At 40.3% G+C, this 59,568-nt stretch overlaps 2 protein-coding genes across 3 annotated transcripts in view; one reads left to right on the plus strand and one right to left on the minus strand.

The window, feature by feature from the left end:
• The window catches only part of mtbp (MDM2 binding protein), a 40,503-nt gene extending 30,504 nt beyond the window's left edge, over nucleotides 1-9,999 (plus strand). Inside the window, exons 15-24 of one of the 2 annotated variants that reach the window (XM_026184845.1) lie at nucleotides 1,899-1,992; nucleotides 2,086-2,244; nucleotides 2,731-2,826; nucleotides 2,929-3,192; nucleotides 3,305-3,462; nucleotides 4,694-4,806; nucleotides 7,053-7,166; nucleotides 9,269-9,334; nucleotides 9,412-9,467; nucleotides 9,653-9,999. In XM_026184845.1, the coding sequence (XP_026040630.1) occupies nucleotides 1,899-1,992; nucleotides 2,086-2,244; nucleotides 2,731-2,826; nucleotides 2,929-3,192; nucleotides 3,305-3,462; nucleotides 4,694-4,806; nucleotides 7,053-7,166; nucleotides 9,269-9,334; nucleotides 9,412-9,450 (1,103 nt within the window). In that variant the 3' untranslated portion in view covers nucleotides 9,451-9,467; nucleotides 9,653-9,999. The remainder of the gene's footprint in view (nucleotides 1-1,898; nucleotides 1,993-2,085; nucleotides 2,245-2,730; nucleotides 2,827-2,928; nucleotides 3,193-3,304; nucleotides 3,463-4,693; nucleotides 4,807-7,052; nucleotides 7,167-9,268; nucleotides 9,335-9,411; nucleotides 9,468-9,652) is intronic. The other variant, XM_026184846.1, reaches the window with a different exon arrangement.
• Nucleotides 10,000-21,993: 11,994 nt separating this feature from the next.
• sntb1 (syntrophin, basic 1) lies at nucleotides 21,994-59,038 on the minus strand. The gene is made up of 8 exons (XM_026184097.1): nucleotides 58,355-59,038; nucleotides 43,352-43,589; nucleotides 36,954-37,071; nucleotides 36,720-36,809; nucleotides 35,094-35,230; nucleotides 34,691-34,887; nucleotides 26,987-27,216; nucleotides 21,994-24,805 (listed from the first exon to the last, which is right to left on the minus strand). Exons 1-8 carry the CDS (start codon nucleotides 58,896-58,898, stop codon nucleotides 24,713-24,715), a joined length of 1,647 nt encoding a protein of 548 aa, XP_026039882.1. The 5' UTR covers nucleotides 58,899-59,038; the 3' UTR covers nucleotides 21,994-24,712.
• Between the last annotated feature and the right edge of the window lie 530 nt (nucleotides 59,039-59,568).

Here is a 59,568-nt window from a genome sequence, read left to right on the forward strand (position 1 = left end):
ACGCGCGCACAGCGCTGGTTTTAAATATATAGCTGTGGGGCTAATAGAGCCACATGTGAAGCAGTTTTTAGGTCATAAATGTGGCAATATTATTTTGGAATTATGTTTACTGTCTCTGCACAGCATCTTTTTATTATTAGATTTTATATTTATCCATAATTGTATATTAACTCATTAGGCTAAACATCAATAGAAGACCATCTTTGCAGCAGAACTGCCACTACTTCATTAAAACAGCATGACCTTCATATTAAAGTGTATTTTCTGAATTTGATATTTTACCATATATTTCACTTTAGTGCGGGTTGGGGAACTCAAGGCCTCAAGGACTGTGTCCTGCAGGTTTTAGATATCACCTGGCTCAACACACCTGAATCAAATGATTAGCTCATTACCAGGCCTCTGGAGAACTTCAAGACACGCTAACGATGTAATTTAGCCATTTAAATCAGCTGTGTTGGATCAAGGACACATTTAAAACCTGGACACCGGCCCTTGAGGAGTTCCCCCACCCCTGCTTTAGTGGTCCTGGGCATTGCACAGACATAATCTTGAATTTTGTTAAGTGGAACCAGGAAGGTTCAGAATCACAAGAGATGATATGGTGGTGGTGTAGACAGTCTTAAGTGCAATTCACTCTGTTTTGCTTGTGATCCTTATTTTTTGGGGATAGGAATGTCCTTTCCTTCAATCCATTAGATACGTCTGCTCTGTTTGTGTGTCTACATCGCCTAAAGGAGTGAATGACTTTGTGTGGGTTGTCAAAGTGCTACCAGAAGGCTTAGGTTTATACATACAACACACTTAGGCTATCACTTTGCATGAAACACCCGTATCTCGTCAGAGAACCTGCTGTATCCACATGTATCACATTTCTGTCCGTTTTGATATAACATGCAGTCCTGTCCGCACAGAAAAAAGCTGAGCTGCTTTTATTATTTTATCCTCAGAACTGATCTGTTCCGAGACCCGACTGCCAAGAGTTTAGTGTGTTAACTAGCATCAAATGAAAGTTTACTTATCATATCCAGTCCATTGTGTATTTAGTGACAAAGGGCACTGTAGGTTTAATTATTAATGTTGTAAAAGCTGATGATTTTGGAGAACGCTTATGTTATGTAGTTAGTTCATCTAATATACCCTTTATTAGGTTAATGCAAACATCTAATCAGTGGCAGCAATTCACTGCAGTCATGCACTAAGCAAAACATACAGGTCAAGATAAACTGATGACGTTTAAACTGAGCATCAGAATGAGGGGGAAAGGTGATTTAAGTGACTTTGAAAGCGGTATTAGTTGGTGTCCGATAGGCTGGTCTGAGTATTTCTGAATCGCTGACATGCTCGGATTTTCCAACACAAACATTTGCATCATGTATGTGTAGCTGATAAACTTGCAGTAACTGTCTGGTCTGTGAGGAATGTTTCCAGCACCTTGTTGAATCTATGCCAGGAAGAATTAAAGCATTTCTGAAAGCAAAAGGGAGTCCAACCCCATTCTAGCATCCTAATACCTGATAAAGTGGCTGGTGAGTGTATAAACGCCTGTGTAATGTTACTGATTTGTTTTTTCCTGCAACGCCAACTTTATTCTCTATTAAGAGCAGTGAATGCTCATTCATCAACATTTGAAAGTGATGGATAATGCCTGCTTCTTACTACTGTGTGCTCTCACTTCTGGGTTGAGCAGAGACAAACACTTCTATAGCATCTGATTCCAAGTCTAGCAGCTGACCTCTATTCAAATCTTGCTGGTAAAGTAGGAGAAGCGTGTACCTTTGTGTCCATTATTGTGTGCCATAAAACCACTCTTAAAAATAATCTTAAAACGCCTCCCTAATGATGGATGTTTTCAATTGAATTGATGTAAACAGGATGGCTTGTTGTGTTCGTTTTAGGTTTTCAGATCATTTCTCAGCTGCCGTCTGACTGGCCTGAGAGAAGTGTCCTGCACAATGTGGAAAACTTGCAGAAGAGACGCCAGAAGAGAAGGTATAAGGGATGGGATCTCCGTATATGGCTCACTCTGAACTGTTAAAATGTCTGATCTTCTCATTTTATTATGTTCTGTTGACTGTGCCTTAGATTTGGTCTGTTAGGTCCAGGCTCTAGTGACAGTCTGCTGGGTCCTAAAGATGGCCAGAGAGGCTCTTCTACTTTACTTGATGCCAAAGAACTTCTGAAACACTTCACGTCTGATGGTCTGCCTGCGGGGGAGCTACAGCCGCTGGCCATTAACAGAGGGTGGGATCATTTTTCAGATTTCAAATAGCACCTCACCAGTTTCACTGCACTAAGCTGTTAAATTCATAAATATGAACACACTATAGTTTTTGTTTCTTTGGCAGATTTTCAGATTTACAGCTGAAACACATACACGCACTGTAGCCTGGCATCTGCTCCAGTTATATGTATTTATTCCTGGGATGGATCTACATGACACACACTAAACGAAGCCATAATTAGGATTTGATTATAATCATTAACCTTCTACAGTGAGCTTACAACCCTTGGAGGAAGATTATTGAGCTGAGTTAAAAAATACTGGAGCAGTAAGGAGTTAGTGTTAATAAAGGCTGTCAGACCAAACTCTGTGTGTAGAGAGGCAGACTTGTTCATGTGGTTTAATGAAGACGATATTAAATTGAGAAGCAAGACAAATAACAGTTTATCTCTCTTTTTGTCTTTCTGACTATGACTCGCATTCATGCTCTTTGCTTTTTTTTCCAGTAACAATGCCTTCCAGTTGTCACAAGACCTTTCTCCCAGGAGAGTCAGCAAACTGCCTTTCAGCAAAGCCTCGGCCTCCCATTATCACGGCATAGAGTAAGTTTCTCTAAAGTATATTGACTGTTCAGCTATTTTAAAACTGTGAACGCTTCTTTTTATGAGATTTACTTTTTATAAATAATTTTTTTCTTCGTGTAGGTTCTGTCTGGATAACCAGCGGTCTTTAGATCGAGACCAGGCCTTTGTACGGCTCCAATCTCGTCTGATTCGGTATGAGACCCAAACCACCTGCTCCAAGGAACCGTGCGCCCTCCCCTTTGCCCTCAGCCCCGCTCCCTCACCAGCTGTGATGTCAGAACCAGGAAGCGTGCCTGATGGCGAGACTCTGCAGAACAATGATGTAGCACGACTCAAGCGCAGGTCCTGGGAAGCAGACATTGTTGGAGGCTATCCTCACAAGAGGTATGATGATATATGTCCCTCCTGGTTTGCAGCTACGTGGTGATATTATAAAATTAAGGATGGATGGCGAGGAGCTTTAAAGAGTTTTTATCCATCTGTCTGATTGATCCAGGCTGGCAAAGTCCGAGAGCAGTGACTCCCTCTGTTCTCAGAGTAGCAGCAGCAGCGGGACACATCCTGCCATTAGGTCTCTACGACGACAACCAAGCAGGTCGCAGTCCACCTCCTCTGTAAACAGTTCCTCCTCTTCAGCCACAAGACCGACATCAGGTAAAGCGAAAAAAGTGACTCTCGCATGGGAGGGAACACTTGGGACTGTGTTAGGATCAGATGAGTCGGTTAAATTAACATTCAGTGTCGCCTACTAATCGGAAGGTCGGTGGTTTGATCTCTGGCTTCTCCAACCTGCGTGCTTTTCCCAGTATTCTTGGCCAAGATCCTGAACCCTGAGTTGCCCCTGATGGAATATGCGTTTAAATATGCTTAGCCATAGGAAAAAAGCACTTGTATGAAGGAGACTAACAAGAAAACACTTTGTGTTATATAAGTACCAGTCCATTTATGTTAATATTAGCAGTGTTGGTCTTGCTCATGGAAAGAAGATCCGGCTAAAAGTGACCACACCTGTAAAAGATCTTAACTTTTTAGATCTAATGTTATCTAAGACTTATTGGCCCAGCAAACTTACATGGCTGTTTAAACTTTTTTCTAACCTGTGCTTTGGTTACTGTTGGATAATGTTATTGTGGGAATTATACATAGCTGTAAAGGTGGGTTAATGTGGTAGGGCTCTAGCAAATTAATAGAATTAATAGAATCAGTTTATTTACTGTGCTGTATGGTAGCACTTCATCTTTATTATCTATGTGCATACTTGTTTCTTTCATTCACTTTATAGTTTTGTATTTTCTAATTGGTTTTGTTTTTATTTCATTTGATTTTATTGCTCGAAAATGTTAAGTTTTAGTGTAGTTTTTGATAGTTTGTGTTAATTTTAGTTTTTGTAATTATTATTTAAGTTATTATGTTTTATTAGTATGCGAAGGGCATACGTCAGAGACCAAATATAGGAACATCAGTACAGGTGATACAATAAAAACACAGAGGTTCTTAAAAGCAGTTGACTCACAGTGTTGTAGACGTCCAAGGTTTTAATAAACACATCCATCAATGCCTCATCAGGTAAGCTGTAATAAAAGTTTTAGTAAACTAAGAGATACCAAAACTAAGGATATTTCCTGTATATTTTTATTTTCTTTAGGTTCACAAAATCGCTTATTAATTTTAATTTTTTTTCACAAGTCAAATTTTCTTTGCAGTTAATTAAATAAATTTTTTAACATATAGTTTAAGTTAACTATATTGGTTCAACAGGTTCCTATACCTGTTGTTCTTTGTTATTGACTTATTTCCTCTATTTTATTTTCACTATATGACTTTTACTGTGTTGACTTTAGTGCCTTATTGTTTAATAATTTCTCTTATTTGCACTTCTTTTCAGGCTTGGCGACTCTCGCTTGTGTTGACAGACCTAAATGTCAACAGCAGAAGACGCATCAAGGACACAGCGAGGACAAACTTGCCAAAGAGTCACGCTCCCAGAAACATAACAGGGTGAGAGGATTTGTGCATCTTATTTTTATTCTTATAAAACAATAAAATATATATTTACTTTTACATTTTTTTAAACAGAATATTTCTTAAAGCATTTGTGCTAATAATGATGACAAAAAAATGATGTAACCCAGACAGAAAATGTAACCATAGACTTGTTTGTGCATTTCAAATCAAATCAAATCAAATCAAATCACTTTTTATTGTCACATCACATGTGCAGGCACACTGGCACAGCACATGCGAGTGAAATTCTTGTGTGCGAGCCCCACAAGCAACAGAGATGTGCAAACACAACAACACAAACGAGCAAAATACAAGAATGGCCAACCTGAAACTAATAAATATATGTACCATATATAATAGTGTATGCATTTCTGGATGTGTATACTAAATATTTTCCTACGTGTGTGTGTGTGTGTGTGTGTGTGTGTGTGTGTGTGTATACACATTTTTACAAATTAAATAGTAAAAAAATAAAATAAAATAATAATAATAATAATAATAATAATAATAAAATATATAAAATATACAGAGTTGAATATGTGCAAAACAAGTGGCATTTATATACAGTGTGGAGTGCATAATGTTGAAGTTCCAGTAGTGAAGCTGAGGTGTCTATGACGTGTTCAGCAGTCTGATGGCCTGATGGAAAAAGCTGTCTCTCAGTCTGCTGGTACGGGACCGGATGCTGCAGAACCTCCTTCCTGATGGAAGCAGTCTGAACAGTTTATGGCTGGGGTGACTGGAGTCCTTGATGATCCTCCCCGCTTTCCTCAGGCACCGCTTCCTGTAGATGTCTTGGAGGGAGGGAAGCTCACCTCCAATTATCCGTTCAGAGCACCGCACTACTCGCTGGAGAGCTTTGCAGTTGTAGGCGGTGCTGTTGCCATACCAGGTGGTGATGCATCCAGTGAGGATGCTCTCAATGGCACAGTGATAGAAGGTCCTGAGGATGCGGGGGCTCATGCCGAATCTTTTCAGTCTCCTGAGAAAGAAGAGGCGCTGCTGCGCCTTCTTCACTGTTTTGTTTGTGTGTACTGACCACGTAAGATCCTCAGCCAGGTGTACGCCAAGGAACCGGAAGCTGCTCACTCTCCCCACAGCAGCGCCGTTGATGGTGATGGGGGTGTGTACTTCTCTGCACCTCCGGAAGTCCACTATCAACTCCTTTGTCTTTGCGACGTTGAGGGTGAGATGGTTGTCTTGACACCAGTGGGTCAGGGTCAAGTCTGCTGCCAAGTTTTAATGAGCAGAGCTTACCTTAATAAGCCGCAATTTTCCTGTAATATCGACTCATTTAGCAATAAACCCATTTTTTTTTACTTGTACAAAAATCTTAAGTAAATATGCAATTCGCCTAATTGCCACCTGGCCTACACAGATGGTGATAGATAAACACACGACAAACTGGGAGAGTTTTTCTACTACAGAGGAGAACTGTGCAGCAGCTCTAGCAGAGATAAATGTGTAATATTTTCCATGCAATCATTGTGAATGTGTGGGCTGCATCACAATGTTGCGGCAGAACCACTTTAACAACAATACTGTTATCGTATCACCTGCTGCCTACATTTTCACACACACACAGACACATTTTTCTCTCTCATCTTTTACTTCTATGTGCAGCATGCAGACACCATAACACATTAATGGACACATGCACATATACAATTGAACACCTACCTCTTCCCAGTTTAGTTTGTTCCACCTACAGCAAGCAATCTGACCTTGACTTGTTCTAATTCTGATTACTATGCAAACACACTTATCATCCAAACCCAAGCATAGGAAAGAACAGTTGGTCCTATTGAAAAATAATGATAGCAGTTTATTCAGGACAGAGATTAAAAGCTGTCTTTCTACTCCTCTCGTGAGACTGAATGGTACCAATGATTTCTCACAATAATTTATGGTGTTTACTCAGAACAGTTGTTGTGACAAGATTAAAGGCAGGATCTGTTTGTTTCATTTTTTTTTCTTCATCCTGTCGCAATTAGCGGTGAAATATTTGTATGTTTGCTCCTCCATGCTGCGAATGTAAAATCGTGCGTTTTCATGTAAGGACGTCCCCCAAAGTCGAGACATTTTGACATCCCTCGGTTTTCTAAAAAGGGAGCTGTGCTAAATTTAGTTTCTCTGAACCAGGCTTGCGTTAGGTGGTTAGGGAATAAACAGAACTAGATTTAATGTTTTTGCTTGTACTAATACAAAAGTGTGTCTATCTTGTCTGTCTGTGTCCTCAGATGTTGCAGGAGGTAGTAGCTAAAACACTCAAACACCATGGGATCACTGCTGAGCATGATTGCTTTGAGGCTTGCAGCAAAAGACTGTTTGATATCTCGAAATTTTATCTCAAGGTTTGTCTTTTTACTGCCCTCTCAGAGTCAGTGTTGTGCTTTTGTTTGACACTTTCATTATTTGTATTACTCTATGATTCCAGGACTTGTGTTTTGTTTTGTATCCTTCTGTATCCTTCTTACTATGCCAGCAACTGGAACCTTTAAAAAAAGCCTTTTTTCCCACTACTCACTTTTTAATTTCTTTGTGCTTCCTTGTGTTTCTTAATCATCTGGTTTTGTTTCACAGTGTACTCAGATCCTTTACTTAAATAGCTATAAATCGATGTTAATTTCAAGATTTTCTGCCTTTTTCTAAGACACTACAGGGAACCTAAGTTTACAGTGCTGTGTAAAAGTCTCGAGCTGCCAGTTTTTCTTAAAGCAATAATTCTCCAGGCTTTCAAAGGTTTTCTTTCGCCATTTGGCTGCTTTTTCACTCACTTTCAGTCCAGTGCTTTCTGATGATTTTCAGAGGAATGTTTTTTGTTTGTTAAGCCACTTCACACTGACCTATGAATCATTCAAGCGTCAAAGAAAATCCCCTGACTTGATGGATGAACAACTGTTGTCTACATATAACAGAAAACTTGACAAAGAATCAATTTTAAATTGTATTTTTAAATACTTTGTTACTAGCAGCCTGTCACAAACACGTAATGTGTTCCCATTTCTTTACTTGAATCTAAAAAAAGAGCAAAATGCCAAAGAGAGCACAGTTTGACAGGCATAAAATATTATTTTTGCACTAACAAGCTGATTCCTAAAGAGCTATTGGCTGAAAATATGGCATATCTCAACATGTCTTACTGTCCTTTAAAAAACCTGAGGAAACTTAGCAAGTGGAGTACAAAAGAAGAGACCTAAAACAGGTTCTCCAAGACATCTCATTAAGAAACAAGAAACGAATCCAGAAAAGACCTAACAGATGCAAAAATATCCTGTGATGAATGTGTAAGTGACCATAGCTTGCTGTGAAAAATGTTTTTTCCAGTGACTCAGTAGCTTGTAGACCCACCTTTATCAGCAATAACTTGATAAACTCGTACAGGAAATAATTTTTATCGCTCACAGTTCATTGAAGATTGCAAGCATTTGTTTATGCGCAGCTCGCTGAAGGTCACGCCGCAGCATTTCAGTCAGGTTGATGTCTGGACTTTGACTGGCCATTGCAACAACTTGATTCATTCTTGCTTTTGTCTTTCGCATCATTGAATGAATCATTGAATGAATAATTGAATGGTCTGGCATGAACTCTTCAATATTATAATGACTGCAAGGTGCCCAGGTCCTGTGGCTGCAAAGCAAGCCCAAGCCATCACCCCTCCACCACCATGCTGACAGTTGGTATGATATGTTATTTATTTTTTACCATATGTGCTGTGCATTATGGCTGGACATCTCCCTTTTGGTCGTGTCTGTTGCGAGGACATTTTTCCAAAAGTCTTGTGGTTAGATGCAACTCTGCAAACACAAGCTGTGCTCCATTGTTCTGTTTAGAGAGCAAACACTTTCTTCTGGCAACCCTTCCAAACAAATCGTACTTGTTCAGCCTTTCACTAATTGTGGCATCATGAACTTTAACATTTACCATGCTAACAGAGGCCTCTAGAGCAGCGGTACCCAACCCCCGGGCCTCGGACCGGTACCGGTCCGTGAGTCATTTGGTACCGGGCCGCGAGAGTTGAGGCTCAGGTGTGAAATGTATAGTTGCATCTGGCCCTTCAGTTGATCCATCTACTGTTCACTGAAGCCTCATCAGAAATGGTCTCAGTGGAAGGCTGCCTGTCGAGAAAGCCATTCATAACAAAGGGAGAAAAGGCTGAGGTATTCCAAATCACACAAGAACAGGACTGAAAATCAGTGGCAACGGAGTGAAGAATCCAAACTAGACATTTTGGGTCAATTCATCTACAAATATGTACAGAGGAGGTCAGGAGAGAGATCCAAAAGTGAGTGTTTACAGCACAGAGAAAGCTCTGTCATGGTTTGAGGCTACATTTCAGCCAGTGGTGTTGGAGATCCTATCAAAATTAATGGTATTATGAACTCAGAAAAATACAGCTTTTAATCCACCAGCTGGAAATGATCTGATACTGAGCTTTGTTGATGCTTGTTCCCAGGATCTGAAGACATCTCGGGGTCTGCATGATGAGATGAGGAAGGCAGCAAGCAGCAATGTTAAGCAGGTAATGCTACAAACATTAGCGTCTCTCTGGTTTAGTTTTTCAAGTCACACATTTATAATCACATTTTTCTGTTGCAGGTCATTGATTGGGTATTGGAGAAGACCTCAAAACAATAAAGATGATAACAAATCAGGTTGGTTAGAGGAATTTGGCTCAAAATGTCAATTTTCTGTGGTGTCTTTGTTTTTGTTTTTTTTAAACATTCATGACAACATTTGGACTTTCTAAGCCTTTCCAAATTGGTTCTCTAATTGTTACATTAAGTCTGTTTTAATCAACTTAATCCTTTATTTAATTTGGTTTTCCTTCATTTTTCAGGATCCCCTATAGCAGCCTGTCGTTTTAAGCTTTTGTTTGTGCCTGGTTTTGTGCTCATCCACCCTCATATACTCCTGCTGCTCCAGAGCCAAGAACAGAAAAACACTCATATCTACATACACTCTGCTCCTCCTGCCGAGAAGCCCCAAGGGCTTTGGATGCTGGCTTCAGGATGAAGATGTCTTTTCTCTGTAGCAGTTTTCTAACCCCCACTACTTATTTTATTCTAAATTACTGTCGTTGTTAGGTTGTTAATTTGCCTTTATGAATGTACAGATGTTTTTGTTTTGTATTTTCCTGTTTATCACAATAAATGCATGTGGGAGCACTTTAACCCCCAGGAAAGACACTGTGTCTGTGTGAAAACTATACAATAAGCTTTGCAGTTGGTGTTGTCTTCCAAAAACAGATGATGATGATGATGATGTCCCATTCTGGATGGTAGCTGTTGTGCAGACGATGAAAACAAAGCCAACAGCAGTGCAGCAAAATATGCTTTGCTAATTATAACTGACGGTCCAGCTTGTCGTAGTTTGGTTTGATTTCAAACACATCAGGAACATACTGCTATAATTTCACCATCCTTATAAAGAAAACTACTCACAGCCAGCTTTTCACAACTGGTACCACAATTACTTTTTTTCCCCCCAAAGAGAAGCTGACCGCAGGTTTCTGATTCCCAAATTAACATGCAAAACAACTTTTTCTGTGATGATTTTTGTCTGGGTATTACTTTATCTGGTGGAACAAGATGACTATACACTGTTTTATTACTGTGCACGAGAAGCAGACTCCAGCTAGGCCAAATATGGTGTGGAAGGCTCATGTACTGTTACAGAAATAATTTGATCAAGTTGTTTGGACTCAGAGGCACTCTGGTGAAAAGCAAATAGCATATCAGTACCAAATCCTCATGATTTGGGCTAGTTTTGGAGCCAAAGGACCTGAGCACTTTGCAGTTATTGAGTCAACCACGATATCAGGTGGGGTCATGCAACAGGACAATGTTATAACAGAATGGCTGAAAGAGAAAAATCAAGGTGTCGCAATGATCCAAACCTCAATGAACTAAATTATCGATATAAAGAAGATAATTTTGTTCAAAATTCTTCCACAGTTATCTGAAAAATCACTTTCTGTACAATAAAGTCATACAGAAAGTGATTACTTCAAGCTATTGCTGCTGGAGGTGGTTCTATGAGTTATTTGCAGTCCTTTAAAGATTTCTTTTTCATTTTTCCCCTTTTAACTGACCCACAGTCCACTGCCTGGAAGACTGGTTGAAAATTATTAAACAGGCAGTACTGTGAGAAACAGTGGCGAGCCTGAGACAATGCAATCATTGCCATAATTCAGCAGAAAAATGTAGTCAAGTAGCACTTATTTCAGCACCACCTGGTACCCTATCAACACCAGTGCATCAGATATGCTGTGCATAGATATGTGTTTGTGGGAACAGAATGAGTGTGGGACCATCAGTATGTATGAGTACTACGAGTATCAACTAGATTTGTATTATCTACATGTACTAGTTGTGCATGAATCAAGAAAAAAAAGATAACAGTTTACGCCATCCCTCCTACATTTGCGTCACACAAGCTGTGTGGAGGAAAAATGACCAGAAAAGGAAAATACTTTGTAGCTGAGCAGAGAACGAGGCACTAAATACTGACTCTTATCGTTAGTCCTTGGGATTAAGTGATAAGGGAAGCTTAGCTCAAACTCCCAGTATGAAGACCAAAACTTGTTCTCTTGTACATATTTATGCCACAAGATGATGTCAGATATTTTTCAAAGAGGACAGAAACAAAACTGAATTTCTCTGAAGCAAAAACTCCACTGCCAGATATTATATCTACAAAATCTAATGTAATGCTGTGGTCTTGGTTTTGATTTTGGGACTATAAATGATTTACAGGCTTGTTCTGTGGGAACATTAAATGAGTGCAGCAAAGATTAAATGAGTTGGCCATCTGTTGTTGCAACATATAAAATAAATGTTTTTAATGGCCATGGGATGTTCTTGTTCCAGGAACTTCAAAATGAAAGTAAAGAAGAAAGATGTGAAAAAATAGGCTGAAGCAGATTTATTAAAAAAAAAAAAGAGGGATGAGAGGTCTGCTTGCTTCTAAATGGTGTAATATTAAAATAACCTGCAGTATAAATTATTTCGGCCCTCCACTGTTAATGTGCGAGTGAAATGTTGCAGATTATGAGATAAATCTGACCCAACATCCTACACCAATTTCCTAATAGGCAAGTCTATGATAATCCATCTTTTCAACAACATAATCATTATTAATCATAATCTTTACCTTCCCTTGCTTTTTTAAATGAAAAAATATCCCGTGATGAATGTGTAAGTGACCATAGCTTGCTGTGAAAAATGTTTTTTCCAGTGACTCAGTAGCTTGTAGACCCACCTTTATCAGCAATAACTTGATAAACTCGTACAGGAAATAATTTTTATCCCTCACAGTTCATTGAAGATTGCAAGCATTTGTTTATGCGCAGCTCGCTGAAGGTCACGCCGCAGCATTTCAGTCAGGTTGATGTCTGGACTTTGACTGGCCATTGCAACAACTTGATTCATTCTTGCTTTTGTCTTTCGCATCATTGAATGAATCATTGAATGAATCATTGAATGGTCTGGCATGAACTCTTCAATATTATAATGACTGCAAGGTGCCCAGGTCCTGTGGCTGCAAAGCAAGCCCAAGCCATCACCCCTCCACCACCATGCTGACAGTTGGTATGATATGTTATTTATTTTTTTACCATATGTGCTGTGCATTATGGCTGGACATCTCCCTTTTGGTCGTGTCTGTTGCGAGGACATTTTTCCAAAAGTCTTGTGGTTAGATGCAACTCTGCAAACACAAGCTGTGCTCCATTGTTCTGTTTAGAGAGCAAACACTTTCTTCTGGCAACCCTTCCAAACAAATCGTACTTGTTCAGCCTTTCACTAATTGTGGCATCATGAACTTTAACATTTACCATGCTAACAGAGGCCTCTAGAGCAGCGGTACCCAACCCCCGGGCCTCGGACCGGTACCGGTCCGTGAGTCGTTTGGTACCGGGCCGCGAGAGTTGAGGCTCAGGTGTGAAATGTATGGTTTTCAGGGTTTTTAATCAGTTTTTAGCGTTATTTTGTTATCGTTTTTATCGTTTACTCGGTTTCCCTGGGTATTTTCACGTGTGTTATGAATAAATCTTCTTTTTTTCGGTACCGGTACTAGTTTTATTTTGTCGTATTTATCCGTGACACCTTAAAGGCCGGTCCGTGAAAATATTGTCGGGCATAAACCGGTCCGTGGCGCAAAAAAGGTTGGAGACCGCTGACCTATAGAGTTTGAGTGACTCTTGAGCTTTTTGCTGTTTCTCTGAGCATTAAATTGTTTGATCTTGGAGTGAATTTGCTTGGATGGCCACTCCTGGGAAGACTGTGGCATTGTGTTAACACAAACATGCTCCAGAACAGCAAATGGCCAAAACGTCTGCCTTTACAAAAGTGTTCCCACCTGCTGATGACCAATGAAGTGCACTTGGTTACTACTTACCGTCTTCGGTTCTAAAGGACAAGCTGGAGAACTCTGGAGTGGACCATCACCTCACTACCTGGATCCTGGACTACCTCACCGACCGACCACAGTATGTGAGGACTCAGGGCTGTGTGTCGGACAGGGTCGTCTGCAGTACGGGGGCCCCACAGGGAACGGTTCTGGCTCCGTTCCTCTTCACCATCTACACTGCAGACTTCTCCCACAATTCCACCCAGTGCTTCCTGCAGAAGTTCTCTGATGACTCTGCAATAGTCGGCCTCATCACTGATGGGGACGACAAGGAGTACAGAGGACTGACTCAAGACTTTGTGGACTGGTGCCAGCTGAACTACCTCCAGATCAACGCCAGTAAAACCAAGGAACTGGTGGTAGACTTCCGCAGGCACAAGCATTCTCCACTGCAACCACTGAACATCCAAGGTATGGACATTGAGGCTGTGGACAGCTACAGGTACCTTGGTGTTCATCTGAACAATAGACTGGACTGGACTCATAACTCAGACGCCCTATACAGGAAAGGGCAGAGCAGGCTGTACCTGCTGCGGAGACTCAGGTCGTTTGGAGTGGAGGGCCCACTCCTGAAGACCTTCTATGACTCTGTGGTGGCTTCTGCTATCTTTTATGGCGTGGTCTGCTGGGGCGGCAGCATCTCTGCTGGGGACAGGAAGAGACTGAACAGGGTGATCCGAAGGGCCAGCTCTGTTCTAGGATGCCCTCTGGACCCAGTGGAGGTGGTGAGTGACAGGAGAACGGCGGCTAAGCTGTCATCCCTGATGGACAACGTCTCCCACCCCATGCAGCAGACTGTGACAGCACTGAGCAGCTCCTTCAGTGGGAGACTGCGGCACCCACGGTGTGGGACGGAGAGATTTCGCAGGTCTTTCCTCCCCACTGCTGTCAGACTCCATAATAAAGACTTTAACTGATCAAGCACACACATCCATACATATGCAATAATACTAAGTGCAATAATCCTTTCTGTCATCGTTGTATTTTTACTCAGTTGTATATAGTATTTGTATTTGTATTCTATTTTTATCTTATTGTATATTTATTTTATTTTATTCTACTGTATATAGTATTTTATTTTATTCTATTCTGTACAGTTGTGTACTGTATTTATTCTTATTGTATTCTAATTTTTGCCTCATAACTTTTGCACTGTCCACTTCCTGCTGTGACAAAACAAATTTCCCACGTGTGGGACTAATAAAGGTTATCTTATCTTATCTTATCTTATCTTAAATCATGTGAAACCAGTAAATGTTGAAATACTATGAAGTACTTCACTTAAATGTGACTGTAAATGACACACAGTGCACTGGATCTGTGGTCTTGTTTCTGGGTAGGATTACGTTGGCATGGACGTTTGGTTTATAGGAGATGATTTAAAGTTTTGGTCTGCATATCCAAAAACTGAAAAACTGAGCTGTTGCTTCATGGTTGTTGAATGCTAGGAGGGTGAAAGAGTGAGTTCCTTTACAATGTTTTTGACACGTCATTTTCCATCAAATACCCTCTTGGCTCAGCTAAAAAACCTGAGATATTAAAAGAAAGAGAGATGACATTAAGAAAATCAGAAAACTGAAATTTATGGGCGAGTTCTATTTTTTCTTTTAATCAGGTTTGGCTGGTAACTCTGTAGTTATTTTAGATGATGCTTCAAAAATAATGGCACAAATAAATGACTGGATGCACATCAATATGGCTGCCAATTTTGGAGTCCTGCTTCGAGTGTGCTGTTGCACAGGAGCTGGTAGACTTTATAAACTTCTACACTGCCACATAAGGATTTGTTTGACCTGCATGAAAATCACTCAAATGAGGAATGATTCTCTGTACCTGTAACTGAACTGTTATGTGAAAGAAAACGGGTCGCAAGAGAAACCACCTGACTTGACTTGTACATTTTATAGAGCAGGAATTAGTGAAGAAGAGACCATAAAAGGCCACAGTGACAGTCACAGTGTTTGTGTGTCAGTAGAAGTAGGTGGCTGATTTTAAATGGGTGCATCAGTGTGTGACAGTGCTCATTTCCCTGGCAAAAACAGCAGTTTAAAAATGCATTTCACCAGATGTTTTATGAGACTTGATGAAAGTGAGGTGCCATTAGCTGAAATTACAATCTTGATTGTGTCCACTCTGCACAGCCAGACATAATCTGTACCAAAACAGTACTGGAGTAGACCGACCATGACCTGACATCTTAATGCTATAAATGACAGACGGCTGAAAGACGTCTATTTTTAAAGGATGCGCTTGGCAGAGAAAAAATGGGATAGTCTGAGAGTTGAAAATAGTCGGCAGGAATAAAGTGAGGCACTAAAGGCAACAGAAAAGGCTTGTTGTGAGTTGTATGTGAGGCTGGACACTAAGGAAGGAGAGAAGAACTTGTATGGATTGACTATGCAAAGAGATCGAGCTAGAGATGATGTGCAGTAGGTTAGTATGGTTAAGGATAGAGCAGTACGGTTTCATACTAAGAGAAATCTACAGGTGTGATGTTTGCTTTCACAGTGTTGATGGAGAATACAGAGAAGGTCAGAAAGAGCTGCAATCCACTCTTTGTGGATCTAGACAAAGCGTATGATAACGTGCCAAGAGAGGAACTGTGGTACTGTATATGCATGGAGACAGTGGTAGGAGTAACAGGTGGGTCAAGATGGTGGTGGGAATACATCTGGGATTGGCTCTGAGCTCCTTCTAATTTGTAGTGGTGATGGACAGGTTGACTGGTGGGGTCAGCCAAGATTCTCTGTGGACTCTGATGTGTGTAGATGACATTATGACCTGTAGGGAGAAGGTGAAAGAAAGCCTGGAGAGGTGGAGGTATGCTCTGGAGAGATGAGGAATGAAAGCCAGTAGAAGTAAGACACAATACATGCATGTGACAGTGAGGATGCAAAGAGTAGAGTTAGTGAGGGTACATAAGTTTAAGTTACTGGCATCATTCTTCCTACAGACAGTCCACTAGACAGGTGAAGGAGAGAGTGCAGGCAGGGTGGAGCGGGTGAAGATGAGTGTCAGTTGATTTGTGACAGAAGGATAATAGCAAGAGTGCAAGGGAAGGTTTATAAGGTGTTAGTGGGACCTGCTATGATGGTTTGTGGACATAATGCTATTTCAATTTTCATTGGAAGTGACCAGAATGGATAAGATAAAAAAAATTAGTTCATCAGAGCGACAGCTCAGGTTGAGAAAAGTAAGAGATGTTGAAATGGTTTGGACATGTGCAGTACTGATAGGAAAGAGCAAGATTCATGGATGCAGTGAAGGAGGATATGCAGAGGATCAGCTTAGATGGAACAGATGATCTCCTGCGGTGAAGCTCAAGGGAGCAAGCTGGAAGAAAAAGCTGAAAGAAATCTCTTTTGCTTAGTCGTCTTCTTTAGAATAGGAATTATTTGACATTCGATAAACATCACTAAAACCTACTCTGTATTCAAGATGAGAAGTAGGTGTCTGACTGATGGGTCTAATGAAAGAGGCCTTCAGAAGAGTCCGATTGATGTTCGCTGAGACTAAAACCAATCAGGCACCTTTTATCAGGCAAAGCTTAAAAAAAAAAACATGAAACAAGTTTTATGTCTCAGTTTTTCAGTTTCTATCTCAGCAGGATTATCGTCATCATTAATAAAGGCCACAGACTATGTTAAAAGGAAAACAAGGCTGAAATTGTGAGAAAAGGGAGGAGGGTCAAGGAGGTTTAATTTAATAATGAACGTCTTTGACTTTATGAATTGCTGAGGGCTCCATTATTCTACAGCTAGAAGTGTATTTATAAATATTTAATGTAGTTTTTATACTGTGAATTTTCTGGTTAAATTTCAATAGGATTGTTGCTGCTGTTGGTCTGTCACTGTGATCAGTTTACATCAATAAGCGGTAACATCAAAGTCGCCTCCCTAATGATGTGTTGTTTTAACAAAAAAGTCCTGACCCACTGGGGCATGGACTCCACAAGACCTCTGAAAGTGTCCTCTTGTTTTGAGTCAGTGCTTTGGTTCTCTAACCCCCCCCCCTTTTTTTTTTTTTGTAAGTGTATTGTCCTGCTGGAGTACGATGCTGGGTTTTTTTAAATGAAAAAAGTCTTTATGAATGGTTTTTTTTTAAAGCTTTATTTGCTTATGCCTGGAAAAAATGATATTGCAAAACCATTAACAAATAGTTCACGCATTCGGCTGACGTGCACCAGCTGAATGCGTGAACTATTTAAATTCATCTCCTGAAGAAAATATCTAGCTCCAAAGTCTCTGTATCTGTAACACAAAACACTTACATTACACATCATGATTTAATTACATTATTGCTGCACTCGGTCTTGTCTTTATGACAAAAAGAGTTAAATGATTTTCTTTTTAATGTTCCGCCTGCATGTGTACATGTGTGTTATCGCTGTGCCTCAGCTCAAATGGTTTCTCCCCCCTCCCCATCTTTTATAGAGCCTGCACCCCTTCCTCTTGTTAACATACACATTTTGACTATAATACTGAAAAATGAGCAAAATAGAGCTGGGCATGCCTCCTCTGGGTCGTTGGCATGGATTTTGCATGCACCCCGTGCATCATCGCGTTCCCTGATTGTCCACAGGATATCTTGTTACAAGCACAAGTTCAGCTGAAGTAGCCCTCTGGGAATAAAATGATATTATGACACAACACAATGTTTACGTGTAGTTTGAAGTGTACGGGATTATCACTGCACCAAACCCCCGTTGGTTCTATTTTTGTGACAGTGTGCTGTACCTTTGGGATCCATTGGAGTGCTCAAGAAAGCAAAGTACACACTTATCTTGTGCTTCTGTGCAGGTTTATGGTACAGAGGAGACCACAGAGCGTCCAATGTGTGTGTGTGTTTGCATGCATTCAGGGGCACTTGGCTGTGGCATCCTGAAACACTACTTTGTCTCACTCACATGCATCCCTTTATCACCCCACATCTTTTTTTGTTTGTCATCACGTTCCCAGAGACTGGCACTTTGCACTGCGTATCATATTTGAACTTGGAGAGAAAGGGGGCGGGTAGATGGATTGTCTCTCCTTTGCTGCCAAAAACAGTGAAAGGTTGTGTACAGTCGGTGGGAGTACATAGTTTCATGAGTTGAGGGCGTGCATGTGTATAGGTTACATGGAGGCGGATGTTTTTGCAGCAGCAGACCTTGAAGAAGAGCCCTCCTTAAGAGAGAGGGTCACAGCAACATGCTCTCTATCGGTCTGATGCTGACAGACGGTGTGCTTTCCTGTGTTTGTGGACAGGATGTGCATGTTGCTGAGAAGGTTACTCATCCTCCTCTTGTCTATTTACAGATAATAATAGGGAGAGGGTGAGGAGATGACCCAGTTTTTCTTCTCTTGCAATGCCTACAAAGTGTTCTTTTGTCTCACAGCCATTCTTGCACTGCCTCATTTAAAACACATCAGTAACCAGAGTCCTTGAGTTATCAGTTCTGATATAACTTTAGTAGGAAACTAGCCCGAAAAAAGATATTTTAAAGCCACGAAAAGCCAGCAGGGAAAGTAAGAAGAAATAAAACTTATATTGTCAAGATTTTGATTAGAGAAGGGTTGCTGTTCACTTTATGGTCATTAAAATACAACATTCCTATGACTGATCTGTGACCAGGTTCCTGCCTTTTCTGGCATCAAGCACCCAGTACCAATGTCTGTCCCTGTGGATCGTGGATCTAAGGAGCAGCAAAACCATATTGTTGCTGGTGTAAACTGTGCAGGCTGAGCCCAGATCTGGCTCTAGGACATGGATGCAGTTTCACTTTTCTGGATATGGCATTGCAACTCCTACTTTTTGTAAACCTGGAGACAACAAACCTATGATCCACCAGTGCTGTGCTTAAAGGAAATATAGAAACTAATTTGGGGCATTTTAACAGCATATGGTTTAAAAAAAACATAAACATCCAGATGTGATTTTGACCCTATTACTGTTGTCCAATGCAGTCTGACAAATGTACAAAGCAGTAATGTCCTTAGGCACTCAATAACTCATCACACACACACTCATCAGGATGTGAGATAGGAGCTCCTGTTGAGGTACTTCTTGGTAATGAAAGCATTTAGAATTCCACTGAGCACAATCCCATCCTTCACGTCGCACTTGAGGATCACCTTCAACAGTTCAATACATCCCCTTTGCAGGCCTTTGTGACATTATTGCATATAGCTCACAAAGAATGTGTAAAATACTACCATAGTCAATTCTTCAGCCTTCATGAAAACACACTGAGTGGCACTTTTAAAGCCACTTTACACCTGCTTAATCCTGGAATCATTACGTACTTATTGCTGCAGAGAGAACATGACTAAAATATGGAGAAATAAGACATTTTTTACTCAGGATTTCTGCCCAGTGCATATGAGATAGTCGGGACAGAGACTTAGGAGGTGCATTACAAGTGCTTTTTATGGTGGCATCATGTCTTAATCTACGTTGTAATTTTTATCTTTACTTTTAGAAAAAGTTTGAAGTTTTGATAGCAAATGAAATCCAGTACTGAGTCCTGAAGGGAAGCATCACACAAACACTAAACCAATCACCAATTAGAAACTTTCCATAAAATTTAAAGTTGTTAAACTTTTAGAAATTTTGAATCATGATGACTCTTATTATGGGAGCTTCTAGAGACAAAGCAGCAACGACAGTCAGCCCTGCCAGCTGTTTTATAGGACACCTGGAAAAAATTACTTGTAATTTGGAATAAAGTGTTTTCAAAGTAGACAACAAGGCTACTCTTGATCTGTTTTGGAGTCTATTAATAATAATAATAATAATGTCATCACCATTTGTTTCTATAAAATTAATATAGACGAGAGAACTACTTGAATGTCTTATCAACTATCAGGCTGGTTCCTTTCTGTCGTATTTTTCAGCAACAGAATTTTTTTGTGTGTCCCTTATTTCAGAAATAAAAATTTGCCATGGCATGTAAAAGCTTACCGCGTATGGCCACTGCACTGTGACATTCATGAAGCCACATGACAGATTTAGTGTACCTTCACTTGCAAACTTGGGTTATTCGTCTTTTTTTTTTTTTTTTTTTTTTACTATAGTAGTTAAATAATAATCAAATATTTTAGGTGAGTTTGTTCAGTTAGAGAATGTGCAAGTGGGTGTGTGTATGATAGAAAGGGCCCTGTCCAACACACACACACACACACACACACACACACACACACACACACACACACACACTTGCAGGTTATCCCATGAATCGAAGTGAAACATACTGGCTATTCAAGTATTCTGCTGTCTGGATCACACCATTCGTAGTCTGTACCTCTGGACCATGACTTTTCAGCATTTCATGCCATTCAGCCAGACTCTACTTCTTTTATGTTACTAAAGTAAGGACCCGTATAAAAGTTTAAGTTTCCATCTAGACATTTCACCTCATAAATGTATGAGTCGATTATTGACTTTAGCCTTCTGCGTGCCTTCTTTTCTTCATCCTACATGCTCTGTTCTGTTCCTCCAGCAATTCTGATTCCAACTCACACAAAACATACAGCAGATTTACACTCTTGCATGCAGCCAAATGCAAATACATGCAAACACGCACACGTAAGCGACCCAGGACCTGTGAGGACCTGCCACAGTTGAGGAATGCAACAAGAGGCTCAGCCAAGAGAAAAGCTATTCATTCAGAGCCCCTTCACGCCCCCTCCACCCACACATGCATTAAAAACACACAAAAAAACAACTTTAGTGGAATGCAGTTGCATGCTGCTGAGAGAGGTATCCACTGTGTGCACAAAAACACAACTTTGGGCCGCTCTCACACACAAACAGACACACAGTTTATGACTGATTGCTAATTGATTTGGCACTTTGCCAAGCCCTTAAAATGAAAAGCTGAAAGCCTCACTCAATACGGTCCATTCTCTCACTCTCCCTCCGTGAGAAGGCTGGGCACACGCGAGCGTTCACGTTTCTGTGGTTCGGTGCGTGCGCAAAATTTCAGCACAAACGCCGTCGGTCCGTTTGTGTGCGTTTTCAGGTATTAAGCTTACCACAAACACAGCCTTGTGCGTGTCTCAGTGGGAAAGCTGACCTGTGGAGAAGTGATTTTCTTTCATATGATGCAACCGTTACTATCTGCAGACGTTTGGTGTCCTGCTGAGAGTCTGACTTCTGAGCTCAATATCAGCTCGAACAGAAGGGGAACGCAAGGAGCTTTGGAGAGGTGGGAAAATTTACTGGCAAAGGATGTCGGCTAGTAAACAATGTTGAGAGTTATTACTTTGTTTCAGGTCACAACACGTCAACCTCGACGGAAACACGACGTGCCAGTCCAGTGTGTGGAGGAGGAAGAGAGAAAGGATGCTACCTCATCACCTAGGATTCAAGTAAACAGTGTCAAGAGTTATGGCCGCATTAAGTGCAACACACAACTCAACTGCTCCATGAATCCTATCTGCTGAAATAGCCAATAAAACACTTTCTAAGTAAAGCTGATCTGCCACCAATACACTGTAATTTAGCACGCTGCTATTCATCCCAACTCTCTGTTAAAGTAAAACTTGGTTTTCGCTGCACTGCAGAGAAAATATTTACAGGTAGCGTTGTGCTCAGCTTGAGCCCGAAGCTGAAGGAAGAGACAATTCGAGTGCTCCATCATAACATCATAAATAAAAATGAGCTGAAAGCCAATATTATCAACAGATTTAATTTACATTTTAACATGGCAGTAGTGTTGATTGGTCCTCAGTGTTAATGAGCAACGAGTAAATCACAAAGGAAGACAATGAAAACAAACTCATCATGTCACTGTTGTTAAATACATGATTTATGTGCACAGTTTGAATTAAAAACTAAGCTTTTCATTGTGAGTGACAGTACAGTAGCTGCCGAAGGCATCGGAGTATTCTACGTATCAAAGCATCCTTTAGTCAAAGAGCATCTCGCTGTTTGGCATTATCAGTAAGTGCTGGATTATCGAGGTGTTACAGTGTCTCTTTTACTATCAGTACAACAAAAATTTCTTCTACAGTGTAGTAAGATTACAATCACAGTGTGTGTGTGTGTGTGTGTGTGTGTGTGTGTGTGTAAAAATGACCACTGGAAATATTTCAGTGTGTTTACAATATAAAGAACACAAACACAAAAATACCACTTTTAACAGCCATCATAGAAGTCACACTATTTCATGCTCACCCTGTGATCTCTGATTCACTTCTTTTATAATTCAAATATTTACTTTCTTCAGATGTTTAAAGGCACGAGAAAAGAGCCGGCAGCCAGCCTGTCAGAGACAGAGCGGCATACAGAGTTGATCTGCTGCATGACATCTAAAAGAATAATGAGCTGCGTGGCGGCTACAGGACTAAAGCAGGATTGAAGACCACGATAGCCAACTTGTTTTGGTTTTTCTCACAAATAATACAGGAAGTTTGGGGCAATATTTCATCGAACTTTAAGTTTCAGTACAAATACTGAGAATCACTTGAATTATACATGGCAGGTATTTTCGTGATCGGGTTGCAGTTTGTAAGCAGTTTATGATGTAGAGAGAGGTGTGCTGGGAAATTGTCAGCCCTGGAATTAAGACAAGAGGAGCAAAACAGCATCATCACGTCTGATCGGACTGGATACTCTTAGTGAGATTGTTTGAAATGATGAGAGGTATGCTGACTCAGTTTGTTAAAAAGATCTAAACGAGAAGGCTCACTCAGTCATCTAAACATAAGGCCACAGACCACAGCTTAGAGTGGAAAGAGGAAACAGCTACACTGGGTCTGTCCAAAGGTTCTAGAGCTGACTTATTAACACGTCATGTGTTTATCGTGTGAAAACATCAAGTTATTGTTTTACAGAGTTTGCTGTTATTAGTCAAGTTCTTAGCTGCAGTCTTTTTTAGACTAAATCCCCTTTACCACAAGGTCAATTTAGCAACTGGTAACATTTTCTCCAATGGCATTTTGTGGAAAAATATTTTTCCCTCAGAATAGGTAAATAAACTTTATTATGTAAGTTTAAGATTAACTGTTTTCAGGCAAAGTCTTTATTTTTCGACCAAGTTAGCCTCACTCTGTCCAAAGATAGCAAAATCAACTTACTAGTAGAGTAAAGATTAAATGGGGAAGACAGAGCCAGACTAGCTGTTCATGCTGTGCTGGAATACTACTCGGAAAATTCACGCAAAAACGTCTCACATAAATCCAAGAAAACTGCTCAAATAATGGTATCCTACTTTCTGAGTTACTAACATGAAGAAAAGGATGGCAGAAGAAAGTAAGCATTTAGCTAATGGTAAGAAACCTGTGGTTAGTGGTGCAAATTCATGCATTAAACATTATCTTTGGGGTTTAATATGTCATGCTGTTTCCACATCCTGACTTTTAGTTTGTATTTCTGAGCGAGGTCATCGGTGTGCGTTGGACAGCACTGTACTGAAAGGTACCAACCCACGGGCACACGTGAAGGGCTCAAAAAGGTAGAGAAACTGAAAATGCGACTTCATAAGAGGTCACAGTTCTGGCAGAGCTTTTAAATGCGTTAGTAGTTCCTAATAAAGTGGTCGCAAGTGCTTATAGCAGTCATCTCTCAGCAGGAGCATCAACGAGCATATTTACCTAAAAGATTAAACTGCTTCTTTAAATTATCTGCTCAAAATAGATTTTCCAAAATACTCTACATGTCTTATTTAGCTGTAGTTCTGTCAGGGATAATTTAATCAAACGCATCCCTACGCCCTGAACGTAAAACTCCATGCATGTAACGCTAATTTAACTGTCAGATCGCTGTCAGCTCAAATACTGGGCCACCAGCTTATTGTGTGCGGTGTGTTAAAAGAATACAGTGACATTTTGAATCTGAATGAGCTGTCACACTGTGGGAATCCGAGCCGCGGACTGTGGCGACGAGCTCCGATGATGAATGCCGACACTGCTAGCGAGACATCTCAGGGGACGCTAATAAAGACAAATGCGCAAAGTTTTTCCACAGTGTGTCAAGTGTTTGTGGAAGAAAAATGACAAGTGAAATTCAGAATGTCCTTTCAGAGCTAATGGTAAATAAATTATTTAATTGGTAAATGGAAGGCAGTTTGCCTGGTATTTTGATTGAATGGAAAGTGAATTCATCCCAGGCCTGCTACACGTGGACAATCCTTCCAAATCCGAACGTGACAGCAATGCCCGATATTCTCCTTTCATATGTCCTTATGTCATCCTTCTGTATCTAGGCCAGTCTGAACTTTCCTCCGTGTTTCTTCAATCAACATTTCAGTCCATGCAGCCATTACAGAGAGTCTGTTAAGAGCACATTTTCACTTTGATCTCTTTCTTAATTTTTTTTTCTTAAAGATAGAGTTGGAGAATCCATACAGAGTTTGATTTCCAGATAGAGGCTACATTCGCTCAGCTCGGGTTTCCGACTGAAGGAGTTTGAGGTGGTTTAACTGCATGCAGGCTGCAGATAGGCGGACAGACAAGGTGGAGTTCTGCTTTCAAAGAAGTTTACATGTCCCTTTGTGGAGACGCCATCAAGCTACCAGACCCAGGCGGGAGATCTTAGCAGAGAGGAAAGAGTGGAGGATGAAGACGATTGGCTTTGGACATGAGTGGAGGTCCAATTGCTATAAAAGGAAAAGAAAAACAACAGGATTAAAAATTCAAAAACACAGCTGGGATACAAATGAGAAACAATGATCTATGTATATTTAAAAAAAACAAACAGAAAATGAATCTGCAAAGCACTTAAAACCAAAAGAAATATACTCAAAACTAACTGCACACAAATGGTTCTCCATGTGGCAAGTATTAGACGGCCCTAGCTGGTGCCAAGCACACACAAGTATGCACGCAAACACCACATCACTATGAACAAAGCTCTCTCATAGCCTGAATCAACAGTGGGTGATTTCACCGGTACTGTGACTCATATCCTGTTCCTGAGGTCAGTGGGGAGATTTAACCTAGAAATTCACACTAAAACTACTGTTTAGATGGTTAACTGTAACACTGCAGAAACAAGTGAAGCCAGAGCAGATCTACATGTAGCTACACTGTGATTGGACCATAAAGCTTGGCTTGATATTACATGCTTTCTGTATGTGCATCTGTGACAAAATTAGACAAGTTTAGATCCTGCTAAATTTACAGTACAGTACATACTGTGTGGGGGGAAAAAAGACTCCTAGTTATCTCCTTTTTCAAACGATGAGCTAATGAGCCATCAGCCACATCCGCAAATGTCTTGGGATTCCTCTTATAAAGCCTATAGCTGTGCTGGGATTTCAGAAACACTATAGACACTAAAGCTGTTTCTGCTAAGGTAGTCAGCAGTGGGTTTTGATTCAAAGCGCCAAAGTCTTTGCTTATTTGCCATCAGCTTAAACGGAGCAGTCAAACGCTAGTGTATCCGACAGAAGTTCTACACAGAGCTGTATGTGGACTGTCACAGCAGATCGAGGCGTTGACATAAACATCCGTTTCCAATTTCTAAATCCCATAAGCCTGGGGAGTCTATATTGTTTCACCATCACTCTCTCTTCCAGCATACAGTAAATGACACGGCTTTATGAGTGATGCAAAGGCAATGTTGTTGCTCTGGGTAAACACTTTGTTTAAAGGCTGGGGAAAGGTACTCTACAGGCACATTAATAGTCACATAAAATCCAACCTAAACCACACTGATGCACACACTGGCTTGGGTTTGCACTCGGCTGTTTTCTGGTCCTGAATTACTCGAGGTTGGCCTCTGAAACATGAGCCACCTGGACATCTAATCAGTGAACTGCTAGGTGGTGTAAAACAGATTAAAACTCTTACAGTAAGTGACGGGCTATTTTTAAGGAAAACTCGTGTGCTCTTACCTTCAAAGACTTAAGTGTTCGTGCGAAGTTTATTTCATTTCAGATTTTTTGATTAAGTGCTGTAATTTACTTTCTGCTGTACCACATTCCTTCTTCCTGTTGCGCTTGCTTCTAGCGCAGCTCATGTTCCTTAATTCCCAGAAGGCCTTGCGAAAGCCCCTGAGAGTGGGAATGAACCTATTCTGTTTACTGTGAGGTGTGTGTAACCACACCCATTTAAGCCTGATGCTTTTTACTCACCAGTATTTCTAAACGCTGACACAATTATACCACTTAAACACTTTTTAGGACATAGTGTCTTTTAAAATATGAATTACTGGAAAATCAAGCTGTAACTGAACCCTTTGGATTCAAGGAATCCACGGCAACTTCCTCGGGAAGATCCGAGTCAGCATTTTGGCCCGTGCCTTACCCACCTGTCAATAAAACAAGGTTTTTACAAACCTCTTCACTAAAATAAACACCACCTCTGAATCATGGTTAGAAATGTAACAGGTATGGTTTATAGTCAGGAAAATGTAAGAAATTATGTGTCATAATGTGTGTTTGTTTAAAGTTGATTTTGAACAGGCCTGGGAAACATCTGCAGAAACATCTGGGCTACTAAAGTAACTCCTCCTTTCAGTGACACTTTGTGGCTGCTGCACGTTTGACTTTCACAGCCTTAGAAACTCAAACTCATTCTTTTTATTAGATTGTGCTGACTCCAAGAACAAGACTTTATAGAAGTGCCGTTATGATATCTTTCTATTAATCTATGGTGTAGCTGAAAAACAAACAAAAAACCCTCACAAAAATACAATCACTACTATCAGTGTTCACCTCTTAGAAGAAACCGATTCTTATACATGAACATATTTTGTGAGGGTTTGTGTGTCTAAATGTGAAGTTAAAAATACAAAAAATGAACCAAAGAAAAAAAAAAAAAAAAAAAACACTCACAATTTCCCCTTCCTTCCCCCCAAAGTCGAGGAACAGCATGCGTACTCCGTCATCTGAAGACATCTTTAGTTTTTCAAAGGGGTAAGAGAGGAGAACTTGGGGCTTGCTAGTAGTGCGAGCTACTCTCTCCTCAAAGTCCTCCCCATCTTCTGCTTTCGGGTCAGCCAGCACAGAGAAGCCCCTCTCATAGTGGATCGCCAGCCGACACTCCTGACCCCGGTACAGACAACCTGGAAGACAAAGATTTTTGATTGTTAACAAGGTGCTCACGATGCTTGGCTTGGAGGTGGAAGAGTGAGGTCTAAAGGATACCTGCAGAGAGCAAGAGTAGAATAGCTAGTCTTAACATACAAGGGAAAATTTTTGTTTTTTTATGTGTAAAAACCATAAAATCCTTACAAAGTGTTGCTCACTGACAAAAGCTGTGTTTTGTTCACAGTCTATAACAACTGTGCCTGTGGAACCCAAAGTCCAACAAGAGACTGGAACATTAGCTATACTACATCCAAGAGAGGTACACTTCCTCTGAGTGAACTGGGATGGCTGATCTAAAAGAGCTTTTGCATATTCATGCCAGTAATATGGTTTATTAGTGCCGTTCGAGGGCTGGTTGTCAGTCCTGGCACGTTATAAACAACCCAAACCCTCGTATCTCTTGTATCTCATATCTGTTTACTTACTAAATGAAGTAGCAGCATTTCAGTGACACACTCTCCTTCTCATTCGGCTGAAAGCAGGGAGTGTAATTTCTCTATTTTACAACATTTCTCATCACTTTTCTCCCGCTCTTCCTCCTCTCGTCACAGCAGGTGTCTTAGCTGAAAGCTGAGTGTACTATCTTTATCAGCTCCTCCTGCTTTGCCTTGTCCCCGCACTGTGTGATCTAGGTGCATTTAGCCTTATTTTTCACTCCTTGACAGCAGAATACCTCCACTCCCTGCAGCAGACGTGAAGGCCGCAAGACGAAAACTTCATTTGCAGCACAAACTGTGCTCTCCTGACGATATCTGATCTACCAAGCAGCGTGTTTGTTTGACAAAGAGACGGTAAGAGAGAAGAGAGATGTTATCTTTCTATTGTTTGACCAAGATGTGTGTACAAGGATGGATGTTTGTATGTAGATATACACACACACACACGAGGCACTGTTTAAAAGCACTTTTAACATCGCAGGTGATTTTCAGCATTTCTAAACACACTAGTTTTCTTTACAAAGTATTAATTCTATTCTACTTTCACACAATAACAGAATAATTTCAGAAAATAACAAAAATGATCAGTGTCAATGTAATCCATAGCACAAACCACTGCTGTGCAATGATAAGCTTTAACTTTGTAGAGGTAGGCGATGGATATACAGAGATATCACAACATTTCCATGTGTCAAGAACTGGAGTGAGAAGTATCATCAACAAAGAGAGCCACACAGTGCAGAACAAGCCTGGTAGAGGCAAGAATCAAAGATCTCAAAAACTGAAAAGAAAACTAGTGAGAGATGTGTCTGAAGACCCCAGAACAACTGCCAAGACATGAGTGAATGACTTGGCTGAGTCTGGAATTGCCTCAAAGAAGAAAAATCCTGCAGAGGAATGAACTGCAAGCCTGCAGAGCAAGAAAAACTCCACTTCTGCAGAACAGACAACTTTAGGCAATATTATAGTATGCAAAGGATAACCTGGAGAAAATTATGGATACTGGAAGCGCAGGCTTTGGTTAGATGACACCAAACTAGAGTCTAGTTTGGCCAAAGAGATACTGCTTATGTTTGGAGAAAGAAGAGGTGCACGAGCTACAGAACACCGTCTCCACAGTGAAACACGGTCGTCTGAGTATTTTGTTGTGGGAATGCTTCTGTTCGTCTGGATCTCGGGGATCTTGTCAAGGTGGAAAAAATCTTTAAGAAAGACAGCTTTGTGAAGATTTTCAAAGAAAACCTCAAGTAGTCAGCAGCTAAACTAAGTCTGTGTCTTCTGTTTGTCTTTTAACATGAAAATAACCCAAAAACACACGTCACTTCACGTCCTGGTGAATAACGACCTCCAGTAAACCACATTGTTGCTCTTTAGGGTTTAGTAGTTGTTAGCTTGTCGTTAAACTGAAATGAGACACATAATGTCTAATTAACTATGTTGGCAGTTAAACCTTCCTAATCAGACTACCATGTTTCAGTTTATCTAAAAAAACAAAAAAACAACAACAACAACTAAGAGAGGACGGTTAGCAAATGTGACTTGACTTCCTGTGAGTTTTATTTCCCCCGTACAGGGTAATTTGCAGTGCACAAGAATGTAATTAAACACAGAAATGCATTCTACATTCATTTTGATTTTGCTCTTTTCAAGCATATTTCAGTGTGGGTCAGCAGAAAGGCAAAAAAGAAACTTTAATTTCACTCTGGAATGTCTTATTCTAGATTACAAACAGCGGGAGCTGTCAGCTGTAAAACAAGCGTGGAACAAAATGCTACACGAATGTGCTCAATTAGCACTTCATCATACTCGTTACAAAGCAAAAGTAGGAGCACAAACTGCAGGTGCACAGAGATTAAAAGCTGCAGGTTTGGGTCAAGTTATAGGGAGCGCATAAAAGTGATAAACGTGGCACAGCTTTAGTTAAGACACAAAACTAAAACCAGATTTACATTAGCTGAGTGCTGTTACAGCCAATGACATTCATGCAGGTGTACAGCATTATCAGTGTTGCTGGCTTAATATTAATGCTCAAGTATCTGCTTTTTTTTTTTTAGTTAAACAGGCGGAAACTTGTTGACACCTGTAATCTTTGAAAATCCTTCAAACACTCCAAGCTTACTGTACACCTCACGCTATGAACAGCTACGTTTCTTGAGACGACCACCTCAGTTTGAACTTCTTTGAACTCTTGACAAACAAAACCAAAAAACACTGACATAAAAGTTGGAGAGCAATGTGAACAACATGGTGACAAATATAAAGTATCTGGCAGTGTTTGAGTATTTTTAACCTCCTAAGACCTGAACTCTTCCACGACATGCATTTTTAATTTCTCTTTGATATTTGGGCTGATTGGGAGCTGATGAATGTAAAAACAAAGAATTACCAGATTTATTTATTTTTTTTACCTACCGGTAATTTTTGTTTCTAAGAAAAATGAGAGCCACATATGAGGATATTTGTTTAAACATTTGATAGAACAGTAGCAGTATAATGTCCTCGTAAGTGGATATCAGGCCCTTGTAGAGAAAAATTGACTATTTTGGTATAAATAACCCAAAATGTGATGTCCACATATGTGGACGCCAGGTCCTAGGAGGTGAAAGGTCTTTTGTCCACTTTTGTCTGATCTCCATTTGCATTTATAACAAATTGAAATATATGCAACTTTATGTTAATGTTGTTAAATGTAGCACAAAAGAGACTCAAATTACATTCAAGTAAATAAAGCAATAAATTAATCTCTTTCCTACTTATTGCCTGTGATACTCAAACAACAACCTGTGTGATGACTACGCTTCAGGAAGTAATGTTGATATGGAGAGCAGTCTGATTCAAATAGAAGCTGAGCCACACACATACAGTCAAATAGAGGATAATATCCTGTTTTAACCCCCGATGAAAAATGAGTCTCATAACGTGTAATATTTTTCTAACGATGTATAAACAATGTGACGGGAACAGCGTGTTCCTAATGGTATAAATGGCGCTGCAAATGAAACAAAGAGTGGCGGTCTTTGTTGTGTTCAGGAGAGAATATTAGACCTGAAAGTCTTCTACCTGAGAACATTGTTCTGTGGAGAAAGTTCCCACAAGAATACACACACAGAGGGAGAAAGAGGCTTTTCAGGCAGCAACAAAAGCCCTTCTTTCTGCCTGATGGTGAGTGGAAGAGACAGAAGGAGGGGCAGAAAGTGATAACACTGGGAGCCAGAGAGGAGCCAAATGAATCAGGGAAAGAGAGGGGTCAGAGAAAAAAAAAAGGAGGGAGACACTAAGTGTGTTACAAACACCAACAAGTGGAAATTCTAAAAGATTATTAGGAGACAAAAAGTTGCATTCAGTATTATTTGTCTTGTAACTTGTAACTCATTAGGAGGAGGCAGAGTACCTCATATTTTGAAACTGCAACCCACAGCTCCGGTCTTCAAGTGTCGCAGCAGGTTAATAGGTTAATTTCCCACAGCCCCTGAGATAAAATTGCTTTTTAAAGTCCTCTAAGTCATTAAGAGGTTTACCTGTTCATTAAGGAGACTGTATCGACCTCCAAGACAATTCGGCAGGTTCTGCAGCTGTCACTTCAACGACAACATTAAAGAGAAGCTTGAAAAGGAGGACGTGGGGATTGCTGACTTTAAACAGCTAATGGTTTGAAGCTGAGAGTAAAGTTTGCTTGACTTTGGAAAACACAGTTGAGAAAGCGGTCTCGCTACAAGACCCATGTAAAACGGCATTAGGCAAATCACACATGCTAATTAGCGTGCATTACAGGAGGGAAGGCGGAGAGCTTTCAGTTATTGATTTTGATTAACACTGGTGAAAAGCATGCAGATGTCGGAAGGCAGGGAGAGAGGATTTACGGTAGACATGAGTAAGGTTTAAACTATTCATATATTATGCCATGATATGCACCACAGAACATCGTGGCAGTGACTTCTTCCGCTAATTGCTTAAAATACCAGAATAACCTCGAGAAGGTTTAAGTCACCTTGGATAATAATAATAAAGGGAATGACAGCAGGCCGAGAGCTCACAAAATTTGATTTCAAATACGCCTTTAAAGCCCCTCAAGAACGGCCTTCTGCCCGATGAGTGATTGAAAGTTAATCCATCTTCAGAGCAAATCTTTATTATAGGATCTGACAGTGAATAAACTATAAGGATGATTTAGAATATAACACAGACGAAAAGCAGACAAGGTCAGTATAATGAATCCTCAAGTGGCAACCGCTGACACATGAGCAAATGCACTGAGGAATGTGCATCAGTCCATTCTAGAAAAAAGGTTAGGTATAGGGAGCAATGGAGATTCAAAACCCCGTGTCACCAACTTATTACCCAAAAGAATATTAAAGTATAGTCAAAAAATTAATCAAAGAAATCTATTACAATAAACATTTGTAGCAGTGGTAATAGCATGGTTCAGTAGACCTGTTAGTTGGACGAAAGTGATAAATACCCCATCCACACACAAATGTTAAATGGTCTGCAAAGGAATAAATTTGTATATTTATTGCCGTTCCCAAAAGATAGCGCCTCCCGACCTGACCTGTACAGTCAACATGAGTTTTAAAAACATGAGCTGTGAGTAAAATCTCAACAACTCTTGGCTGGATCGTTGTTATATTCATCAGATTTTAGAACTTTAGTGAATCACTTGCATTTAATCTGTTGTTTTCCATCAGGTTGCTTTATTAATTTAAAAGACCTGTAAAACTAACACCCTAAGCGGTTCCTCTCTGCTTAGTGCTAAGGAGAAAACGTTAACATTTTAATATGCTAAATGATCATGGAAGGGTTCAGACCAGTATTAAAAGGGTTGACACCCCTTTGCTTTACACATACACACATCACTGCCACACATCCCTGAAGTCTGCTCAGCAGATTACTGGTCCTGGTTGGCCCGAGGTCCAAGTTAAAGCATAGCAGAGACTGGGACTGGGATTTAAAATGCTCACAAATTGTGAATCTCCTTCCTCTACTAATCAGGAAACATCAGAAAAACATTTTCAAAACCACTTTTTGTTGCTTGGTTTTTAACCCCACCAGTCAGCTGCATGTCTTTGGACTGTGTGGGTAACCGAGAGAGAACCCACACAGACACAGGAAGAACATGCAAAATGGTGAGTGGTGAGTGGTTATCAGTCTCTTTGCTTTAGCCCTGACACAAGACTGGCTACCTGTCCTAGGTTGACCCCGCCTCTCAAGCTGGAATGTAACACTCTCAACCCCAAATTAGATAAGGAGAAGAAAATGTATCGATGGGTTTTTAAAACCCAACTGAGTTTTTCTTACTGCTAGCACTACTAGCATATAAACAGTCTTTACAGATGTTGTGCATGCAGATGTTTTAGCAAATAAAGCAGCTGTCAAAAAAAAGTCAAGCAGCAAACAGCAGGGAGACTTAGCTAGAGTCAAAGCAGCTCTCTGGTTTCCTGAGGATTATTAAGAGACAGATGCCTGAAAAGAGAATGAAAAGAAGCACGACTCCAGATGAATTTGAACGTTTCTCAGTCTGCTGGGTGTTTAAGTTGGTCATATCAATTTGAATGATGATAATATGTTGTTGCTGTTTTCATAGAATTTTTTTCAGTGGCCAAAAATAGTTACAGCAGACTCTAAAGGCCCTGCATGACCGCACATGTGTTTTCACTCATCTTGGTAGAATCAACCTCTGCTCAGATTGGAGGTGGGCAAAGCTATGCCGAGCAATATAGGACTATGCACCCACACACCCCTATGAAGTCTTTTGGTCATCCAGTAGACAAGTAAAAGAAATTACCTGTGTGGCTGTATCGTGGCTGTGGCCTTTGATTTCTTTCTGTCATTGCTGCGTTTAGAGCAACAGATCATTTATGTTGAGCAACGCGCGTCAGTCTAGACAACGTTTAGTCATGGGATTAAAGAAAATGTGCTGATTGCGTTCACATTTCACAGCTAACTGCCATGACAAACAAAATCATACTTTTACAATGCAGCTTAGAGGTTTTAAATTAAGTTTCACAGACGTGAATAAAGTCGTGCTACGCTAATCACAGCGTGACATGTGTGGAGACGCATTTTTAGGAACGTTTTAACAAGAGCTTGGCGATAAATGCTCCAGAAACTACACTGACAACGAGGACACAATGACGGTGATGGTCACCGCTCGAGTCGGAATAAAGTCTGTTTCGTGATTGGCTAGAATCTGAAGAGAAAGTTAGTTTGGCAACGTGAGAAGGGGCAACCAAGGGAGAAGTGGAGTTCCCAGGGCATTCTGTGCTTTGGGAGAGGGAGGGGTGGTATTCTGCTGAAATTCCCGGGACGACCAGTGCTCACTGCTAAATAACACACACACACACACACACACACACACACACACACACACACACACACACACACACACACAAGCCCGTTCAGCTATCTTAGTGAGGACCTTCATCGACATAATGGTTTCCCTAGCCCCTTACCCTAACCATTAAAAATGAATGTGGTTCTCACAAGTATAGTAGAATGCACATGTTGGTCCTCACAAAGATAGCTAGACAGGAACACACACACACACACACGCACACACGCACACACACACACACACACACACACACACACACACACACACACACACACAGTAGAAAAGCGTTCATTTCTATAAAAAGCAAGTACTTTGTCCACATCCTCCATATGGCTGTCAAATTATATCACAAACCCAAAGGTATCCTAATGTTTTAGTGGATGTAGGAGTCTGTATATATTATGCTCTTTGTACCAGATTTACGCTTGCCAGACCTCAGGCTGTACTTACTGGTGCAGCCTCTTAAATCTCTCTGGATATGATTTGCTGCAGCATGCCTGAACACACGTGAGAAAGCATCACAGAATCCAGCACAGTGACCCGCACAACTCAACCTGCTCCAGCCATAGATCCTACATGCATTCCTGTCTCTATGCAGGTGTATCAATATGCATGTTCCCATGTTTTTTATGCATTATATCACTTAATCTTAATGTTTGTGTGCTGTGTAGCGGGACTCACTCGTAGAGACTTCTTTGATCATCTCAGCTGATCCGTGACATCCATTCACAATGTGTCTGGTCCACAGGGACAGGTCCTTGGTGGTCTCAGTCCGGAACAGGTGAGTCTCAATGCCAAGTCGTGTGCCAGTCCGAGTGGCAAAGAACAGCTCTGTGCCAGAGTGCGGCGACCCCCGGTCAGGGCCTGAGTGGACCAGACTAAATAAACACATACAAAGCCTTTTAGCAAAGAGAAGAAATTCAATATACACTCTTAAGCTTGGAAGTATTTTTAGAAAAATCATTTTTAAATGAAAAAAGCAACACCATAGTGTTAGTCATCATAAAACAAATTGAATGTGTTAAGGCCCAATATTAATGCATGTGCAAGTTTCTGCAAGTCAGTATCTTTATGAGTGTCCTACCGCGTTGCTAAAAGTGGGTAAGTGTGTGTAGGGCTCTGCCAGGCCTCCTGGCCTCGTGGTAAGCAGTCATATAGCAGCAGGTCCTTTTCTGTCACCACCACCAGCACCGGCTTCCAGCACTGCTTCTCACTTTCTGTCTGCAGCACAAACAACGAGACTATGACAGCTTTCCTTTAATGGTCTGACATATAGATATATAAAAATTAGTCTTTTAAAGAGCTGCACTAATCAGGAGGATTATCCGCACGACAAACGCTCCAGCTATTGGCCCATATAGTCAATATCTTTGTATGCAAGGCATTGTGACATAAATTTAGCAGTATTATTTGATGACAAAAAAAACCTGATAGATGAATTCAAAATTAAATGATCAATTAGTAAAATTCTAATATAATAGATTAACTAGGCAGTTAATCCTGTAAACCTGTGCAATATAAATTTGATCACATCAATTCTGCACGATTAGAAATACCTATTCCCTCTTGTGGTTTTTGCAAATACTAAGATTGTCTTCATGTTTTTAAATGAGAGTGCTGATGAGGCTGATCACTGGCAGTAACAGAGAAGACTGGTGTGTGTGTGAGCATGTGTGTAGTTGCAATCTGTAATAGCTGTTCACAAGGCTGTTCTGTTCTGTCACAGGAAATGTCTAGATTCACTATTGTGCACCCAAAATAAATGTGGCTGGTGTGCAGTTGTAGGTTTTTTTAAGCATATGCTTAGCGGTGCCCCCTCAGCCACTCATCTCTACAAACCCCTCACTCAGAGCACGCACACACCAAGTGTGGTATTTCATTTTACAATGCTCCATAACTATTCTCATTATGAGAGCTTATCTGCAGCACAGCCACGGAATCCTAAGCTGCTCTTTGAAGTTCTGCCTCATCCAATCGTATCGTGGGATTTAGAGGGTCAAGGGTCATATTTTTAACATAATCAGAATATGTTGCTAAGTAACAGTATTGTGCTGCATTTAAAGATTAAAATACTGTCGAATTCACGAGGACTAAATTAGGTAGATACAGATATCTCTGCACAGATGTCTGCATGTATGTATACACAGTACAAACACACACCACATTAATACTTTGTCATATATTCATACACCATCTGGGCCCCTTTCCCAGGCCCACCGCCTCACTAATTTACACCTTTCTGACATGCAGATTGACCTATTGCTTTATCTTTCTCCAACAGTTAATCTGACAACTCCAAGTAGTATGCAACAAGTAAATACTGCCACTGCTTTATCAAGCAAACTATTTTTGTCGTTTTCTGTGTACAAATGTGTGCAGCTGCATGGCGATTTTCTTGACATTTACACCTGACTATCATATTTCCCCCTTCTCTGTGACAGATGGCTTTTTATGCTGCTTTTACGTGACTATTTTGAAGGATTTCTACCATCTGACTCAATTAAAAAAATACCCTTTACAACTTTACACACAAACAACAAATGCTTTATCTCATAAGGGCATTAACTCAGATTCCAGATATATTAACCCTCATAAAATACATTGGAATAATGTATCAGGAGCTGATTAAGAACTGATATAGAAATTTGCTGTCCCACCCCCAGAGGGTAGACAAATTTATATCCCCACACTGTGAGTAATGCACTCCTACCTTGCCTGCAAGCCATCCCAGGTGTCGTATCTCTTTGCTGCCAGCAACTCCTGCCCTGGCTGTGTTTTGGATAACCTCTTGCAGCACCCGCTGTAGCAAGATGGATCATTTTTAAGGTAAATAGTTCAATATGCATAACTTAACATTCAAAGACATTTCCAGAGGCTTACTTATATCTACTGAAATATCGAGTGCTGAGAGACACTGGTATAATATTTCACGTAGAAGACAGACCTGTGCCAGTGCTGATGTGACAGAGTGCATGGCGGAGAACCACGACAGGGCAGATGGTTGGTCTGGGCAACGCAGCACCACAGTGTGCCTGACATCAGGAGAGTGTAGCTCTAGTTGTCTACAGGGGAAGATAAGAAAAGTTAAATAGGTTGAACTTCTCTGTTATCATCCTGAAGCGAGTGCTAAAACCTTGAGAGTGAAGAATCTTGAAAATATATTTGTTAGCCTTACCACAAAACTCCAATTTATTCTGGACTTATAGTTTTAGGACTCAAATATTACCTTTTCAGGTTTGCGCTTTAACATATGCCCCCTTTCTTATTTGCTTAATCACAGCAACTCTGTCAGAACAATGAAATAAATGGCATGGAAATTTTTGTTTATTCAACATGCATTGCATTCTCTGTGGGAGACCAGCGCCGTCTCTCTCCAAATTTCCATATCTAATCTGCTTACATGAAATGTGAGTCTTTCTGGCCTTGGTTAAAAAAAACAAACAAACACATGCCTTTCAATCTCTCTGAATGGCTCTTTGATTGTGTGCTCAGTGAATATGAATTTTAAAAAGGCACATGTGTCTGCCTACAGTGCATAAAGTGGTGCACTGTTGTTTTATAGGGCAGCAAAGCAAGTATACAGCTCCACGACGTAAACCAGTATGCTATAGATAAATAACCTGACCACTTTAAAGGAAGGAAATAATAAGAGTAACAGTGGACACAGAAAACTATTAAATATTCTTGACTCAAAGATTTAAAAGAAGCGATATGGTAGCAACTGTACAATGTGTACTTCACATTGTGTTTGGGCCGTGTTTGAAGTATGCACAGTCTACAATGTTTATCACGTGATTTTCAAGGATTGAAAATGCACAAATAAGGTAAATGAAGCTCAAGTAGGAACAGTGTCTGCTTGTGTACGCTTTGGTAATATCCATTTAATAACAACCTTTAAAATACGATTGAAAATACAGAGAAAAAATTAGCTGTGGCACAGTGGACTAAAACTCCACACTAAGGGTGGTTTCAACATGACAAAAATGCTTTCTTTGCAGCTTTCTTTTATCACACAGACGGAGAACCTGAAAAAATCCCCAGTGGATATGATTAATTTGCTCTTCTATCAAAACGTAGGCGAGACCATCTACAGTAGATAAGCTCCAGGTGTTAATCTGAACTAAAAATAGAATCGGTGCTTGTAAAAAGGCAGGTTGATAAAGGGCATCCTGGAGGAGAGGAGCTATAAGGGCTGAATTCCGGGGCTAAAAGTGCTTTTTGTAGAGAAAGTTTTTTGGTGTGCTATTTGCTTTGGCAAAAACTTTGACAACCTAAGTTATCTGTCCCTTGATTGCATGACGCAGGAATGGGGAACATAGGGAGGACTAGCAACGAAACCCATCCCACACACAAACAGCACAAGTGGATCTTTGGGTTCTCGCTACAATTTTGTAGGGTCTTTAACTTTTAACTCAGCATCTTAAGATGTTTTCATGTAAATTGGCTCTATAGAAATAAAACTGAGCTGAGCTGAAAAGGCTACTGCTCTGAATGCATGGCGTTACATAAGTGTGCTCCTGCATGAAAGAAGTTAAATCTCTCATTTGATCAAAGGGTAGTTGTCCTCGTGGGATTATCAATAGATTTAGCAAATATGTATTCAAGGTCTCTTCCATCATGCAGATGTGATCCAAGGATAGACTGTATGGATGTAGACACGGAGATGTCGTTCAGTGATTTTTTAAGCCTTGTTGTGAAACCCTGACTTGAGAATTTTAGCTATCTGCCTTATTATCTGTATTATAATTAACCTGTCTTCACCCAAAAGTAAACATCATTACTTTCTCTCCTTCTCCTGTCATGTAGTCCCCTTCTTTATTAACTCACTCCTTCTGAATTATCACTCCTGCTCATCACTGTCCCATCTTTCCTCAAATGCCAATCTTCTGAATCTTAGGCTTAAACACAGTTTAAACAGCATCTGCTGAAATGAAGAGAAAAACCTCAGATAGATGAACATTGCACTGAGTAAAGTAAAAGAAGATAAAACAGGCTTATCTATCACTTAATATAAAGCCATTTTATCACCCCCGAATCCTTAAAATGAAAAAAGAGTTTAATCTCACTCTGCAATCTTTAACTTCTGTTTATTATATCAGAACAGCCAAACTCTGTGAAACATCTAACTTTCGGGACAAATATGAACACCTCGTCAAACTTTTGCGGCTTAAAAACGACAACCTGCATTTCAACTTGGGCGTCCTTCTGTTTAAACATTTACCAAACATCTACTGGCAAGGTAAGGCTGGAAGTGAAGAAAGGAAAGAACTTTCTTGACTTTCTTGAGAGAAAACAGGTTAGTCAAGATAAATTTTGCTAAGGACTTTATCTGTGTCTGTGAATCTGCCCTCAAGCTTTATCAAACCACATAACAGTGTTATCTGTGTAAAGCTTAAGCTGCCTATGTCACTAGATGAGATATTGATCCCAGCTACTCACAAATAAAGTCAGCAAAGTTCAAGTCTGTCATGTTTTTTTTGTGTAATAATAAACGTCAAATTAATGAACTTTAACCACAAGTTGTGTTGTTGTTGTTGTTGTGTAAAACACTCATATATGAGAAGACTAGATGATTGTCCCATGTGGATATAGCAGAATACCACTGAGCACATACCCCAAGGCCAGGTCCATGCTAATTAACTGCAACTTTTTTGTACTATTAGAGTCCTTCAGTCAGGCCTACTTTAGTCAAAAGAAGATAATTATTTCCAGTGGCAGTTTATGTCTGTGAGTATGGAGCCTCCCTGGACCTCCTTCCTGTCCTTTTACAAGGATATGTGGGAAGCAAAAAAGGACTCCTTACTCCTAGCACAGAAGAGAGAAGGAATCCACATTGACACAACACTGATTAGATCGCACAGAGCATGAGAAGGAGGAGCTGGGGTCAATGTTGGTTCCAAAGTGGCTTGCAGATGCAGTAGCAGTAGCCAAGCTAAATCAAATTTACAGCCCTTCATATTTGAGATTTGCCAATTAGATGTACGGAGACGCAAATAACTGGGACTCTAGACTCGGAGAGGGAAGGGTCGTGCCATGTGACAGGACAGCACTTTCTCCACAAATGTCACCTGTCTTTCCAGGGTTGAATCCCGGACCAAGTGACAAAATGCACAGTCTTCGGGCTTAGCCAATGCTCTACTAGCGTGGACAATCTGCAGGTACATGTGGAATGTTTTGTGCTGATCCTTGTCTTGCAAAGAGAAACCGCACCCTTTAAGACAGTGACAAACAGAAGATTTCTGCTTTGCTTGCTTCGGTTTAGTAATCATAACCAAATAAAGCAAAAACGCTAAACAAGAAGATGTGAAATTAGTACCCTGCGGGCAGTGTACATACCAGGTAAGCATTGCAGACTAACACCAACAGGAGCTAAGTTAAGCTAACTTCAAGCCGGCTAACAACCGTGCTAATTAGCAGTAGCAAGCTAGTACGACTGCAGAATAATTACACGACTCTGAATGTAATTCTTTCTTTAGCTTAAATACTGGAATAACAAGTTGAGTATTACTTTGCAGACTGTCCCAACTAACATTATGCTCATTAACAGCCACTGATATAAATAAGAATCTTAAGTGACCCTGCTTTATTTTAGTACCTTGGGAAATACACACTAAGGCTGTGTCATATCATACCATCCCTGCTTATATCAGTATAAATGTTTATGTCATATAAAATTGTAATATTGCGAAATCAATGACATGTTGATGTCTTGCCTTTACATTTCCTAGCACAACAACACAAGCCCAAGCATGCTTGAGAGCAAGAACAGCATTATAGACTCCAATAACAATTTAAGAGCTAGCTTAATATATTAAGTGGTTTGCCTAAAAGATGTCAGACTTTAGCGCACAGTACTTTGCAAAATATGCAAGAAAACTGTTCCTTCTAAAGGTGGAAACAACCAATTTGTTCCACCACTTCAGGCAAAAACATGCTGTCGAGTGCAACTAGGGTACAAAGGCATGTGAGGAGGAGATGCTAACAGATGGTAATGTGTAACACAACCCTAAACAAATGATTCTACCAAGCATGTCTATAACTAGCACTCGCTAGTTACAGCCCATATTACAGGAAGAGCAAACAGTAGATGGAAATTACTGCTGTGTTTACATAATGGTAAAGAGAACTTAAGCAACTGGTTAAAAAGCAGAAGACTTCTAAGAAGACTTGAAAGGTTAAGTATTTGATTTTCCTACAGGATGTAAACTTTACAACATCCTGTAGGAATTTAGAGGTACAAACTTCTTTGTAGTTTACAGGAAGCAGACAAAAGAATATTTTTGAAATGAACTTATTTTCTTTGATACTTATAAAAACAATGCTAATCATAATGAAGGTAAGTATCAAGCAGCCTTGCGTGTTGCCTTTATGCTTAATGTGGTACGAAATGTCTCAACAACTCAAACACCTGCAGCTGCAAGTGCAATGAAAAACTAACACTTCAAACTGAGAAAAAGTCAAACGAAACCAAATCTAAGCCGAACAATCTAAACACAGCTTCCACGATAAGCTGATACTGCAAAAGTTTAAAAAGTACATCGTGTTTCCAGCTGACAGAGAACCACATATTCTATCCACAGATGGCGTTTTTACTTTTCATTCTATTTTTATTAGATTTGTTTATTTTTACTGACTGATTATTTAGTAGATTTATAATGTTAAAGTGTTGTTGTAGCGTTTCCATAAAGACAGTTGCGACTTGGCTTTGATGTTTCCTTCATCATCTCAAGCTTTCAAGCGTGAGCTTCCACTTTCTCCCAGAATCATACATATGGAGAGGGAGGCAGGACTAGACGAGGCACAGAATGATAGGAAAACACTGACAATTGTTTAGAGGGCAAAAAGTAAAATATCAAGAGAGTGACAAGGATGGGAGGACAATAGAGACAGAAAATTGATTCAGATGGCAGAATACAAAGAGAGATGATGATAGAAAAGAAAGGTAGAGGAAACCAAGCAGACAAAAACACAAACAAGTATGAAAAACAGACATGAGAGAGAGCAAAGTATAAACAAGTAGGGAAGCAACACAGAAAGTGAGGCAGAGAGAAAGACAGCTAGGGCATAAAGCACACAAACTCTGATATCAAACGTGTTTAGAAAAGGAGAGTAAATCACTCTTATCTTCCCCCATGTTGTTTGAGTGGGCCATTGTCAAATTACCAACCAATTAGCTTGATGACAGCCCCTAACAGACCACCCCCCACTGACTGAGAATTAGCTAGGCAATACTTCAAAGGTTTGTCTTTAAGGAAAACTGAAAATGGATTTTAAAAACCCGTTACTGAGTAATCCCCACAGGACAGCTGGAGAAGGCTGCTTCTGTTCACTCACTGTGACATGCAGGAGCAGAAAACTAGTTAACCTTTAATTAACTAAAGTAACCAACGATCTTTTCTTTGTTTCTGTTAAATTCAATTTTATTTATACAGAGCCAAATCACAACAACAGTTGCCTCAAGGCGCTCTATATTGTAAGGTGAAATCCCTACCATAATACAAAGTAAACAGAAAACCCAACAATCATATGACCCCCTTTGAGCAAGCACTTCGGCAACAGTGGGAAGGAAAAACTCCCTTTTAACAGGAAGAAACCTCCAGCAGAACCAGGCTCGTGGAGGGGCAGCCACCTGCCACGACCGGTTGTGGTGGACAGGACAAAAGACATTGATAATAACTAATGATTAAATGCAGAGAGGTGTATAAATACATAGTGAGTGGAAAAGATGACTAAAGAAGAAACACTCAGTACATCACGGGAATCCCCCAGCAGCCCAGACCTCTTGCTGTGTAACTTTGGGAGGAGAAAGTTCTGAGGTGAACTTTCAAACATTTTCTAGTAACAAAGCCTGAAAGCTATGTCTGACTACAGTCACATGACAGACTTATACCCAACATATCTGTGTTGCAAAAAAGACGGCAACAAACAGAAAAAACTGCACACAAAAAATAGTTCCAGTGACCCACAAACATAATATGAGCATCTTTTCAAGACAAACCTGGTGAACTATGAGCGCAAGAAAAAAAAGATACATTGTATCCACAATGGAGTTTCGTTTCACTCACCAATAAATACAGAATTAAGAATTTGAAAAAGCGCTGCAGGCCTGGCAAAACAAAATGTACAGAACATGTTAAATTAATAACAGTTTTGATTCAAGATCATATTACTCAGCCCAAGGTGGAACTATGTGTGTGGTTAATGTATGAACCTGAAGTCATTAAACAAGCATTTAAAAAAGCCCAGAGAATCTGCTCGTGTGTGTGTGTGTGTGTGTGTGTGTGTGTGTGTGTGTGTGTGTGTGTGTGTGTGTGTGTGTGTGTGTGTGTGTGTCTTCGCTACCTGTTCTCAGGGTCTGGTGTGGTCATGGCTCGGGTTACATAACACATCTTCAGTGGTATGCACCTCCTGTCACCGTTCAGAGACAAGGAGTGCTGAATCGTAGGACTTGGAGTTTCAGGTGAGGAGGTGACGGGAGGGCTGCTGAGACGGGGGGACTCGGGAGGAGGCGTCTCCCAGCCGATCTCTGACACGGGAGAGCCCTTTTTGACATATGGTGTGGCCTCACGCATATACTTGACTGGAGAGGAATAGAAGAAATACATTTTTAGTACACACAAAGCAATGATAACAATAAAAATTGAGCCACATGTTGAGATTGCAAATTATTTGTCGTCACGTTTGGCCATCTTCATAATTTTCTGTAGATAAAATGGTTCATATTTATATGCTATAGTGACGCCTATTTGTCTTTGCACACTCTAAACAGTATAAATGATTTAATTTGTATAAATATATATACTTTTACAAAAATACATATTAAAATGAAAAAAGGCTACATGTATAACAATGAGGCTGTTCTTTTGCTGGCAGGGTTGTAACCTCATTTAATACAAAGGCCAATTAAAATCCCAACACGTTTGACCTTACAGGCTTGCAGATACTCATAATGTAAAATCCATATGTGCTTCAGCAGCAATTAACAAACCTTGTTGTTTTGAAGGTAGTCTGTATCTGTCATAACGCAGAGGAAGGAAGTGAGGATACCACAAATGTTCACATGCACAGCCAACATTGAAACTGTTTTACTTATAATACCACTGAAGTGTTTGTTAAGCACAGACTTTCACGGGGCGGAAAAGTAATTTTCAGCAACATATCTGTGCGTTAATGATGCTTGTCAGAGACCCAGGAGGGTGTACAGATTACAGAAACTTGCCTCTGATAGTAATAAAACTTAGGACCACAAGTCTGTTTCGTGTCCGCATCATGCAGTGGCGGTTAATTAGATCGATTACAGCCTCAGACCTGCTGCGTCACGCCCTCACCATATATTTCCTGTGTGTAGTTTTACAATCATCTGTCCAATACGTTCTCGTTCACCCGTTAAAATCAGAAGGAAGAGAATCAAATCAGTTACTTTGCACATGTGCTCTGGAGTGCACGATAGAAGCCCACTTCAGATGCTCTCTCACTAAAATATTCAGTGTCCTCTGAATAATGTCATCTCTAAAGATGACTATTGTCCACAGAGTTTTCTGATAAAGCAATACACGTTTTGCTCCACAGACAGCAGGAAGCTCAGTGGAAAAACAGTGATACATGTTCCTGTAATAATTAAGTGGTCCTCTGCGCTGCCACTTGATAACAGTAAATGTCAACATGCCATTTAACTGCGGTGGTTTTTGTCAACAAAATCAAGTGCCTCTTCAGCTCTCAATAATTTGTTGAAACGTATTGATTTGCCTCATCGTCTCTGTTGCTGCTGGCAGCTCTGGCACCACTGAGTCACTTCAAGATCCACGGCCGACGCCGCTGGGCTATCTGAGAAACGCCGAATCCAGGAAAACACACAGCTTTACTTGTACGAGTCATACTGATGCTCATTTTAAATTCCACATGTCCTCCTCTTTGAGAGGAGGAGAAAAGAAGGCTGGAACCATGTTACAGTGAAAGACAGAAATAGGGAGTCGGAGATAAAGTGGGTGCACAGATTGCTTTCTATGTCCTGAATACGCTAAATCCTTATTATGGCCTGGATGTCTAATTGGCATATCTCGCAGTACAGCTGCATATAATTGGCATATGGCTGGTGGCATTTGTAATCCAGCATGTGAACTATTCTTGGTAGAAGCACTATTGAGCACTACGGGATGGTATAACAAGCCTAACCTCCAACCTGTAAATTAGGGATGATAGGCTCATAACACAGAGGCTCATAACACAGAGGAGAAGACAGGGATGATGTAAGAGTGTCCTCAATGGACGTACAGATACGATGTGATCTAATTGCACAGTAGAATAACCCACACAGTCAGATCAGATTAAAACAGCTTGAAAAAAAAAAAAAAAAAAAGGTTGATACTTTTGTTGAAATCAAAGGACTGAATAGATCAAATCCAGCGCAGTCAAATAAGGACAACCACTTCTGCTTTATGTTAAGTGTGTTAACTCGAAGGATATTAATAAAAAAGGGAAGAAGCAAAAGTCTGAAAGACTGAGACTGACTTTTGTGATTAGACAGCAGCACAGAGACCGTCTGCCTCATACTTTGTGTTGCAAACATCACAAATCTGCAGCAGAACATCAAATTCGTGACTTGTGGCGTTTTGCTGAAATTTTTCTGAGCATCTTAGTTCAGCCATTCCTGCACTGTGAGGATGCGTTTTGCTCCCTCTGCATTCCTTTAAATGTCAGTTTGAAAGTTTAGACTTGGTATTTGGGCTCAGGCTAAAAAAACAAAAACAAAACACATATATAATCACACCTTTCTAATGGGCCTACCCACAGCACTGTGCCTAAATCATACATCCTTAAAAAATAACTGTGAAAGCATGTACACCACACAGAAACCACAAGACCTGCGGTTGATCAGCTAGGCGTCTTTTGCTCTGTGTCAGTTTCCGACGCTGGTAGAGAACGTGACTGTAAAGACAGCACGAAGCAAGATGAATCCATCTGCTGATTTTCAGACACAAACATGTGGCACAATCCTAACAACTTACCCGTTAATTTCACACCATACACAAAACCTTTATTATTATCTACCCAAACAGCTGATACCCTGGTTACAAATTTACAGTCCACTCTCTGAGCAGAAAAAAAAAGACATGCCACCCATCTACTATAAAAACATAATGTTTAGTTGATGATTTGCTTGCAGTTAACATCTACAAAGAATCCCCATTCCTAGAAATAGAGCTCTAAGTGTTTCCAGTGGAGGGGAAAATAAAAAGGGGTACAGTCTGTGCAGTCATTACACTGTAAGTGTGTACATCTGTGTGCATTCCCTTGGGTCGTGTTTCTATCCCATTACAGCGCCAGCTCTGCGCAATAACCTCAATAGCTGGAGAAGAGCTTGAAAAGGATAGGGCTCATACTACTGGAGCCATGAGAGGAGTCTATGAGCCGGTTTGCTGTTACATAAGTCAAACTAAAGAGATTCAAACGAGAGGCTACACTTCCCTATCTATTTGATTTTATTTTCCACTTTCCAGCTCATCCTTGCTCACCCATGTGCAGATAAATCTTTTTTTATTATTATTATTAGTAGTAGTAGTAGTGGTGTGATTTCCATTCTCCGAGGTATTTTGCAGTTACAGCAGTCATTGATGCAGATGCCTCAATGCATCAAAACAGCTGTTCGACTCACCAGTGAAGTCATTGACTTCTTTTGATGATTCAAACGCTCTTCGCTTAATAGAAACTGTACACGATCCATTACTTACACATTTTTACAGCTGATGCACTCAATTTGTTCTTGACTGTTAGACCTTCACTGCTGTCAGACTCCACAACAAAGACTTTAACTGAACAAACACACACATCCACACATGTGCAATAACACTAAGTGCAATAATCTTTTCTGGCATCGTTGTATTTTTACTCAGTTGTATATAGCATTTGTATTCTATTTTTATCTTATTGTATATTTTTATTCTATTTTATTCTACTGTATATAGTATATTATTTTATTCTATTCTGTACAGCTGTGTACTGTATTTATTCTTATTGTATTCTAATTTTTGCATCATAACTTTTGCACTGTCCACTTCCTGCTGTGACAAAACAAATTTCCCACGTGTGGGACTAATAAAGGTTATCTTATCTTATCTTATCTTCACAATGAATACACAACGACAAACACACACTCTTCAGTCCGTCCCTCTTGACAAACACACACTCTGGTCTATAACATTAAGTGTAATTACTGTAGCTGTCTCATTGTCTCTTTTTTTATTTAATGGTCTTTAACGGTATTTAATGGGGTTTGAAGTCATTGCATTTACTACTATATGCTTCAAATGTACTTTCTGTTTTGTGAGAAAGTGCATCAAAGGAGAGAAAAAAAACACTCATTAAAGCTGCAGAAGTGAAAGTAGACTGGTAAAAGCTGGAAAGAGGCCAAACCAGACTAAAGAGGTAGAAAAAAAAAGAGACGCTCCTCTGACTGTAGAATTGGGCCTTTTCCTCTTGTACCTGGATACTACAGCAACACAAAAGGCCCTTACAAATCCACCCTCGAGGCACCTTTTTGTAAGATGTTGGCCAATATTTCAAAGATTCCAATACTACCTTAACCGAACAATGTGTAGCAACTAACAGCAGGTTAAAGAAACGTGAAATGTGCATAGGTATGCTTACTCACTGACCATGAACTGACACCAAGTTCAACACTTTTCTAATCAACTTTCTGAAGAGCATATTTATATAAAAGACACCTGAAAGGCATTTGCTAAAATGTCACATTTTAAAATACCGCCGATGATGTTACAACACAAGAGATGTAGTACTAACAGATTAAAGAGTACTTCTATATGTAATACTGAACTTAATGATTTAGTTATCGTGCTATAAATATGAGTTAACCTGTGGGGATAGGTTAATTGATTAATCTAAATTGCCCATAGGTGTGAATGCGGCAGTGAATGTGAGTGCGAATGGTTGTTTGTCTCTGTGTGTTAGCCCTGCGACAGACTGGCGACCTGTCCAGGGTGTACCCCGCCTCTCGCCCTATGACAGCTGGGATAGGCTCCAGCGCCCCCCGCGACCCTGAAAAGGATAAGCGAAAGCGAATGGATGGATGTAAATATGATATTTACTGCAGGAGTGAGGGAATTTGGCATAGTGTAGTCTGAGTGATGCACAGTAGAGAGTATGAAAGAAATAAGAAAGAGAAAGGAGCACAAAAGGAGCGCTCAAAGACTTATTTGCCCAAAAAAAATGCAAATGTGCAGATGCAAATGCAGAGGATGTGGACACCACAGTGTGTGTTCAGGACACAAGAAACTTGCATTGAAATTACATTAAACATTAACCTGAATGTTAAAGATAAAAAACCTACACCATTCGCACTCACAGGCAGGGATAGCTCAGTAGGTAGAGTGGTGGCCCCATGATCGGAAGGTCGGGGGTTCGACTCCACTGAACGGCTACCCTGAGGTACCCCTGAGCAAGGTACCGTCCCTACACACTGCTCCCCGGGCGCTGCACTGGTGGCTGCCCACTGCTTCACTGGGTGAATGGGTTAAATGCAGAGGAACTATTTCCCTATGGGGACTAACACGCACACTTTACTTTACTTTTACTTTTTACTTTACTTACTTTTTACTTTCTTTACTTACTTTTTTTACTTACTTTACTTTTTACTTTACTTTACCTTTACATTTAGCAGATATCATTATCAAAAATTTGAATTTACCTATAAAGCACTTCCCCTGAATTATGACAGCTAGCAACTTTAAAAAAAAACCAAAGCTTCAGAGGATGAAAGTGTGAGCAGGAGGATACAGTCACTTTGTGGGGTTACAAGTTTTGCATCATAAAGTTTGATCTTTCCAAACTCTTTTAGCTCAGATTCATGCATGCAGCTATCAAGTAAGGAGTGCAGTGAGTATTCAGCTTATTATTGTATAAAGGAAAACTGGTTAGCAATTCTAGGCTGATGTCTATAACATTGAGATGATGGAAGCTGTAGAAAACAAGAGAAATATGGTCACAGTTTAACTTCCATGCTTGAAGCGTAAAAACTAATAGAAATAACAGCTTCAAAATAGTGCCAGGTCACCTGCCGTAATCTCATGCATGCTTTCACTTTTCAAATACGACATTACTGCTGTGTTTAGACAAAAGACTTTGGCTATTTAAGAGGATTAAACGTATTACTGGGAGTTCTGTAGAGAGTACTGAAAGGACTACATTGACAAAAAGCCTATAAAAGATAATTAATCCACAACTACCTCCCTTCAACAGCGCAAACAATAAAGCACAAAATAACTTGTGAAACCCTGACAACTTGTGCGGTAATGTTAACCAGCCATTCAGCATGACCAAGGACTGGGCTTTCAGTTTGGTCTTGGCTCAGGAATCACCTCCACACACAGAGACAGTGAATCAGCTGAGGCTGAAAGATGTTCTTCCAGATGACACATTTTGTGCCATGACGTTTGGAAGAAGAAGACGACGACTCGGTGTGATTAAGGCCTCACTTTCCAGCTCTGAAGTGGAAACAGTGCAAATGACTTATATGCAGACTATGTCTTAAAACAGCAACACACGATTCCTCCAACATGTATTTCCTCAGATCCTGTTTTTACAGTGGTAGAAAATGATTTTGAAGACACTAAGACAATGATAAAAATAAATAAATAAATGCATTTAAACTGGATTTGCAGGGGGGGGGGGGGGGGGTCTATCAGAGACAGGATAAAAAACTTTCATCACAGGGCAAAGGTAACTGCGCATCTTTTTACTAATTTACAGATACTTGTTCATCTAAGGCAGGAGTTGACAGCCTTTACTATCAGAAAAACAATTTTTGAGACACTTTAACCAAATAAATCTATAAAACATGTTAACATGTCTCCCTTTAAAGCACTGTAGATACGAAGCAACGCAGGTAAGTATGAGTCCCATCTGTTTTGGTGTAATTTAGTCAAATTTAAAGTGCTGAGTTTAGATTGACAATGAATAAAATACAATCCCAATAAGATCCCAGTAGCTTAAAAATTCAATTAAATTTTGAACAAACTCCAGCAAGAGCACACCAATACACCGACAGTGTTGGGAGTGAAAGCAAAGTTAAAACAAGTTTGTTCACAGGCTGTTAAATTGAAGGCTTTTCTCTGCAGCATTTAGTTTTGGGGGGATTTGGAATCCATAGGTAGGGGGACTCAAAAATAGTCACACAGGCTAGACATATGTATAGGATACACATCCTGCTCTGTCACTTCAACCCTTTTGCTGTCCTTCACTGCATTCATGAATCTTCTCTGTTGTCTTCCTCTTTTCTTCCATTGTACGATATATGCACTCTCTCTATTTCAGGTAGTTTCACTACTACCAATTAAGAATAGCTTGAAGCAATATTTGATAAAAAATTTAAATAATACAATAAACAACCGTTAATTAGTATCGTATTACTGTTCATACAATTTTTTTGGATCCACTAGAGAGCTGCATGAGGCTCAGGAGCCAAATGTTTGAGACGCCCACTGCCACCGCATAGCAGTGGTCAAAGTGCAGGATTTCCCCTTAAACTGTTCTAATACTCACATAAATAGTACAACAACTCTAAAGAGAGCCTTTATCTAAAAATCGACAAATATTGTTTGCCGGTAAATTAACTTTCCATTACTCACTAAAGCGACACATATGACAAATATTTCATTAACAGGAATCTCTAAATTAGAGCTGTATTCTACATTTTCCCCCGTTTCCACAAATGGCAACACAAACAAGTAGACCTACTAAAAACCAAAACCACAGACTGAGCAGATGGTGGGTTTGACAAAAGCCTACTGCCTCATACGTTCAACAGAAGTCTGCGATGCTGCATGACTAAGAGACTCTAACATGTGTCATTTTTGTTCACTCCTTTAAAAATCCTAATGTAAGGACTAAATTGATGTGCTTCTTCTCCACTATAATAATAATAAAAAAAAACTATTTTGTCCTCACAATCACAAGGAAACTAGGCTAAAATAAACATAATGCACATAAACACAATGATTACACCTGGAGAAAAAAAGTTTTTGTGTTTTTTTCCAAACAAAACCAGCCGGAAAAACAGATGAGTGTCAGCGCCGGGTCGCTGCTTTTGTTTTGTCTCTATAAAACACTCGCACAGGAGAGGAATGAATGATTCAATCTATTATCTCCACCGCCACAACCACGAGTACAACGCCACAGTTGCTGTTATTATCGTCACAGTCATCCGCTCTGAGTCAGCCTCCACAAGCTGTATTGAAGGAGATGATATTTTCTCTAATGACATAAACAGTCAGCTGGTAGACACGCTGACTCGCGCTCTTCTCTTTCCACACACACTCAGCCATATATCGACTCTCACTCGTCTAGACAACAACGCTGATGATTTAAATTGATGGCACGCACGAATGCACACAAACAGGCAGATGCTCATTCAGACACGCACGCTGCATCACACTGCTGACAGCAGCACGCACACATGCACGCACACACACTTCCAGATGTCAGGTGATGACAGCTTTGGCTTGTTAAAGGCTCAACAGGAGAGCTTACAGGACACCGACTCATTTCCCGTGGCTGAAGTGAAGTGTGGCAGGTGTTCTATTGTTTTCTGACTTTTTATTCTTAACATGCTCTGCTTCCAATGGGAAGGTTGCCAATATTTGTTTGCATGCACTCAGCTGCGTGCAATGGTTCCGTCAGTAAATATACTATTAATTAAAATACAAAAAAATACTACCAATTAAACTTGTTAAATAGGAGTTGTGTGTCTTTATGGTGCCCTTATGTAACCCATTATCTGCATTTATTTAGATAATAATGTTTTTGTAGGGTGAACAGTTGGTCCTCAACTTAAGAAAACAAACACTTTTTACTTGTGCTGCATTCATTTAACACAAGTACCGTGTGTATAAAATCTCTTTTGAGGTTCTCCTTTTCAAACAATCAGCCAAAAAAAATGAAGTTTTCTCCACAGACTGTATTTAAAAGATGAACAAAAGGAAGGAACAGATCAAGGGGAGTACCAGAGGACACTGCGTACCTCTGTGGTAGTGGCGTATTAATCATAAAGTAGCCATAGCCTCAACCATACCCTGCTTTACTGTTTGTTTTACTCACAAAGAGATAGTTTGTTCACAGAGTACAAACAGCTTCAACTAACAAAATATTCATGAATCCTGGGTTTGTGCACATGCACTGCGGACTTCTATGCAAGCTGACTTATTTTGCAACCAGTGTGCCACTGGTTGCAAAATAAGTCAGCACATTCAGGGGGAAAACAGAAGTGAAATGTGTGAATCAAACACCGGGGCAGCCACTTTCTAAATTAAGATCTGCACCTATTTGCATAGGACTTGTTTTGATCTGACGAAAATTCACTGATCCGTTTTAATCAGGAACTGCATTTTTGGCTACAAACAAAGCACTCTGAATAAATACTAAGCATTATTTGCTCAAGTGCAGAATATAAATATTGTGCTTGCCAGACTAGAATTTATGCTTCTCCAAACAAGGTGACAGGCAAGAGTGAATTTAAAAAAAACATTAATCTCGATGTTGATGACCAGTTGTAATAAACGACTGATCTAAAGGGAAGATTTTCCCCAAACTGTCCCAATTTAGTAGAAACTGACCTGTCTCTCTACATGCACTCGTGTTTCTTAGACTGAGGTTCTGCCCACTGCAGTGCAGTGGGTAATAAGACTTGTTAGAGAAGATGTAAATGTTCCTTATAAGCTACTTGAAATGCTCAGCCTGGTGGATAAACTGAAGCCAGACACTGGATGATGCTACAAAGATGAATTGAGGGATCACTGTAGCTGCAGGGACACTACTGATATGTTAGGCAAGCTTTATGATGAAATACACAGTTTAATGTTACCTGCTAGTTCAAGTCAAAATGACTGCTCTATTAGCCATGTAGTCAGGTGTTGATTAATATCAGGTTAAAGCTGTTAAAGGGTGAACAGGAAATGCATCAGGATAAAGGAGTTTATATTTATTACATCAAGATCTCCCATTAAAAAAAGACAAAACCTAAAAAAAAGAAATACCACATAGACAAACCAGAGGATAAAAATTAAGGAGCGAACAGAACAATTATTCTAAGACTCTTTATACCTCTAGTAATTACAGTTGTGGTCAGAAGTTTACATACACTCATCACAAACATGTAATTTTTGGCTTTTAATGACTTCTTTGAACTATTTTTTCAGGTTGGAATGATTATATAACATGCATCTTTAATGACTTTAAAAACATGAATTGGGTGCACAACGTTGAATTTATGACATGTAAATCGACTGGTTTCCTTGCATGGACCAAGCTTTAAAGCCAGTTCTGAAATGTTCAATAGGGTTGGGGTCGATGCTATGCGAAGGCCATTCCAGAAGCTTAATGTTGGCCTGCTTTATCCTTTCCAAAAACCAGTTTTGATGTGTGTTTGGAATCTTTGTCCTACCCAGTTGTGTCCATGTTTCAACCATCTAGCTGCTAATTTAAGGTGAAGCTTAAGAATTTCACCTTAAATTATTTATTATTTCACTATATCAAATGTGCAGTAACAGCAGCAAAAACAGTGCATGATGCTACCAACACCATGCACGACAGCTTGTACAGTATTCTTAGATTACTGTACAAGCTAAATGTACAAGCATAGCTCTTGTCATTGAGGCCAAACAGCTCAATATTAGTTTCCTCTGATCATAAAAATATTGATTTTGATTTTTCCATGATGATATGAACTGTGATAGTGATAGTGTAAAATTTGTTTCGCTTGTGGACAGTGCAACTGGTGTCCCAGCAGCTCACAGTTCATGGCAGGCTGGTTGGTTCCTGGGTTTTCTCCTCTCACCTGAGGCTGACAGTTTGGGTCTTCTTCCAGACCTCTACAATTCTCCTTAGATCTTCACTCTGTTTCTTGGTCTTTTGCACTGTTCTGAGTATTGGTCAGTCCAATGAGCGCTGTCAAAAAGAGACTACTGGTTGTAGTCAACCATGATCACAAACAAGAAATTAATAAGCCTTGTCAAGTTAGACGACCTTCAGCACCACTAATTAAAAGATTTAAGTATATGTAAATATACATTCATGCCCATGATGAGTGGATGGAAGCTTCTGAGAATTGTTTAACTGTTATTAAGTCATTTTTAAACATCTCAAAGTGTTGGCAGCTTCTAAAAGAGTCAAGTTAATAGAACATCCTATTGCTCTGAGGTCAGTGAAAAGTCAATTTAGATTGTTATTTATAATGGCACTTTTATAGTCTTGCTGATCCCTTAAGACACTTTTACACTACAAGCCACACTAAGCCCTTCCCACAGGTGTTCACACAGCTCTTTATCACACACACATGCACACAATAACACCAGTGGATGCATTGTGGAGCAATTTGGGGTTAAGTATCCTGCCATAGGACACTTTGATATATAGATCAGAGGAACCAGGCATTGCACCAGCAACCTAGTTACATAATTACTCCAATTTACATCTTAGCTGTAATCTGACATCAGGAGTAATATATTTATCCTTAATTTCACTTGATGACTCATCACATGAATACTTAAATTAATACATATATGTCTTAAAATAAATAATCTGTTTTCCCACCTACCATCTATTATAGGGTTAAACTATTCCGTTATATTTACAGAGACGAGTGAATTGACGTGTTTTTCTCCAAAAGAATTCTTCTCATGTCTTTTCATCTTAAGCATCTTAAGCTGAGGCATGAATCAACTTTAACACCCACATGATTGGACTGAAGTGTCAATCATCACTGCATAAAAACATTTAACAAAAAGAAAACATAAGAAAGAAAACAAAGAACACAGTACAGGGACCATAAAATTCTTATTGTAGTTAACGTTGAGAGGTAAAAGGGTTCACATCCGTGATGTTGCCACGCAGGGTATTTCAGAGGTTTTCTATAGAGCCCTGATGATGCGAGAGGAGGCAGATTAAGACCTATGTTTGCTGACGGAGGGCACGGGAGAATCCCTAAGTGTCATGTAAGGGCTCAGTGCACTTCAAGCAAACTGTCTGATAAAATGTGACATCCGATCACGTCTAAAAGCAAAAGTGTGTTGGAGAAGAGTCAAGTGAAGGGAGGTTTATTTAGAAAGCACATTTACAGCGGTAGACAAATAAATAACGCAAGACCGAAAAAACAAACACTTGCCATCCAGCACCCCACTGGTTCAAATCTGTGGAAGGACTCTGTGTCTGTTTGCGGTCTTTATCTGTACAACATGAATCATTCAAACGGGTAAACAGTGTTCCCTCAAAGGCATTCATGGTATTCCACTCAGTGTTGTTAAAGTGAACAAAAAAGAAGCTTGTGAACATGAACCCTGCCTTCTTTCTCACCTCTGCACACCTGTCCATCAGCTCTTTTGCAGAAGACATTTTGATGTGTTGCACTGGCACAAGTAAAGGTGTAAACAATAAAAATAATGAATGGTAAATTCCATGTAGCCGCCTGTTTCAGGGCCCTGGTATTTCTCATGCAGCTATAATTACATATAGGATTATTTTTCTTATGCTTTGCTTTTCTTGCTGTGACATGTCAAAATGTCTTCTGTGAACACAGCGCGCTACAAACCAAAACTCTGGCCTTTATCATGGTGACCTGCCGCAAGCGGTTATTTAAAGGTGACCGATTAAACTGCGTTCTAAGCTGATCTCGTTTGCAAACAATCTTGAGTGCAAACATCCAGCTGCACTGCACAGCAAAGGCAGACACTCCAAGTTTAAAGTGTAAAATTAGTGTAAAATTTGTTTCACTTGTGGACAGTGCAACTGCTGTTTCAGCAGCTTACAGTTCATGGCAGGTTTGGTGGTTCCTGGGTTTTCTCCTCTCATCTGAGGCTGACAGTTTGGGTCTTCTTCCAGACCTTGGCAAAGTGGTGACAGATCTGAAACTTGTATTTACATACAACTGCTTGAAGTTTTTAAATGTCTCCAAGTAACCTTCCAAATTTGTGTAAATCTACAATTCTCCTTCTTAGATCTTCACTCAGTTTCTTGGATGTTACCACTGTTCTGAGTACTGGTCAGTTCAATGAGCGCTGTCAAAGAGAGACTACTGGTTGTAATCATGATCACAAACAAGAAATAATAGGCCTTGGCCTTGTCAAATTACCGATAACGGTGACAGATTAGTGTTCTAAGTGGACCTCGTCTGCAAACAATCTTGAGTGCAAACATCCAGCTGCACAGCACAAGGCAGACACTCCAAAAATAAAATTCTGTGGCACAAACTTCGACGATTGTCTCTAAAGGTGCCATTTGTTGATCGGTCCTTCAACAGACCACCATAACATTACCGGTTGCGGTTGCTAGGAGTTTTGTGGTGCAGAGCCTTTACTGATCTCCTTATAGAGATTCCCATTTGGTTTGTCTGACTGCATACTGAGCAAAGAACAGAGCCTACCGAGAGTCTCTGAGGACTCTTTAACTAAAGCAGGAGGCTCTCTGACATCAGGGCTTGTTCTCAGTGGGTCAAACTGCTGCCCTCTCACAGCTGTGTGAAGCGGAGGGAAGTAGCTGCTGCCTATTTTCAGACATATCTGTCCTTCGTAATGAGTTTCCAAGATGCCTTGTCTGTGCTTTAGTAAAGGATACACAGATTACAAACATCCACGTACAAATCCTTTGCACATTTGCAGACAAATTGCACCAGCACACTCTATTCCCACGGGACAGGTACGATCTCCTAAAAGACACATCAGATGTTTTGTCTTGATCTCTTTCCTCATATGATACAGTCTGCCTCTCTCAAATCTTTTCAAGGTGGCTCCCACTCAAGAATAAAATAAAATGGTGCTGATATTTAGGTTTGACATATCACTATTCATTCGATTTTACTTTACATTTGACTAATTGATGCCATTTTGTTGTGCAACACCTTCATGTGTTACCCAATTTCTCACGTGCAAATTATCTCTCTTAAATAGCAGTTACTGTGAAAATACTAACCCTCACAGTAATCTTTATTTCAGCCTCTTTAAACCTCTTGTTAACTGTCCTTCTGTTTCAGTCTCTCATCCACTCAGTCTCCCATTAAATGCTCTTATACCCCCTCATTTTTCTCTCTCTTCACCTTCCTCTGCTCCGATCTCCTCTGCCCTTCTTTCAGATCGTGATACAGTTTTCAGCTGGGACCAGCATGTCCCCATGAGGAGTGTGATCACCGTGTTTGTGTATCTGAGATGAGAGAGAGTCGTGTGCACATGTGTATGGGAGAGCGAGAGAGAGAGACACTTTGTTCTCATTGTCTTGGGTCCAAGAGTCCTCTTAGGGACAGGAATGAAAGAACTGAGAAGTAGGCACTTATGTGCAACAGTTTCCTGTATGAAGGAATGCGTGTGCGTGTGTGTGTGTGTGTGCACGTGTGTCTGTGTGTAGTAAAATGGTCTTCACCTTTCTCAGTGTGGCTACCCACAGCCTAATCTTGATCTACATCTTGATATTTTAGCTGAAAGCAACTGTAAAAAAAAAATGAACAGGCTGCACATTTGAGGAAGCAAAAAAGGCCAGAGGAAGGGAAAAGATATGAGTTTGATGTTGCATGATTGTCCCATGGCACATCTAGTTGCATAATACCTATTTCCTTAATCTCAATTATTCTTTTCTGCAAAAGGCAATCAGTCTGTAACCTGTTTCCAAATTATGTAATAAAACAGCACCAAATGCCAGTGTTGTTCAAGACTAAGGTGACTGCAATCTAATTTGATATAAACAGGGTGAATTAATATCGGCTGCTGGAATAATATTTACTTTCCCAGGTATGACAACCAGCACCTCTCTTCTTTAATGTAAAATAAATTACATCCTACAGCAGAGGTCAAAGTGGAAGCAGTGTTTTTCCCGGTTCTTTTCTTTTTTCCTGCACATTCTATTAATGTAACAAGTGAGTGACAAGTGACTGTAATTAACTGGAAAGTAGAAAATAAAAAATGTGTCTAATGGACATGATCGAGAAACCTGAGTCTAAAAAGGCAACCATGTGGAGCCAGAGGTTCTTCCGACATTACCGGTGTCATTCAGTGAAGGAGCACTGCTCTCCTCACGTCTTTGAGTGAGTCTATGGGCATCCCAAAAATATTACGCAACATTTGAGAAACTGACACACAAACTGATGTGGAATATGTTACACTTAGCTCTTACCGTCGGGGTACGCTTTTCACTCATTCACTAAATAAAATCTGTACTTGCACAAACACTCACAGGGGCTTCCAAAAAACAACCCGTAATCTAGTCAATCAATAAAAGGTTCCCCGACCTCTACCTCTCTTTCAGGTGTTCCTCTAATTCTTTTATCCTCTCACATGCCTCCTCTCCAGTATGCCTTACCTTCCAGAGTCACCTCTTTCCCGGCTCGTTTCAACGCCTGCACAGCCTCGTCGTGGGTCGCGTCCCGCAGGTTCATACCGTTCACGGACAGGATCGCGTCCCCCACATACAGAGACTGGGTCTGGTCCGCAGCGAGCCCCTTGAATATTTTACTGATGAGGATGGGCATCTTATTCTCCTTCCCCCCTTTGATGCTAATCCCGAGTCCCCCGACTTCCTGCTTGGTCACCTTGACGCACCGCTTTTTGTTGGCGATCGCTTCGGGTACCCGCTCCGGGAGGTCCGTGAACGCGGTGCGCACAGTTTGGGGGCCATTGTTGGAGTTGGTATTACTGTTGTCATGGTAAGATCCGTTGGTAACGCCGTTAGAGTTGACATTGTCATCGACACTCTCGTTAACGTTGCTCTCACAGCTTAACGTGAGCGCTTCCTCGTTCAAGTTGACCAAAACTTTGTGCCACTGCTCTCGCACCAAAACCTCCACAAATCCACTTTTTTGCACTCCAGAGCCAATCGGAACTCCAGTCGCTACTACCACCGCCATCTTTGGAGCATTTCTGTAAAAAATCACATGTGATTTAGTTCCCAGTGCGCTCGCAAGTTCCACCCTATCTCCCTCTCGCCCGGGCTGGACTTTGCCCCCTCTGAAGTTTTCTGCAGGACTTATATCGAGCGTCCCGTCCGACCAGCCCGAGCTCTTTCAGCGCAAACTCCCCCTCCGCTCTGCCTGCCCAAGATCCTATCTGCTGGGTGGAGTTTTCCTCCCCCCGCCGTCAGCCGATCCCATCTCCAGATCCCGCTTGTACAAAATGTGTACATCATTTGCCAACTTCTTGTAAAACACGCTAACCACAGAGGTAAACAAACACCGGGAAGATTAGGCAAAAATTCACTTCTCATCTATTCCAGCTAATTCAGAACCGACAAGACTACCATGATATGTGCCTACACTACTGTCATGTTAGAGTGGGCTTTACGAATCTTTTACACTGGCAGGAAAAGAAAATGTAATTTGTGGAGTAGAATATTTTTGTTTTGTGCGCTCTTGGGTAAGATGGAACTGAAGTCACGGAAAATTTGCATTTTTTTCCACGGCGCTAGATTTTTAAAGACATATTTAAATAATATTAATAATAAGATGAATCATATATATGACTAGAACTAATTTCCAGTCTTTCAAGTGTCTAGTGGGTTCCAGTCTTCTACGATAGCCC

Source organism: Astatotilapia calliptera, chromosome 11 (genome assembly GCF_900246225.1).
Source record: "Astatotilapia calliptera chromosome 11, fAstCal1.2, whole genome shotgun sequence".
NCBI classification, from domain to species: domain Eukaryota; kingdom Metazoa; phylum Chordata; class Actinopteri; order Cichliformes; family Cichlidae; genus Astatotilapia; species Astatotilapia calliptera.

What these genes read in the sequence shown, in the direction of transcription:
- sntb1 (XM_026184097.1), bottom strand. Translation starts at nt 58,898, where the DNA reads ATGGCGGTGGTAGTAGCGACTGGAGTTCCGATTGGCTCTGGAGTGCAA. An exon ending in ACACCAGACCCTGAGAACAG is followed by an intron (nt 37,072 to 43,351) that starts GTAGCGAAGACA and finishes CTTCCCCTGTAG; the next exon opens with ACAACTAGAGCTACACTCTC. An exon ending in TGGGATGGCTTGCAGGCAAG is followed by an intron (nt 35,231 to 36,719) that starts GTAGGAGTGCAT and finishes TTTGTGCTGCAG; the next exon opens with ACAGAAAGTGAGAAGCAGTG.